Source organism: Rhipicephalus sanguineus, chromosome 5 (assembly GCF_013339695.2).
Source record: "Rhipicephalus sanguineus isolate Rsan-2018 chromosome 5, BIME_Rsan_1.4, whole genome shotgun sequence".
Lineage (NCBI taxonomy): Eukaryota > Metazoa > Arthropoda > Arachnida > Ixodida > Ixodidae > Rhipicephalus > Rhipicephalus sanguineus.
In genome coordinates this window covers 60,291,520-60,363,608 of record NC_051180.1, presented here as the reverse complement: position 1 = coordinate 60,363,608, position 72,089 = coordinate 60,291,520, and the positions used below count along the sequence as shown (strand labels likewise).

Genomic DNA, 72,089 nt, shown 5'->3' with positions numbered 1-72,089 from the left:
TTACGTTCCGTGAAAACAAGTCTACGTTCCGAAAAGGTGTGCGCTTGCGCAGATTTCATGCTGTATTCCGGGAACGCGGTAACGTGAAAAGTATACGGACAAGCTAAAAAATTACTTCATATCCCGCTAAAGGGGACCATGAGGCAATGCGAAGCAGCGTGTAGGCATGTCGAGCCCGCGTATCATCCGTAGCAGTTTCCCGCCGACGTTGCCGTTTGCGCTGGGCTTCCTTAGCCCGGAGCTCGGGGTCCGCTTGCCGACGTTTACGTTGCGCTTCGGCGCGTCGAGCCTTCCGCTGCTCCACCCGTTGCTCCGCGATCTCGGCAGGCGTTAAGGTATTACTGCAATTCCATGGCGCTGACGTTGACGCTGGAACTGATGACACCGGCGCAGCCGGCGCAGTGACTGAGCGTGTGTGCGACCTAACGCGAGCGTATTATCTAAACGAGGAGGGAGAGTGGGGAGGAGGTGTGTGGAGAGGGTTGGCGCATGCGCAGTAATTGTGGTCACGCCGCACACCACCACCGGATTGAACTCCGCCATAAAATGCTTCGCATCTATATAAAAGCTCTGTTATCTCTCAACCCGACTGAGGAAGCGCACATGAACGCGGTTGCGCAAGCTTATAAGTCAGCCGGACTTCTCGAGTCCTGAATCTACTCCTAGTCTCCTGACCATTCCCTCGCCCGAACCATGGCACAACGTGCTTCGAGACTCTAGCCTCTACGGCCATTCACCAAGCCGAGGAGGTGGCGACCAGGCACCGTCTGAACACCATCCCTCCGCGCATAGGCGTGCGCACAGGGGGGGGGGGGGGGGCAGGGGGGCGGCCACCCCCCCAAATCACTTAAGAGGGGGGCGCAAAATCTGCCCCGTACATTGACCCTTCTAGTCACCCAAGAGGGTGGGGGGGGGGGGGCAAAATTTGCCCTATACGTTGACTTAGTAGAGTGCGGGGGGGGGGGGCGCTGCGACGAACCTTTGCTTTGCCCCCCCCCTAATGGGGAACCCTGCGCACGCCTATGCCTCCGCGAAATGTATTTTAAGCATGAAATGCTTTTAGCCTTTGTTGTCGGCGGCCTTCAAGTGACCTTGAGCCAAATGCCAGCGCCGCTTTCCGGGTACTTCAAACGAGACATCCGGGGAAATCAACGAGAACATACGAGCATTGTCAGCGAGCCATCCGGGCATTCCGACCACTGATCTCATTCCGACCAAAACTTTAAAAAAAGTGCGGTCTTTGGCAGTCACCCCTTCTTACAGGACCGCATTACATACCCTGGTGTTTTCCGAACATATTACGATATTGTTTCAGAGTTCTTCGTGTTTGTTCACGCTATCACTGAAGCTGTAACTTCTTGTACGCTGAAAGCTTACTTACCATTTACAATAGCGACGTTCCAAAGGCATATAGGGCACCATACACTTGCTAATTTCAAAGCCAGCGCCAAGCCTGTGCTCTTTTGAACGCCAGCGGTGGGTGAGTAAACGGTGCGCTGCCAGAGGCAGCGGTTTCGCGGCGCAAGTTGCCGCATTCTTCGAGAGGTGGCGCCACGCTGCGTGCGACGCAACAGCCTGCTGTCGCGTCGTGTGCTGCTGTCGTGTAGCGTCGTGGCCGCATCGGTCTCATACGTTAGGCAAAGCCCAAGATTTATCTCCCACAGTGACAGCAAACAATGGTGTCTGTATGGACGAGTGCACGGTGTAATGCGGTGTAGTTTGGTGGGTGTACCCTTGCGAACATGCACAATGTTGTGGGTAGCATAATCTTCAACCAACCTGCTTTGCCGCTAAACGTTTCATGCTTACATCTACTCCTGATTTTCGGGAGAGACAGACTTTTTTTCACTTTAATAATGTTGTTTCGCTTCCTCTTTCTCTCACTACAAAGTCCCGTGTAGTTCGTGCGAACGAGTTACGCTACAATTTATTTATTTATTTATTTATTTATTTATTTATTTATTTATTTATTTATTTATTTATTTATTTATTTATTTATTTAAGAGTCCTGACATTCCATAGGCACTGTCAACAGATTAACAAATTAGATGCCGAGTCACCAAGGCGTCACTACAAGGTCATCAGAGATCCACAGTAAAACGCATAACTATACACAAGATGAACCAGTTCACACACGTTTACTGGTTTTCCTCTCTCTCACGGCTATATACGCAAAACTGCGTTGAAACTTCACAGTTTCTCATCCTCCTGTTCTCGCCAAGGAACCAAGCTTAGAAGGACAGCGGTTGCGTTTACAAAAGGCGCGGACGGAAGCCAAACCCGGATATCCGGCGCGTACAGATCGTCCAGCGCGCGCCGCTCTTGCGAACAACGGATTTCCGGATTTCCCGCGAGAATGGACACGTTTTCTCTCGCGACTGCCCACCCGGTGTGCACACTTTTCTGCATGCATTCGCGCACACCGCGTGAACCCCGAGAAAGAAAACCCACGCGCGGAGATCAGAGGACCCGGTTTTCCGCTGTTGTGTGCGCGGCCGTTTCAAATATATACGCGTGTGAGCACGATCATTGCAGGGAGGAAGGAGAGGCACGCTCCGGCCACATCAACATGGCGGGCGCCGCTCCTTTTGGGGCTGCTCGACCGGAAATGCTATCCGGTACATAATCTTCACCGCATCCAGGACTATACAATCACGGCCTTGCACTCCTAAGTGGTATATTTAGCTACGAAAATGACACGTAAAATGCATGCAGATCTTACAGCGCAAGATCGAGTGATCGGTTTTGCATTCACGTTACGTAACAATGTGGTCACTTTCATATCCATGATTCTCGTCCCGTAATTACTGTGCTAAGCAGCGACGTGCTGCAGACTGTATGCTGTATTACGTACTTAAATTATTTTAAACATTCTGGAGAGTAAAAAAAAATTGATTTGTTTCGCAAGTAAAGGCTTCTTGTGCCACCAAACAGATCCACGAACCGAATTCAGCATTATACGAAACTCGTTGAAGCTCAAATGATTACAACATGAGTGCTATAGGAGAAGTGGCGTGCGTGAAAACATGGGTCGTTCACGGCACGAAATAAACAATAAAATATCTGCATTCACTAGCATGTTGTCACAACAATACTGTTCGCAGAAACAAATGTCGTCCAAATGTGGTGTCGGACGTTACCGAATGCCGATGGCACGTACAGGCGGCAGCATTATACAAAAAGCTTTATAAATTCAGCTCAATATCATTCTGTTTACCTCGATTCTTTTCCCGCTGGGACACGGACAAACGTGTAAACGAGGTGTTCTCTTTTTCTTTCTTTTGTGCTTGAATCTGCGACGCACTTTAATGTGTGCACAGCAGTCTTAAAGGGAACACCGGTGATTGCAACGAGCTTCGCACAGGCGCAGTGAGCACCATGCGATGTGCTCTTTCGACGCGATGGTTCGCTTCGCGACGATTCAAAGCGCGGAAGTAGACGGCTATGGATGACGAAAAAGCACCACTCACAGTGCGCACAGCGCCTGCGCGAAGCTCGTGCTACTGCCGGCCAGCGGAAGCTCCGGGCGGCCGACACGCGCTCCAGTGTTCCCTTTAACAGTGGACGGCTCTGTACATGCATAGGCAGACTGACAGGGAGAAAGATGGCTGGGTGGATGGATGCAAGACATGGAACATCCGCGCCTAAATTATGTTTTAAATGCGGCAGAAATTCAAGGGCGTAATCGTGGATCGAAACCGCGGCGTTTTCACTCTGAGCACCGGCCTGTGGATATACTGCGGTAAGATGTGCGCTCCAGCGTATTCACCACGCACCACGATATAGACGTACGGTCTCGACCGTATCCTGTGGTGGTACGGATGGAGTGTGTGGCGGTGGTTAGGCTAAATGTTTCACAGAGATTGTAGTCGTGGTGCATTTACTGAATTTAAAGCCTATGTTGAGTTCCTCAGTAACGAGAACGAACACTAGCACTCGTAGAGAATATAGCCTTCCGATGCCATTATCCATTTGGCCGAACAGCTGCGCGAATAAGCGAGCGTCTCCGCGTCACGTGCACACCACTCGCGCCGGAAAGGGGCGGAGCATCGGACTCGGTTGAGGGTGGTGTAGGCTTCGTGTATACAGAGGTCAGAACTCCCATATTATTGCATGCATCAAGTGACTCGACTTAAATGAATGCTATTTTTTAAAATCCAGCAAGTATATCTCCCAACAAAAGCTACAAAACCACAAATGAGGCCGGCACTGCATTTATATTTCATTTTCACTGATTAACTACGTCGTTTATACTAACAACTCTTGGCACATTATAAACATCGCATGATCTAGTTTAAGACAGTGCAAGTGTTGCACGGAATTTATAAGCAAGGAATAGCTTTCTGAGGCAGTCCTAAAGATCCGAGTAACCGTTTGTGCCATCGAGCAACTTCGCGCAATCTTGCGAGTAGCTTCACATATAATTGTTTAAAAAAAAAAATAAGAAAACAAACGTCCGACATCAAGCGATCTCATTAGCTTCAGAAATACTAAATGCACACCCGAAAATAATTGGTGGTGTTTTCGTGAAAGTTCAGGTGACGACCATCGCCACGTCATTGCTTCCTCTGTATGCTTATTTCACTACCTGTTTCATCAACGCAACGAGTCCCTCTGTAGCATTAAGGTCCATTCGAATCCTCTCGCACTTCATAAGCTAATTCATATTGGCTCAGCGCGAGTTACATGCGGATGTATCAGACAAGCGCCGCATCACCCGCGTGAAGCCCAGTCCTTCACGGAGTTACACATGCGAAATTATGATGGCAACGTGCAGAGTGTCATGATTATACACTATGTGTAATAAACGAAGTGTAGCACCTCCTGTAACAGTTCGCGAATTTGAATTCATGACTTTAGATCAGTCTACCTATAACACTACCTGTTATTCTGATCAATGCGTCTCTCCTCTCTGCCCTTCTTATTGTGCATCTGCGAGCAGTGAGCACAGGCGTGCACACGGTGGGGGGGGGGGGGGGGGGGCAGGAAGTTCCCCCCTCCCCAAATCACCTTAGGGGGACGCCAAGTTAGCCCCCTGTCTTTACTCAGTAGCACTGATAGTTGGGCGAGTTGGTAAGGGTTCATGATTAGGAAACGGCGCAACGAAAGGCACGAGACACTGACGATAAAGAAGATAGGAAGACAAGCGCCGGACTCTCAACTCGCTGAGTTGAGAGTCCGGCGCTTGTCTTCGTGTCTTGTTCATCGTCAGTGTTTCGTGTTTTTTCGTTGCTCCGTTTCATAATCATGTCTTTACTCAGTTGGACCTCTCCCGTCACTGTTTAACACGCAGGGTCACGCAGGTTTTTATCGATAATGGCGGCCGAATACCCCCAATGTCGCATTCCAAGAACTGTTTACTTCCCATTTTCACTCCCAGAAAGCCGAGAACCAAAAGCAGGTTGTTGTGATCAGCACACTATTTCTCCATTTTCATTTTTGCATCCATTGCGAAGCTTATTTTCTTTCGGACTCATCCAACGAGGGGGGAGGGGCGCTGGGGTGAACTTTGTCTCCCTCCTTCCTTCTCCCCTTATTAGAAAACCCCGAGCACGCCTATGCGAGCATATGCAGGGTATAAGCCCCCCCCCCCCCCCCCCCGCCATAACAGGACGTGTGCCTAGTTAGCTTTTCACTCCTTCTTTTCTCGCTGTTTCTCCGCGTTATCGTTAATAACCAGCCTGTTCCCGGCCACGCGAAACACACTGCTCTTCACTGCTTCTTTCACTCCACTGCTTCTTTCTTTCCTCTCGTCTACAGCCTGGGTTACGCGAAGTCTCGCCGGCAGAGTGCAGTCGATGCTAAAGCCCCTCCATCGCGTCTGCTGCCTAGCCGGCGGGACAGCCAGCGCCGAGACGAGCAGCCGGCAGACACCGATGGCGCAGTGCTAATGCGGCTGCCAGCAGCGTCCGATGCACCTGGCTCCGACAAGTCACCTGTCGCCGCCGCCCACCGACTGGGGCACCCTGCGAGAGCAGCGCGAGCTTCTTCCTGAGCTATCTCTCTGCGTCGTCTTCTCATAGACGTCCCAGGGCGCAAATGGAAGAGTGCCAGCATGCGACACGGCGCTCGTTTCGGATGACGTCCTGCGCCTGCCGCACTGCATCTAGTCGTTCTCTGCCCGCCGCAGTCGTAATACCAAACGTCTAACGCGGCAGATGATGAACATGGTTATGGTGATGATGATATGTGGCTGCACCGTTGGTATCTAGAAGAGAAATTGTAATTCTCTTAGCCACGAAAAAAAGAAAACACTGAATAATTAGTCATTGCCCGTGGTTTTATCTAGAGTCATCCCGCGGCGTGCGCGCCAAGTTTAGCCAGAATGAATTTTATTTATTTATTTATTTATTTATTTATTTATTTATTTATTTATTTATTTATTTATTTATTTGCATACATATATACACAAGGACACAGAGAAAAAGAGGGAGACAGCAAGCTGGCAACTGCCACCTAGAGGGCCACAACGCCTACTTGCTATTTCGGGAGGAGGGAAGAGGAAAGGAAGATAGGAGGAGAGAAAGAGGAAAGAAGATGGAAAGTAAAGAAAAAAAGTTGACGAAGACTTAGATAAAAAATAGGTAAACACAACCAGAATGAAAACCAACAGACAATGAAGCATTGTCTGCTGGTTTTCATTAAGGTTTTGTCTAACAAAGAGAAACGAGCCCTTAAATTCTCCTTCTTAAGTTCAAGTGTAACCAGAGAGAATCCACTTATCTTACGTGTCTGCGGTTAGCGTCGGTAGCAGCACAATCGTTGGCACGTGGCACTTAACTTTCTCTTTGTCATTTTCTTTCAACGTGAGCTAATAACGCAACACAAAATGGTTTCCAACGTTTAGCAGTTGGACAATGCGCGTCGTAATCTCTACAATGCAAAGTTTCCGCAAAATGAGACTGCATGCATGGTATTCGTGCATCTTAAGGACGCGAGGCGGCAAATTGGGCCAGTTGGTTAACATTCATCTTGAACTTTGTTACAGCGCAACTCTAGACACGGACAAAATGAAGAAAAACGAATAACACGGCGCTGACTCCCAACTAATACTTTATTGAAGAACTTTGAAACACACACACATATATATATATATATATATATATATATATATATATATATATATATATATATATATATATATATATATATATATATATATATATATATATATATATATATATATATATATATGTGTGTGTGTGTGTGTGTGTGTACAAGACCCATGACAGATACATCTAACATCAAGGCAGCATCGTCAACATTACGCATAATCAAGATTGGCAAAGGTAATTAACTAAATCTGATGTATGAGGAGCGACTGACGGTTCCTGATACAAGTCTGACGGTCACACTCCAGATAAGCGCGTTGCGTGAAAACTGTGAAATAGCAATGCGCTGCGCGGCAGTAGAAAATTGAAAGGCCTGTGAATAACAATAAGACCCATCTACGGCCCGCGCAGTGCTGCGGTCGACGGTAGATGGCGCACCGCTGGCCGTAAGAGTGGTGGACAAAGGTGCGCGCACATTGACATGTTGAAGCTCTCCTCGTTGAACATGTGCATGTACCGTGGTGTTTAGATGTGTGTGTAGCCACTTATGTGTACGCGCTATCGTTTTTACTTTCTTTCTTTCTTTTTTAAGTCCTTAGGCCAGGGCATCGGTTGATGCCCGCCCGTTACAAAGGGCGAGGCCATAAATCCAAATCCAAATCCAAATCCAAATCCAAGGGAGGCATTTTACGATAATTCAAGGGGAAGCCTAACGCGTAGTTATAAAGCGAGATTCAGTAAAGAAGAAGAAGAAGAATGCACATACTGTGGGGATGATAAGAAAACGGCGGATCGTGTTCTAATCGAATGTGGAGATATCAACCCAGGTGTACGTCTGGGCACGAGGCTACATGAAGCTTTGGGTTTTAGGGACAACAATGGAAAGCTGAACACGTCCGCGATTGAAATAAGTAAGAGACGTACGGTTAGAGTGCAGGTGCAGAAAATTAGAGAGAAAGGACAAAAATAGTGGGAAAAATAAGGACATTCTGCCGTATAGAGGGCAGGGAACTGGGCTGTGAATTTACGTTTTTTTTTTTTCTCTGTAGTAAAATAGACTTAATCGAAGTAGAGGCATTAGGCCAACATTAAAATAAAAGGAAAAAGTTTTTTATTTTTCAAGCCTGGTGGCACACCTGTCACCACGCCGTTATAAAGGGGACGCTCATAGCATCCATCCATCCATCCATCCTAACTGGCAGTTCGGCATACAGTTGAGTGACGCATTTGTCTTCCAAACGCCGCTAGCAACCACGCATTGCGGAGAAGCTGACGCTCGGGTCAATTCTTGTATTTCTCGATAACGCCGCTGCAGCGAACTGGATTGGCACTAGTCATCCACAGTAAAGTTAATCACGGGCCTTCGACACGCCAAACATGTCGATCGGTGACCCGGTAGGCATGTCGCCTGCAAAAACGCAGTGCGTCTTCGCCGCATAGCTGCGGTTGTTAGCCAGACCTATGCGCAACTCTGCTACCTAAAGGTAGCACGTACAGTAACTCTAGCTCGGCACGCGCTCGCGTGAGCCATAAACATTTGTGGTTGACTGTACAAGGGTACGAGCCACCTACTGATCTCCGTGGCGGCCGCTCCCTTTTGATAAAACTGCGCAGTTGATTCCCAAGCGACGCAGCCCCCCCCCTCCTCGACCCTTCATGCTCGTTCGCCTGACGGAGCCGGGCGGCGGCCGCGCCCGTTAGTAACCTTCGCAAGTTTTCGCTCGCACAGAGAACATACGACGCGGGGAGCGATGTCATCTATTTGGACTTTATACAGAACATAACGGCGACGGCAAAAATGCGCGTGGAGTGTACATATGATTTATATTATACCAACAAATACGCTGCGCATTGTATCTGTACACTGGGTATTTCTGCATGTATAGAGACTTTTAAATATAACATTTAGTGTAGGGTAAGTATAAAGGGTGGAAAGACAAAATTTCTTCAATAGTGAACTTTCGGGTGTAGCAGACGTCCACAAAAGTTAAAATCACACCAATCTGTAGTTGGTTAACTAAAATTAACCAATTGCCTTTTTAAGTAATTAGCTTACGGCACATAGTTTCAACTGACGAATCGTAACCGACGAGATCGCAAGGTGTATTAAACAAATTTTCAGAGCGATACCTGCTTCGAGGTACCGATTCCCAAGGTGTGCCACGATATACAGCGAGCATGAATGACAGGCCATGCAACGAATAGTATGACATGAGTGTCATACACGTCGTGATATAAATGACACGGTGTCATTGTGATGCAATGATGGCCTAATCATTATATATTTGCAGGGGGCGCTTGCACCCGTCCCCTAATTCGTCCGCGGGGGCGGGAGGCGGGAATAAGACTTGTCTCCTCGTTCCCCCCGGAGCAGCATACATAGCCAGCCCTAATTAGAAATTCCAATTTGTTCTAAACATGTAAAATGCTGGAATGATCGTTTTACAAGCTATGATAGATCTATTGTGTGTAGCTCACTCTCAATGCCGATGTTTAAATAACTGTCGGTTAGCGTCGCCTTATGTTCACTACAGTCGTTTAGTGCGGGCTATGCACTCTTATAATAAATTAATAAATGTTAATAATAATTAATAAATAATAAAGTAAAATCTCGTTAATTCGGAAAATCGGATAATTCGGACGTCTTCTCTGGTCCCGGCCAGCATATGCATTGTTTGATGGCGTCAAACTCTCGTTAATTCGGTCATATTAGGTCTCAACCCGGTCAATTCGGACGATCCTCGCAGCACGCCGAGCGCGAAGCACCGCAAATGTGCGACGCAAAGGAACGAAAACGACATTCACGGGCGGCCGAAACGGCCGCGGGCTTTCAGAAAGGCGTGGTCACCATCCACAATCGTGCTGTTGGTACACAATCAGGTTCAGAGCACGTTTCGAATTAAGACACGGGGGTCTTGAGCCGCGTTCACCAAGTCGCAAATAATGAAAATTGCGGTTTTTGCACTGCTCATATACAAAATAATTACTGCATTTACGTACTCCTCAAGAAAATGAAAGTGCATTGATATAATAAACATTTATTTATTGTTTTCTTGATACTTTAGATAACTCGGTATTGGATGAACTCGGACAGTTTTTCCGGTCCCGTAAAATTCGAATTCACGAGCTTTTACTCTACTATATAATTCTGGCACGGATATAGTATAGCGTTGCTCGACCCCGCATGAATTTACCAATACTGCTTGTGATAAACACGTGCGCTGTAGCGCGCATCTCCCCTCCATGAAACGAAGATCGGCTCTCGAACGCGATTGCTGATGTTTCGTAGAACTATAAGCTATCCTTCAGGCGTCACTGCAACCGTACGACTGGTAAGCCTATGTCACAGCCACTCAATTGACTAAACACGTCGATTCGCCACGTAAAGCTTGGCTCAAACGAAGTCGCACAGACAGCTACTCGCCGATTGCTTCGCTCAACGTCGATTCCCTTGGTGGTACAATGTGCCGGTATTAAATGCGTTAAGCATTTCTATGGCGATTCAACAAGAAAACGGCCCGTCAGTCGGTCCCTCTGTGACGTAAGATGATCATTGCCATAAAGGAATGATTGAATTAAATTAAATTCGCATTCCGGCGCTGGGGTTTGAACCCGGGCACTATCGCTTCGAAGTGTTCAACTACAAAGCTACACACCCATTTTTTTTCCCTCATTTGTGGTATTTATTACATATCTTATGTAAACTATCACAAACGTTATGGCGAAGTGTTTCAGTCAACTAGCGCCAATAAGCGCACAAACATCATACCAGACAAGCATTTAAAGGCGAACATAAACGCACAGTAGATTTCCAGAAAAAATAGGGAGCTTGCAAAGCGTGTATACATTTGAACCATGTGAATGTGTGGGGTGCGAAACAAATGCAGAAATATAACGTTTTCTATTAAAAGGACACTAAAGGCCAATAAAAATTTATGTCGGAGTGAAAGGTAAATGTTTGAAAACGTCTAAAATATCAATATTATAAATAGCAGTGTTCTAGTAATGGAAAAATTAAATGCAGGACACTATATGCGCCACTAGTGGGACGTTTTAAGCCGAGCCCGAGTATAAATTATCAGTAGTATTATAGTGAACTATAGTAGTATTCAAGCTACTTAAGTAGCTTGAATACTACTGATAACTTGTGATAAAAAAATGACATTCCGAGCATTGCAAGACGTAATAAATGCTGCTTCTGCGTTTATGTTTGATTCATAGAAAAAAGAACTTGACGTTACAGTGGAGAGAGAGAGAACACAACTTTATTGTCGTCAGACTTTATGGAGGTAGGTGATCCGCCAGGCTGAACCTGGTGGCCACCTCCTCTGCTCTCTGTATGGCCTGTAGCTGAACTCCCAGGCTGGTGGAGGTCAAAACCTCCTCCCACCCTTCGGGCGAGGGAGTGGCCAGGAGATCGGGAGAGGGGGGTTGTTCCCTGCAGTCCCAGAGAATGTGATGAAGTGTGGCTATTGACCCACAATACGAGCAATACGGGTCAATCGTGTCGGGGTATATACGTGCATAAATATATGGACACGGGAATGAATGCGTTTGCAGTCGGCGCCAGACAACCTCCTGGCGCTTAGTTAACTTGTGGTGCGGGGGTGGTTTTAACTGCCTCGATAGGCGGTAATATTGCGTAATGTCGTGATATGATGTCAAGGCTTCACCAGGGTCCCCCGGAGCAGAGGCGGGTCCCACCACTCGGCTGACGAATTCTCGAGCATATTGGTGGGCCGCCTCGTTTCCCGGGTTCCCCGCGTGAGCCGGGACCCATATCAGCTCAATGGAGCATAGTGTTTCTTCCTCAGGATCAGTAAGCAGAATGGGGCGGAGTAAACGCAGTGTTGTGGGGGCCACAATGCCACGTGCAAAGTTGGAAATAGCGGCCTTTGAGTCGCTTAATATAATGGTGAATCCGGCTGCTACTGCTAAGGCTATGGCCGCTTCCTCGGCTTCTGTCGTGTTAAGTGCGCGGACGGAACCAGCCGTTTTTACTCGGGGTGAATCTGCATTGACGACAGGAAGAGTGATTACACTTATTGCGTATGCATTGGTCAAGTCTCGGTATTGGGCGGCGTCAACGTACGCCACTTCAGGGTTGGACGCGTACTTTTTGTGCAAGGATTTGGCCCTCGCTTTCCTTCTGCCGTCGTGGTGGTTGGCCAACATGTTCTTTGGCAGCGGTTTTATGAGGAATTTTCTTCTGATATTGGGGGGGATTATGGCAGGATCGTTACCCGTTGGAGAAACCTCGTGCCCAATTTTATCAAGGATCCATCGGCCCGTCCTGCTTCCTTGTAATCGGTGAATTTGCGCCGTACGATGCGCTTCGAGAAGTTCTTCTAAAGTGTTATGTAGCCCAAGATTGAGAAGGCGCTCGGTCGAGGTGTTTCGGGGGAGCCCCAGTGCCACCTTATAAGCTTTACGTATAAGGCGGTTTAGTTGGGCTCGCTCAGACTGAAGGAGGTGCAAGTAAGGGAGGGCGTACGTGAAGCGCGACAAAACGAAGGCCTGAATTATCTGGAGTAATTCTTTCTCCTTCATGCCTCGATTGCGCGCGCTCACTCGAGATATGAGATGGGCTGTCTGGTTCACCGTTACGGCCAGGCGGTCCAATGTGATGTTGTTGTGGTGGTTTGTTTGTACAATGAGTCCGAGCACTCTCATGTGGCCCACCTGTGGTATTGGCGTGTCGTTCACATAAACGTTGATACTTGGGAGTGGAGTCTTAATTTTGCGTCGGTCTGGAGGTCGGAGTATTAGTAGCTCCGATTTGCTCTGCGAGCACTCTAAACCCGCATCCGTCACGTGCTGGACGACTGTGTCCGTAGCCCTTTGAAGGGTCTCTTCGATTTGACCATCGGATCCCACAGTCGTCCAGAGCGTGATATCATCTGCGTATAGGGTGTATCGCAGGCCGGGTATCTTGTCGAGCTTGGAGGGTAGTGACCTCATAGAGAGGTTGAATAGAAAAGGGGATAAAACGGCTCCTTGCGGAGTGCCGCGATCACCAAGAGTTATTAGCTTGGAACGGAGGTCGCCCACCGAGAGTTCTACTGTTCGGTCGGTTAAGAAAGCACGGATGTAGTTAAATATGCGTCCTCCGGGTTGTAGTTCGGATAGACTGCCTAGAATGGTAGTGTGCTTGACGTTGTCAAATGCTTTGTGAAGGTCCAGACCGAGCAAAGCCTTGGTACTAGTGCCACTCCCAGGACGTAGAAGATCGTGGTGCAACTGGATGAGTGCATCCTGAGTAGATAGATGGGCCCTGAAGCCCAGCATTGTTGGGGGAAGTAAGCTGTGCTCTTCCGCGAAATTTTGCAGGCGGCAGAGCACAACGTGCTCCATTAGTTTGCCCAGGCAGGAGGTAAGCGAGATGGGGCGAAGATTTTCCAGGTTGAGTTTCTTGCCCGGTTTTGGTATAAAGGCGACCCTTGCGTGTTTCCAGTCTCCTGGTAATTGGCCGGACCTCCAGCACTCATTCATATATTCGGTAATGGCCACCACCGACTTTGGATCGAGGTTGCGCAGCGTCTTGTTTGTGACCCCGTCAGGGCCGGGCGCCGATGTTGTGCGCAGTTTGTGTAATGCTACGCAAACTTCAGCTTCCGAAATGTCGGCGTCCAACTGTTCGTTCGGGGTTCCTGTGTAATGGGGCAACTGCGCTGTGCTGCTTTGTTTTTGGGAGGTGTTGAAGTAGCGTGTGATGAGCTCGTCCAGCAGCTCCTCGTCGGTGCCCGGGTATTGGTGGATAATGCGCGCAAGCTGTTTGCGTGCCGCCGACTTGGAGCTGCCGGGGTCAAGCATGTGCCGCAGCAGATGCCATGTTTTTTTTGCAGCCCATCTGGCCATTGAGGCTGTTGCAAATTTGGCCCCACTGCTGGCGTTCTAGCGCAGCAGTCTGGGCTTCAAGTTCGCGTTCGAGCCTCGCAATGCGGCGGCGGAGCCTGTTATTGTGACGCTGGCGCCGCCATCTACGCATGAGGCTTTCATGCGCCTCCCACATATGTAGAAGGCGGGAGTCAGTTGATGGCTGTTCTTGAGTTACGCCTGTTTGATACGTTGTAGTGTCCACATCTCGACGTAACGAATGTATCCATTCGTTCAGGTCTGATATGGATTCGGGCGCCGTTTCTTTGCGCAGTTGGCGGAATTTATCCCAGTCAGTAATGTGAGCTGTGGCTCGCTTTTTTGCATTGCTAGCGGTCACCTCAATGGTTATCGCTAGAATGCAATGGTCACTTCCTACTGTGTGACCCGTGTTTTGCCATCGGGCACCCTGTGTGTTTCTGCATAGGGAGAGATCCGGCGTGGTGTCCCTACACACGCTGTTTCCGACTCGCGTTGGTTGCTGTGGGTCGTTGAGGATACTGAAACCTAGGTCGTGTATGATGTTCCATAATCGGAGACCCTTGGGATCCGATTTGGGATATCCCCATTCGGGATGTTTCGCGTTGAAATCGCCTAGTACCAGCAGCTTTGCGTCCTTGGCCAGAAGCGATGCCTTCCGAAAGATGTAAGGAAGATCCGCACCTCTGTCTCTCGGTGGACTGTATATATTTAGAATGAGGAGTGGCTTGTCTCCTCTTCGTTTTGGTACGATTTCCACCAGTGTGTGATGGATGCTCGTGCCTTCAATTTCATGTTGAATAGCTGTGAGGTTTTGATGTACTAAAATGGCAGTGTGGCACTGTGCGCTTACGGAGAGGTCTGTTTTCTGATTATATGGTACGTATCCGGGCAGGTTAGCGGGACTGTTAGTTTCTTGCAACACTATGATGTCCGGGGTACGTTCTCCATCTTGTGCGTGGTTCTGAATATGCTGGGTATGTTGCTGCAGGTGGCCCCTCTTTTTGCGGTAGCCCCTGCAGTTCCATTGCCAAACGGTGAGCGTTTGGCGTGCAGCCATGACTAAGTAGTTATTGGTGCGGTGGCCGGCGGTTGCCGGCTGTTTGATGGTGTGTGGTGTATGGCCAACTGTACGCTGAAGTCGGCCAGTGCGGCTTCGGTCGAGCTCTTGAGCACGGCGAACGAATTGTTTGTTTCTAGGATGATTCGGTGGATTGCATTAAAGCGTGTTTCTAGTTGGGCTGTTAAATCGGATCGTAGGGTGGAGATGGCTGCCGTAACTGCCGTCGTTACTGTTGCGGTTATGTCCACCTCTGCGTGGAGTGAAGCGGTGGGCGTAGCTGCCTTGCGTTTATTGGCATTTGGAGGTTGAGGTGCTGGCGCTGACGCCGTGTTGTTGGTTGTGAGTGAGTTAGGGTGTGCTTCTTGCGTTTGGGATGGTGTGGGTGTAGCTGTTTGTTTGTTGAAGTTGAGTGCTCTGTCAATTTTGGCTTCTAGAGACTTTATGTAGCTAGTCAACTTAGCTATCTGGGACTGCTGGGCCGAAATTTGTGCCTTAAGTGCAGAATTCTCCTTTGCCAACTCCCTCACCTGTGCATCGGATGATAGTAGCGACGCCGGGGGGCCCCGCTGCCAGGCCAGCGACTTTGGCGCTTCTCCGGGTCGTCTACTGGATGACCGGGACGTCGAAGGGGTGCGTCTGGCTGAGTGGGACGTCGGGCGCTGTGAGCGAGATCGAGATTTGCTGTGTCGGCGTTGGGCTGAGCGGGACCTCACGCGCCGGGTCTGGGATCGGGACCTGCGCTCTGGGCCTTTGTGCTGGCTGCTGCTGGTCCCGGGTGGTGGAAAAGATGGAGAATGGTCTCGAGGGGATGGTGAGCGGCTGCTTGAGGGGCCGCTGTGGGACGGGTTGCCTTGGGTGTTCGATGTAGGTTCTTGGGCTTCTTGCTTCCATTGCGGGGTGGGTGGCGCTTTCTTGACAAAGCGATACTTGCAGTTTGAGCTGCCGGTGTTGTGTGCACCACAGCAGACGATGCAGCGCGACGTGCACTTGGGTTTCTCGCCTTCTCCCGGTGGAGGGTGTTCCTCGCCGCAGCGGCGGCACCGCTGCTTGCGTGGCAGCGGGCAAACATCCGTGCGGTGACCGACCTTGCGGCAGTTGAAACATGCTTCCACCCTGTTGTAGAACGGATAGAGCCTGATGTCGGTGCCGTGGTAGAATATCCACTTGGGAAGAGTCTTGGTCGTGAGTGCGACCACAATGTGCCTAGTTTGGCCCATGCGTCTTCCACTCACAATAGGCATGTCGGGGTTGCTGGCTTGTAGGTCCGCCAGTATTTCGTTGTCCGAGAAGTCATCGTATGCATGGAACATTATGCCTCGTACGGCGTCATCCGGAGGGGGGGCGTAGACATGGAGCTCGATGGTATCAGTGCCCACGTTAATAGACTTCACGCGGAGGTAGGCCTGGGCGCGTTGTGAGTCGATGACACTCAGTGTAAAGGTATTATTGGTGGGGTGCGTCCGAAGACGATCCCGACTTGCGGGTGGCTGATCCGGCAGCGACGCTGCCTTTAGCAGGGCGTCATGCAATTGCCACGGTGGCACTTTCGTCAAGTCGATGGGTGTTCTTGGCCGTCCTACTATATGGATGGTGTCTTGCGGCAATCGGGGAAGTGGTGCACGCCGGCGTAATGGAGGCGGACGTGGCTTAATCTGGTGTTGGCGTTCCGGCACAGCGGCGCGGGCATTGTCCGACGCACTCAGTTGAAGATCGGGCTTGCCTTGGTTTTGAAGTTCCCGTCGGCGTCGTTCCTGGGCACGATAGCCGGGCGACTGCCACGAGTCGTCCGACCACTCCTCTTCAGAGATGGTATGACCTTCTACGACGCACTGCATGCCGGTGGGCGGCAGGGGCACGACGGCGGGAGTAGCGACAGGTGCGGCGCGAGGCCTCGACAAGGAGCCGAACGCGCGCTGAGCCAGCTAGGCTCAGGGCGGCGAGCGGCGTTGCCCGGGTAAACAAACTCTCCTGGGAGAATCTTGAGAAATCCAGCGTCGAGTGTGGTATCCGCGCGTTCCTAATAACTTCATGCACCCACTCGTACATAAATTATTGGTCGGTAAGCATTCGTCGCAGCGAAAAAGCCGAAAGACTCGGGAGGCGATGTGCAGTGCGTCCGATCGCTTCGAGCGTTCGCCACGAATCCACAGTGGAGCACGGCGCGGGTTGTGCAAAAGTTCCGTTTTCTCAGGGCTGAGCTCCGCTGGCGCGGTCGCGTCTCAGCGGTAGTTTCGTTATCGCGTACTGCTGCGTGTGCCTTGCACGTTCGTGAAAGTCGATGTAACGGAAAGATCGAAAAAATAGAGAGTTTTAGCACTGGGGACCCCAAGCCATCTGCGCACGCACGCTATTGCGTTCCTTTGTACTCCCAGCCGCATCCACGGAGAATACAAAAGAGCGCAAGGGCCCGCGCGCCCCCAAGCCCGCGGGAACCCAGCACTAAAACTCTCTAATGCCGTGTCCATGTGTTGTGTAAGAGCAGCAAACACAGCGTCGGCGGCCGGGCAGTAAAGGCGGGCAACAGTGGGCAAGGCAAATGATACGTCAGGAGGCCTTTTCAGGCGCGCGATTTGAAGCGCGCTAACGCTGTACGCAGACCACTAAAACATGATTTTCATTCAAAATAAGCATTTCGTTGACAGGAAACAAGCACTTCGAGGTTTCTGGAACGCTATTTCAACAATCAACGTCAACTTAGTGCCTTTAGTGTCCCTCCGAGGCTAGAGTGAATTTCGCAGTTGTGGAATAAAAGCCCTCTGCAGAAGATGATGTAAAGCCGACATGGATGGTTGTACACATGACATCAGTAAAATTTTCATTTTGCTAAAATTTTGCGAAACGCGCGTAACTGTGGTCGCGGGATGCGCGTCCCACAGCTGCTAGGAAATCGGGCCGCTTCAGACGCTAGAAAGAACATTAAAGATTCCATGCCGACGCTACTCGACAACAACGTTGGTGGGAAGCCTGCAACGTAAAAGAAAAGTTTCAGCCATTGCACTCGTGAAGGTGGGTGGCCAGCGGAGTTGAATATGGCACACGTATCTGCTCGCGTCGGCGTCCTTTGTAAGCGCGCCGCTTTTCGGGCGTTCTCAAAATGTGCGGCCGACCCATACTTGCCGACCCATACTTGCCACCATGCTTGCCCCGCACGACCGCACTAGATAAAGTGAACCAGAAGCTTCGACTCGACTGACGTGGCGAAACACGCACGAAAGGCGTACCGCTCCACTACAGTGTACGCTCCACTTAAGCTTTCTGCACTGGCTCCGGGATCGGCGATATCAATTGATGACGTCATGATGTAACGTCACTACGATGTCGCAAATTTCGGGGACATGTGACGTCATTTAATGCCAACGCTCGCTCGGTGGAGGTCGCGTGGGTTTTTTCTGTTCGTGAACGGTCGCGGACGGACACTGCGAAATCAACCAGGTGTGCCCATTTACAGCTCCGCAGTAAAGAAAAAAAAAAAATCTGTGCTTACGCATCACAAGACACACCTCCCAAAGGAGTGAGTGAATAAAGGGGACCATGGGGCGATGCGAAGCAGCGTTTCGGCATGTAGAGCCCGCGTTTCAGAGGGGGAGTGGAAAGGGGAGGGGAGAGAGGTAAAGGGAGAGGGTAAGTAGAGAAGGGAAAGGGGAGGGGAAATGTGAGAGTGTGAAAGGGGGAGGGGGGAAGGGGAAGAGGAGAGGGTGAGGGGAAAGGGAGGGGAAATGGGAAGTGGAGAGGGGAGTGGAGAGGGATGTGTGTACAGAGTGCTTGCGCATGCGCAGTAAGGGTGGTCACGCCGCACACCACCACTACCGGATTGAACTCCGCTATAATATGCTTCACATCTAATAACTTTATTGAGTTCCTGCAGGCTGCCGGGCTGGGTTCCCGCCGAGGAGCCGGCCGTGAGACCGTCTCTCAGCGCCTTCCTTGTCCTGCTGGATAGCCCAGAGTTGGTGGTTCAGTCCTGAGCTGAGCAGCACGGCCTGCCAATGCACCAGTGGGCCTTCACTGGAAGCCGCCTTCCCAGTTTTGGCAATTAGCGTTTTCTGCGTGGATTTTTTTTCTCTTGGCAATCCAATTGATCTCTTTGTCAGGATGTGGGCTTGTGGTTCATTTTGGGGTGTTCATGAGACTTTTTGCATTGTTTAGACACATACGTACACAAGTGACAGCTTCCAAATAGTTACTGCACGTGCATGAGCAGGTATGTTTTCCACACGAACAGCCTCGACCACAGATTAGCGGACACACCATTTTTTTCTCTATTCACCACTAATCTCTTACATCGAGTTGTGACATTCCTGCAGTGTGCTTTAAAAGCCCTCATGCTGCTCCTGCACCTTCGCTGGAACGTGAATAAGCGAACACACTTAGAACGAGAAAAGTAGTCTGGGAACGAGAAGTTCTTGGGGAAAAAACATTCTTGCAGGAAAGCCAACTTACAGGTGTTTGCAAAGTGTGCCCTAGGGGCACTCACTATATTTCAAAGTGTCGACTGTAAGGAAGCCAGGTGGCTCACATTTCAAAGTTAAATGACGGAGAAACAGCAGAGACACACAGACATCAATAGATTAAAAGTTTTATTCAACTTGTGCGACTAGCAAAAATCATTAGGTTTTAAGCTCTAAGCGTGCTCAAACATCTTGTTAAAAAAAAAAAAAAAGAGACCACATTTCAGTGAAAACGGCTAACAAGTAACTTCGAAACTTGTACGCACTTGCTTAACAATCATTTATGCGTGTAGAGCAACACTGACAGTAATACGCGAAATGATTAGACAGATTGCACAAACAAAGCATCTTTGTGTTCTACACAAAACTAAACATGAGAACTGCCTGATACAGCCTTTGTTTCAGGACATTGACATCAAACTGAACAGTAAACGCAGAGTAAGGGCGGCAGTTTATAATGAAATACAGTAACAACAATAAAACGTGAAGAGTAAAAACAAGCAAGATACAACATGCACTAGATTTTTCTTTCTTTAGTGCAAGATGAACCACAGGCTGTCTGGCAAGGAACTTACAAGCAAACAAAGTGATGAATAAGTACACAAAAATGGAAGAATATGCTCAAAAACTATATGTTTACAGGCACGCAGTAGGAGAAATAGCATGAGCAGCGCAGTGAAGTTCAAGGTGGATTGCTGTAATGTGATCATAAGCTTTACTATATAACTACATCAGTTATTTATATATTATAAAGAACCTCTATTTCATAGATAGCAGGCAATGCTATGAGGGCTAGAGACTTTCATAAGTGCTAGCATTCATGACTGAAAGATAGTGTACCACCTATGAAGGAAAGACTTAGGTATTCATAGTTTTGTGACATTTATTTACCAGAAGGCACCCGAGATATGAGCCCAATTACCAGCATGCGTGTGGAGTGACATGTTTGTGCGACTGGTGGCCATAGCACACTACTCAAACTCACCACGAAAAACACAGTTCATAAGATACTGGAAGCATAGAACGTATTAAGAATGTGTCAATTGGCAAAAACTTGCATCCACGAGTTGAAGTTGCAATGAAGGAAGCATGTATTCCATAGAAAGCATCCCAGACTTAAAAGAAACTGCACAGCAAAGCACTTATGACCGCTGTACTCCCATAGCTTCCGCGGCATTGCCTGGTACATATGAAATGGACTACAGCCAAACAAGCACTACTACTAGTCTGCTGGCTTCAAATATGAAAAATCTCTCATTGCTGCGCTCGGCGGCGACATTTTGGCACATTCAAACTCAAGTCAATAAACTTTCTCAGTCAATAAAACTTTCTCGCTATATATCAATGGTCATAATCATGGCGTACCAACTATAGCATTACCTGAATACAGGCAACTGAGTGCGGTAGACAGGCCTGCACCAACATGCCTACTTTGAAATGCACTTGGTCTGCTACACGAACATTTCAATGCTAAGCTCCAAATTTCGTTCAGGCTCATTTCCTTTATCGACAATCTTTCTTCCTCGTTTACTTGAAACCTCTATATCCTACTTCAGTTTGCCATTTCTGGGAGTCGATTTGCCTGTCGTAATATCAATACAGCAGGAAACAAATGCAAAAGCAGCATGACAAACATGAAAGTAGACAAGGTACGCATCTGACATGCTACCGAGGCCAAAAGCAGCTGACATGTTGTTGGCATTTGTTTATGCATTCTTAGCATGACAGGTAATACGTGTCATGCGTTCATCGTGATGCGTTCTTCACTTCTTATCTGAAAGTGGAAGAAGATACGAAATGGCTAAATTCAGCACCTGAACAAGCAGATTCTTGGTTATGCAGTCAAATATGGAAACTGGTCACCACCACTGCTGCTAGACGAAAGAGTGAAACTTCAGCAGCATTTTCAAAGCATGGTGAACTCAGCCACGAAGCTGGGTTTGCCAAGATGCCAGCATCTGTTCACCTTTGTGCAATCTCAACATTCGCAATGACACATGCAAACAGTGACACAATGCATGCAACTGAAAAAAGCCTATAGCCACTAATCCACAGCAGAACGTGAAAGAAATCATGCACTAATATTGCGTACACATAAGAAATACAGAATACACATGGCTTATATTTCTCGCACAAGAAGGGAAATGCATCATAAATGGGTAAGGATTGATAACCAAGTTCTTAAGTTCATTTTATGAGTCAGAAAGCTAACTGCTACAAAATAATCATGACAATTATACAGTGCATATACAATTCAACAGCAGACAGAAACAATCTAGGTAAAAGCTATTCATTCTCTCGGTGCACTTAGTCTGTCCCAACCTAGCTTCGCAGTTCCTCATTTCACGTGAATGCAAATATTTCACTCGGACATTTCTTCACCACGCCCCCCAGGGCCGTAACCAAGGGAGGGTTGAGGGGGTTCTGACACCCCCCGAAATTTTTGCATGCTTTAACTTTTCGGGTGGCACTAAAACACTTTCGTGCCTTCACAGCGACCATTAGTTGCCAAAGTTAGCCGTTATACACACAAACACCCCCCAAAAAAAATTCCTGGGTACGGCCCTGACATCCCCTTTTCTCAGCACCAAGCCCGTTACTAAACATGTCCACTGCCACGGCAATGAAAAATATGAGACGAGTATGATTATTCATGGCTGCATTATAACTAGGGGTGTGCGAATATTCGAAAGTTTTGAATATTCGTCGAATATTGCATTCGAAATATTCGTATTCAGTTCGAAAATGGTGTATTCGAAAAGTTTCGAATATTCGATAACTTCGAATAATCGAAAAATTCAAATATGCGATTCGATTATCATGCATAAAATAACTCGTCTTCCACATTTCTGCTGCGTTCATATCGCTAAAAACGTTGCCAAGAGGAGCGATAAACATCGTAAGTACATGGAGGCACGATATCTGCCTGCAACGAGCGCCCCAATACGTATGATTTATTGCTGGTGCATCTCCGACGTGCAGCGCTGTTGGCGATCATGTAACCGTACATTTTCAATATTATGCGGCCGTAACGTGCCGTACTACCACTCGTTCACTATGCGGGACCACTTCTGAAGAAAGACAGTGACGCACGTGACTGGTGGCGGACTGTAGGCACCTTCAGATACCCCAGTCTGGCAAAGCTTTGCCCCATGTAACTCCCTATACCAGCCACTTCTGTTCCAAGCGAGCGTGCCTTTTCAGTGGCAGGGGGGAGGTGTTGTCTCTGGTACAAGGGAGCGCCTGCTGCCTGATCACGTGGAGCAACTCATATTTCTTCATGATAACATATAGTCACTCATTACTTTCATTGTGCTGTGATATTTGCTTGTGTTGTGATGTGCATTGTGCTGGCCTAGACATTGTGTTCTGGAGATAGCAGTGCATGTTGTGTTACCAGTCAGGCTGGTAATGTTCTTTTTTTTTTCCAAATAGCTACATGTTAAATAAAATATTGTTACTGTGGAGGCGTTTTTCCTTTGATATTCGATATTCGATTCGATATTCGAAGGTGGATATTCGTATTCGATTCGTATTCGAAAAATTTCATATTCGCACACCCCTAATTATAACCTTTGTGACCACTCTTCACACAACACCTACATGCATCATATACGAGCTAAAAGAAATTGCATGGTAACATTTTTCAGGTCCTAAAGTGAAATTGATATTCCAACAAAGCAAGCAAGGCTGTAAGGCAAATACTGCAAGCGATATTAACTGCTGATAAAGCAGAAGGCACAGCACCAAAACACTGCAATAATTTCACCCAAGGCAACAATACAGTAGCAGTATTGTTACAGGTGCAATAAAAAGCCTGCATTAAATGATACCGCTCATTATATCAATGGTGTAATACCAGTATAAATAAACATAGCTAAGGCACATCCATATTGACAGCACTTGTAAACAGTACAAAGAGCAGCAAAAGGCCTTGAAACAGCAACAATGCCCGGACACAGAACAAGGCACTCGACAATCTTGGCTGAAAAATGTGCGTTGCTTCAAACATTCTCCAAGTCTGGTAACCCTACGTTTTGTCTTTGATGTAGTACATCAGCTTGCAAACACAGAAAAAACCTTGTATACAGTGTACTTATGACATTTCAAGAGGTCTGAATGCTGTAAATAGCATGCTCCATTCGAACCACCTGGCCCACTCCTAATGCTGCATTTTTTTTTGCATTGTCAAGGGTTAAAAAATCCGAGCAAAAGTTTTAATTTGTTAAGGTGTGTGGGGGCAAAGGCTAAACTGCATTGGGACAGCTGAACAAACACGACAGCTTGCCATAAAATGAAGATGAAGCAAACAAGATCAACTGAGACATGTTGACAAGTCAGCACGTGCACTTTCCGTGACGAAGCCAATGGCAAGCATGTCGTGCACATTTAGTAATGCTCGCTTCAGCCCTGTTGGCCGACTTCACTTTCCGCTAGCAAGTGCAACAAACAGAAACCAATTCTTCTCAGTAAGCGATAAGTAGAGCATGAGAATAACACGCAGCAAAACATTATAAGGAATCTAGTGAATACTAGGAGACGCCATAAGCTGGTTTTCAAAAAAGATGTAGCCACCATCATGGCGGCCATGCAGATTATCTAGTGCAGTGGTTCTCAAATGGAGTTTGTTCCACGATGCCATTGCCCGCGAAAAAAAAAAAAGTTTTTGGAGACGAGTTTTGACCTATTCCCAGTTCCACATCCTGCTCCAGGAACTGCAGCAACATTCTGAGCAAGATCACCTCGGCTGCCCCAACGTCTCAATTAAAAACTAAGCCTGCTACATCAGCCTCCCCCCCCCCGGTTCGTCACATCAAGGGGTCCGCCATCACTTCGACCAGTCCACAAGGGTTCCCAGACGCATCGACGGCTGAGAACCACTGATCTAGTGCAATGACACATTTCTTAGTGTGACGACAACAATTGCACATAGCAGAAGGCTAAAATGGCCTCCTCGCTGAGAGATAGTCATTGTGTCAATGATAGCTCACCAATCACGTAACAGAAAATTTGTCACCAGGTCCACGTCAAGAAGCACACTACCCCCATGGTCCAGACATGTTTGGCAGGAACTGAAAGAACTGACGGGCTTTGACAAAATTAGCGGTTCATTGTACTAGGAGCACAAGATGAATACAATCAACGACTCACTCAAAACATGCACGCAGGCTGAGCGTACTTCATGCCTTGTGCAATGTTAATAGCCACAGAGCCTGCGCGGAGAATGTGGAGCAAGCATTAACGGTATGAACCGAAGGCGCTTGTTTCAGTGCTAGATGCTGTAGCATAGCTACTAATTAAACAAACAAGCCAGCCATTACGGGTAATTAAGTCTCACCAAAATGAAATGGCAGTCATTCAATGTAGTTTCCAACTCCAGGTCGCAGCAGAGCTCGTGTCGTACTGTATTCTCAAGAGGCTTCTTTCACCTCTCTCTCAACTCTCTGTTATCGAAAAAAAAAAAAGACATTCAAATCCCACAAAGGCCATGCTGACAAGGCTATGATGTAGTGTGTAAACAGTCTCATTCTTTCAGAAACCCTAGAAATTTCAAATGAGTCGATCAACTGTTACTCAAATAAACAGACATAACTGGAGGCCTCATTTTCAATGGTTTCAAACCTTGAAAAGGCTTTTGACGTCCACAAAAGCGACGAAAACAAGTGAGGCCTTATGCTCAAATGGTCACTCTTCTAACTAAATTTGTGCGAAAACCACGATATGATTACAAGGCACACCTAAGTGGGAGACTGCGGATTAATTTTCGCCACATGAAATTCATTGACTTGCATGTAAACCAAAGTACCACTACACGAGCATTTTGGCACTTTGCAAGAGTTGAAATGCGGCCACTGTAAATTGGAGTCGAACCCATGTTCTCGTGCTCCGAATCAACCACCGTGGGTAGTCTGTCACTTTTGGTGATAGGGCCAGCATAATAATGCCATTGCAAGTGAGCCAGAACAATGGGCTATTATTAGAAGTGACATTCCAAAAGCTTATCAGTTGAGAACACAGCCCCCACTGCAAACCAGTCCACCAACATTATATTAACCCTCTTGCCTCAGTGCTCTGCAATCACTGCAATGATAGTACCGTTTCTGATCACTCTCAATGTTCATTAGGCAAGTTGGGCCATATGTCCACAACACCTTCACAACATGTTAGAGACATACTTCACAGTATCTGCTTTGTCACAAAGGTAGTTAAGGACAGTGAAGCAGCAAAAAGCCCACCAACAGAGAGCGCTGTCTGAACTATTCGAGTTACTCTTCCAGCGCGCACTCAGTTGTGGTCTCTTTTTTTGCTCACTTTCTTGCTCTTGTCAGTCTTCTTGGGGGGTGGAGACAGGCTGCTGTGCGTGTTGCGGCCATAAACACTGTTGGATAAAGCAAAAAAAGAAACAGATAAGCATTAGAATATATGTCAAAAGTGAACACCCACACTGAAAAAGCACAGCAATTCATCAGTACAGGGGCACAGAAATTTAAAGCTTAGAATTGTGTTATAAGTGAAAGCTATGTCTGTCATCACGTCCTGATGTGACAATAAACAGTCACTAAAGTTAGTTCCAGCATGTTGCTTCACGATGCAGATTCTCATCACTCCAGTGGATAGAGTCTATCGGACATCAACTCTATAGCTGAGCCACCTTGTCACAGCTGGACCACTTTGTGACATCACCACCATTCTGATTTGTTTGGCCGAGTTGAGACCTCCCTGATCACTAAACATGACCTCTCACTAGTCCCTACAACTTTGCTTTTCCACAATGCCTATGCTTTTCCACAAACTCATTGTACTATGAAGCTGAAGATTTAGAAAAACTCCTAATAATTGAGCTTGCATGGCAGTTAGAGGGCTGCTATCAGGTTCATGTTGAAAAATAAAAGCATAACGAAAGTGCGAGGTTCAGTACCATTCAACTGAATGGGGTGTAATAGTGAGAACCATATGTTTTAAATGACGGGAGTTAAAGAGTGTTTTTGTACAGTTTTGTTGCCTTGGAAAGAACATCCCCTGTGTGCACCCGGAGAATGCTGAAAAAAACACTAGTGCTTTCACAAGAACACCTGGACTCTTCCATGGACTAAGAGGCAACCCCCAATTAAATAGCAAAAGAACGTTAAAATGCCATGCAGCAACTGATGCATGCTGTCCACAACACCATATAGAGCCCAGCTCAGATATATCAAACCTCAAGGGCATCACAAGACAGCTTAACATAAGAGATATAAATAGGCTCAGGGTAGAAAGAACACTCCCCTGCATGGCAGTTTTCTGCTATGCTATTAGTGTGATTCACAGCGAGACACGCTTGTGCTGCAGTGGAGCTTACTAAAGCAAATGCATCATCATCAATGCAAATAGGACTCTTGCTACACAAAACAATCATCGTTTCAGACGTGCACATTGCTCATTTTTTCCTCTATGGCATGTAAATCCCTTCAGATTCCCCTGCCCCATATGCACTGATCTAAAAAATTCTCAGGTTTCAGGCGCCAAAACCACTATATGATCATGAGGTGTGCCATATGGATGGACGAATTAAATTTAGCTGCCTGGGGTTCCTCACCATGCACCTAAATCAAAGTGCACAGGTGCTTTCACATTTAACCACCATCAATACGTGGCTGCCGTAGCAAGGTGTCGAACCTGCATCTGCAGAGTGCAACAACTTAGCTGCTAAGCTACCATGGCACGTGATGCCTTGATTGATAAAATCCATCGAAACAGTACCGTTCTGATGACACAATATGCCGATCAACACTGAAAGTGATTGGTGTGGTATCGTTAGAAGAGCATTTGTATGGGTGCAGCATGGAGTAGTGTTAAATGCAAGTCAATTCCCGAATTTTCGAATCCCTAGGGACTGTGAAATTGTCCGAAAGAGCAAAGGCATACCTATTCACTGCACTGAAGGGCTCAAATTGCCACTGGAAAGCCTGAAATAATTATAAAGGCCTGCGAATACACTTACTAGGTGTTTTGGTGCTTCTAGTGTGACAGAAGATAGAAAGTGAGTGCGTATATAGCTAAAGAACACACACCATGTCCCATGACAGCAGCTCCTTTCCATTCTTGGCAAGCTTCAACCCAATACGTTACATACACTTGACCACATAACACCTGTGTATTGCTATTGCCACGTGCGTTTCTTATTATCACTTTTGCTGTATTCGGTTTTCGCCCACAAAGGCTGTCAGCAACGCTCAGCGCAAACCGCGCCTCATTGTTCGAGAAGCTTCGCGATTATTGTAGATCATTTTGTTAAGATTGCGCGCAAGATGCGAACACTCGAGCTTATTCTAGAGATTGCGCAACAACTAGCGATATCTCTGGAAAGTTCGACAGCGCCTGTATAAAAGCCGATGCGCTTGACTGCTTGTCAGTTGATCGACGGTCGATGCTCTGTTCGCCGCCATCAGTGTATTGCTGTAGTTGAGTTTTAGTGTCCCGGCCACAAATTCGGCCAAATAAAGAGTTTACCAGGACGTGCCTTCGTCGACGTCACGACCACGTGACACTATGAAGCTGACTTTTGGGAACGGCAATGGCTGCAAGCAGACTGGCACGCAAGAGCATGGATTTGAAGCTGTGGCATAATCATCATAACTTCGATGAGTGCCGTTTCATACCAGCAAACATTCGCTGGCATCACAGGTAACCTGCAAACCGGCAGAACGGCTTGAAGCTTCCTATACAATTGAGCACTCTTTAAGCTGACTACAGAGGACCCAGACAGAGTCAACCTCCAGTATTCAGCCATCCTGAACCGCCAAAGAGGACATCGCTTGCAATATACACCACCTCATTACAAAACAGAAACAGAGGTTGTCGCTGCCTGACATAGGATCCAGACAGGCTCTACAAAAACCTACCCATATTACATTGCATGGATCCCACAGCTTGTAGGAATGAGTGGCCGTGGTGTGGGGCCACACCAGCCCTGTACCACATTACAGGGGTGTGCATGCTACATAACATAACACAGAATACCACTACATGGACACCATGAGAGAACAATGGGAGGCACTGCTGCCCCACTGAACCACTTGAGCTGGTCCAGAGGGAGGAAAGGATGGCAAAACCCAGTGGAGCCCTGGACTAGGGGCCCTGACCTAGTGATGATTAGACTTGTGCGAATATTCGAGAAGGTTGAATATTCAAACAAATATTAGAGTATTCGAATTCGCTTCAAAACAAATTTAAATTATTCTAAATTTCGAAATATTCGAAATGAACGAATAGACATATGTAAACAGCATGTAACCCACTGTAAAGGTGGTTTCACTGCAGCGCAGGAGTGCTAGACCGTGAATACACCTTTCCAGAAAAAATCTGCACTGCCGCGAAGCCCATCTTCAAGGTTAAATGAACAAACTACCCTCACATCGATTCAACACTTTTTAAGTTTAAAAGCTCGTTATACCGGCTTATATGCCCTAAGCATAGTAAATTTTAAAGCATAATGTATCTTACAGGTTATCACTTGCATTCTACCAAAAGCCAAATCCTGCTACTATTCAAAGCTGATTCCACTTCCCTTTGAACCAAAAAGAATGACATTTGCACATGCCTTGTTTCAATTTTAAAAAATATTGTGCAGGTTAGTTGGGTCATGACAGATGCGCTCATTTTTCTTTATAATATGTGATACATACGATTCAAATTCGATTCGAAATTATTCGACCAAATCCCTATTTGCTTTTGATTTGCTTTGAGCCTAAAATTTACTATTCGCACAAGCCTAGTGATGACCCCTTTGGGAACCGCCCACAACGACTCTCATTATACTTTCAATAATGTTAATCATCATCACAACCGAAAAACAGGGCATCTGAAAAATCGGTTATTGCCTGTATTAAAAGTGGCAACGAGTGTTTCTCGTGTATGTATGGTACTGTGATGCCTTCTTGTATGAGATTTCCAAGGGGATGTTACAAATGTTCAATACAATGATCTGATATATTGTGGTTCTAAATATCTTGGTCCAACTGTATTTACAAGCAGGACATGCAAAATGCTAGCAAGCACTCCTAAGGTGTTCATTACTGTTGTGTTGGGCACACACAGATCTGGGAAGTACTAAACTGTCATACGGCATGAAAGAAGCTTTAATTTCAAACAAAAAAGTCCGAGCACCCTTCCTCTGGAGGGGCTGATTCTAATGACATAAGAAAATCAAGGATGGCCACATAAAAGCATCTCTGTCAGAAGCACCACCAGCAAAGCAACCAATTATGACATGCAGATTCAGTATATCATCTAATGCAGAACCTGCAACACAACTGAAAATGCTATGTGCAGCAAGAAAGAGACAAAAAACAGGTGAGGCTCATGACACAGGTGTTACATCAACCCTGTACTCCAGTATAAGAGTAGACAGGAAACAAATGCCACTTGGAACTGCTCATCAAGGCAACAGGGGAAAGTGACATTTCAACTTTTCTTATGTCCTCTCATAATGAGCTAATTAGAAATAAACATTCTTGTAGTAAAATGCTGTTTATACAATAGCGCTCAACAACTGGCAACGTATACCCAAAATTTTCTATGAAGTCTGATGAAAGGCTCCTTAAACCACAGAGAAAGAAGTATTTGAGGAGGAGAATCTCTAGGCCGCGGCAGCGCGCGAGGGTGGCACGACAGCGTCACGGCGGAATGCGGTTTACGTCAAAGCATGACAGATGACGCTTTCGGCCTGTTGCCATCTTTTGCATGCTCTTCTATGAACGCGACGCATAAAAATCGTGATAGCGTTTTGTACAATGTAAAATTTCTAAGATTTATGTCTGTAACGTCAATTGGTAGATATGAGATATTTTAGCTCCAGTTACTAATCGATACTCCCAGAATTATAGGCCATACAGTGCTTGAAACGAACTGCTAGTAGTGGCCCCTGAGCAGACGACGTCTGCCGCCGCATGCACGTGCCCCTCGCTCCTCGCTCGCATGTTGTGCGCGTGCATGCATAGGTGGCCTTGGAAGGGAAAGTTCCCTTCGCGATTTTCTGGTTTTCTTTCTCTTTAGCACTCTCATTGGCTACCACGCATTGCACCGGTGGTGCTGACTCCTCGATATTTGCGCGTGCTTTTCACGCCGCGACAAAGAAGAGTGCTTTGCAGATATCGACCAGTGCTTCTTCAGGATGGGGCGGAAATGTTTCGTGCCAAACTGCAGCAGTGGGTACGCGTACTGCAAGGAGAAGGTAATTACCTTCAAGGTACCTAGTGACCCAGTGAGGTTGGAAGCGTGGGCTCACGCCATACCAAGAAAAGAACGACAGCTGACGCCTCGTGACTACGTTTGCGAGAAGCACTTCTCGGACATTGACATAGACAGGCGGCGCTATTATGGTGAGCTTGGCGGCAAAGTTCTCCTTGACAAACCAAAATGGCCAGTGTTGTTACGAGACGCCGTGCCTTCAATCCTTCCGTGCTGTCCCAGCTACTTGTCTGCTGTTCTCAAAAAAAGACATGAAATTTCGACCACCTGGAGTTTTGTAACGTGCACCTAAATGTAAGCACACGGGCCTTTACCATTTCGCCTCCATCTAAATGTGGCCACCGAAACAACCTAAATCTGAATTGATGGCATATAGGGTAAGTCCCATCATTCATTGAAATAAATTATACCTAACTCATTGAGTTCACTTTATCAAAAATTATAGATTTCGCGTCGTACAAAATACATCACGTTGGTAATTTTCCTGTATGTGACGCCATTTTTCATGTTAATTTACCGAAAAAACTTGGAGGGCGCTTGAGCTTCGGCGTTAAGTGTAGAACGCGATAGCGTAACTGGGCCCCATGCGCATCGCCTTCTCAATTGCTAGTCTCACCGATACCGATGCCGACACCAGTATTTCTGCGAAACGAGTTCTCAAAACGAGAAAATTTGGAGAAACGAGTTTCTCCGAAACGAGAAAATTTGGAGCTGGCGAAGACACACAAAAACACATCCATTCGGGTGTGAAGCGCGAACAGCGAATCGGCGACGAATGGTCTTGAACCGTCGAGCTTCGTCGGAGAGCGCGGTGAGAGAAACACGCCCATTTTTCCTTCTCCGCTAGCGGACTCTCACGGCAGAGGGTGCATGAGCACTGTGCCCGATTCTGCGACTTTATTAGGACGCCCGAGCGAGCGCAGTTTCACCTCTTCAAGAATTCTTGCTCCGTGCAGTAGTGCATTCACACAATGCCTGCACGCAGTACAATGGGCCCGCTAAGCAGCCGAAAGGCTAGGTCTTTCGGTACCAACGTGGGAGTGGCCCGCTTCGGGTTAGGAAACTAGCGCGACCTATTGAACCTTAATAAAGCTATTTCATCCATACATCCATCTCCACGGCAACAACTAAGGCACAATAAACTACAAAAAAGTTTGACATTGTTCAGCATGAACAATCACACATAGCAAAAAAATGTATTAAGAATACATATCGAGAAGCAGGAAAAATTTTTTTAAGAACTCACTATTTATAGGTCTCACTGCGGATGTATTCAACAACGTGGGAAACACCAATCTGCAGTTGATCGGCTATGGGGGCCACCCAGGGGTTGTCATCCATGCGGACGACGCACCGATGGCTTGCAAGGTCAAGGTTGCCTGCAGAGACAAGCATCTTCATCACTTGTTCCGTTCACTTTAGTACTGTGATGCTAACTGTTGTCCAAAGTTTCAAGCTGCCTTATTCCTCTTAACCTTTTATTATTCACATGTCGTAAAAGATGCACATAAGTATGTAGGTGCATCATAAATTGTAAATTTGAAGATTTAGGTGTGTATGTGACCTGATGAGCATGCACAGAAGTAAAATCTATTTTACATCTTAAAAATCTGGGCTGCTTAGAATGTCATGTGAAATAGGACATGCGTTTCAATGAATAGCTTGGGGCGTTGTGGTAGAGAAGGAAACAATTCGTGGAAGCAAGGAAAAGGATAACGTGAGCCGCACTGTTCTGCACGTTTCAGCTGTTGCATGCAACATGGCAGCTTGTAAACTTAGCACCCATTAGCCAAGAATGCAGCAGTCGTTTCATTACAGCACAGTGTTAAGAAACAGGTAAGGCGCACATGAATAAAAAACACTTCTAGAGTATCATTTAGAGCTTTTCATCTGGAAAACAAACACAGTGCAAGATGCTATGGCACATATCACTTGAAGATTTTTTATTTTAGTAAAAGAATGCAAATTTAAAGAAAGCATCCACAGGACACTATCAGGTGCTTGGTGTCAAACCTGCTCGAAACAAAGCAATCCATTATCACACATGCTGCCATTTCTGTGAAGACATATTTATCGAGCCTATGAGAACCAAGATCACCAAAAAATTTTAGGTGTTTTCAATGTTTGCTCTTCAAAACTTGTGATATGAATAAGTTGAGAGATTTAGTTCCCTACTTACAGTCAAAAATGGGCATATGAAACTCAAAGGGAATCCCAAGATCAAGTATATCACTGATTCAAAATATAAAATATGCCTTCCTGAAGCTTATCTTAAACTATGCACATCTCGGACAGTCCCTTGAGATCACAAAGAGTGGTGATCGACCGATTCTTTTCTCCAAGGCTATGGTAAACATATGAACGCTTATCTATTTTTCTTCCCTAGTTTCTAGTGGAACATGTGTACCAGACAGGGAAGCCTTTCACATTCTTGAAGCGCCACGGTGGTCATCTTTCCAATAACAAGCTGCCACAAGTGGCATGCTTCAGTGCATGACAGTTAATTCTATCCACTATTAGTATACTTCACCACATTACATATATGTATTGTGGTGAAGATCACTAAAGCAAATTTGTCGTGGAGTTCATTGCAGCAAGAGCTATCAATACTTCGAGTCATGCATTGTGCACATTCCATCTCCATTGCTCGCACTGCTCTGTTCAACAGCAGCTACTAAAACAGCGCTAGTTAATCAACATGACTATTTCAGATAATGCAAGAAACGATTGCACAAAGCCAGTTACAAGAAGCACCTTTCGCAGTGCTGCACCAGTGTGCAGCATTCGATTAGCAGTTGCGGATTGACTTCTCAGACTCCGAGAAATTCAAACTTGACGGATGATTACATACTTTTGAGATGCACCGTCAAGGTTCCAGAGAGCCATGCATATTCATGCCTTATTTTCAGGAAGAATTTAAGCCCAGAAGTCATGCTGGTCATACTGGTACAAAGCACAAGACAAGACACAAAGAAAACACAAAGGTGCAATGCTGTTTGCTGTTGTCCAATTGACATTTATCAAAAAGCAGCAGCATATGTAAACTAAAAAACCCAAGGAAGAAAAGGTTAGATTTCCTGGACTAAGTCACTCGTTTCGAGACGCCACCGAAGCATAGAAAACATCATGTTGGATTTTCTGCTGGCTTGCTGCATTTGGCTATGCTTAGCTGCAAGTGGGCTGCTCTTGGCTTTGGTTAAGGAATGCTAGGGGGCGCCACTTTTTAGGTTTTTGGTGCAACAATATCATTATCACCACTACTCGGTAAGACATCCGATTCTGACGGTGAGGCCTACTGTGCTGCATTGTGCTATGGCATAAAATATTAAACGTCTGGGCTATGGAAGGAGATGTAATGGAAGACCACGAATTAATTTTAACCACCAGGAGCTCTTTATTGTGCCCACCACGCACAGCACATTAGTGCTTTAGAATTACATGCCTATCAAAATGTAGCCATCGTAATGAGGAGTTGACCGCAATGCCATAGCCAGAGTTACTATGGTATGCAGGACCAAACAAAGTGTTTCATGTTGTTAATTCCTTGACATTCTGCAGGTAATGCGGAGGTACCTTGACCAATTTCAAAAGCCCATGTTAGAGTGCAGGCCAATCCTGTTCGTATTTTATAAACTAAAGCAGCTTCCAATTGATAAGCTGCTTCACTACACAGAGCTCATGCTGCAGGGCCCAAAGTGACCAAAAATCAGAGCAATTACACTACAATAATTCCTCGTAACGAAATCGCTTTACTCGAAAGATCATTTTATTTGAAATTTCTTCCGCTCCTGACCCAAACGCATGCATATTAAGCTGCATTACTCGAAACGCACGACGAGCCTGACCTGCTTAGAATGAAATGGCGAGTAGAGGCGTCGCCAAGCGGCCGCGACCCTTTAGCACATGTAGTGTCAAGTTAATGCCGCCGACGTTTCATGCAGGCGCAGAACAGGCCACAAAAGTATCAAACTCACGACCGATGACCACCTAGTAATGGGTACCAAGTGAGTGCCCAGCGCTCCCAGCTGTTTACAGTTGCCGACGGATTTTTCAGAATCCAAAAATCCAGACTTGATGGATATTTTCGACTTCATAAATGCACCTTCAAGGTTCCCATAACACTAATACAGCCTCGCGACCGATTTTTCGGAAAAATTTATGCCCTAAAGCTTGATTTTTCAGACTAAATTGCTTGTTTTGAGCCAAACCGCTTGATTTTGAAAGCTGCCATGTTGGATTTCCCACTGGCTTGGTCAAGTTTGTCTTCCAGTGGCCAGTTGCATTGCCAACAAGATTAAGAGAACACATTCTTCCAGTTTCGGAGGCCATGCCCGCTTTTCCTTGACTCTAGGGGACGCAGCTTTTCTTTTTCAGTCAACTTCATCGTCATCATTAACACACCAGTAGGATTTCTTCTTTGTGCATTTGTTTTTCCGGTTGTCATTCTGCATGTGGTTGTGTTGGTGGTGCGTCAAGCATATGTGTCAAGTGTTTTCAAACAGTCATGCATGTCACATGTTCTATGCCATTGCAGTTGCTCAGTGTTTACGGTGCCCGGCTACTGTCTGGAAGAATGCAGTTTCGATCACGGTTGTGTTTCGATTGAGGTGAAATGCTGGAGGCTAGTGTACTGTGCAATGTCAGTGCAGGTTAAAGAACCCCAGACCGCGTCGTTAAATCCCACCTACCAGACAAGACGCTGCATGCATCTTTTTGTGACCGGCGTCAAACTTTTTTTGCTTGGTGCGACTGAGCCACCAACTGTGCCGCATGCAACGATCGGCAGTAGCGATCATCAGTGTGCTAACGTGAATACACCTATACAGGGGGACTCTGCACTGCCGCGAAGCCCCACTTCAAGGCTTAATGAGCAAATTATTAGGGGTGTGCGAATATACGAAAATTTCGAATAACGAATTGAATAGTGTTCTATTCGGTTCAGTACTTGAATCGGACAGTGCATATTCGTAATACCGAATATTTTTTCGAACAGTTTTCGAATAATCAGCAACGACGAAAAATGCTCGAAGGAATGAGACGTGGGAACAGCGAGGGGTAACTTATCTTGTTTTCATCATCGACTTACCCAGATGCATGCAGGCCATGTACTTACAGCCCTATCTACGCCATGTTGATCACATGATGAAGGCGTTTTGCTTAAAACTCCAGTGTTGCCAACAAAACAGTGTCAGCAATCAACTATCCTCACTATGACATTTATGATGAAGCTAACTCATGAAAATTGCTTAAAGGGACCGACAACTGGCCAGAACGGGTGATTAGATCCTGGTGGAAATGAAAAGGCCGTGAATTATAGTGACAGATTCCAGAATACTTTTCGCGATCTGAGTAGGATTTATATTTTTAAATCGCGTTTAAAAGTAACAAAAACCGGTATGTCGCGCAGCCTAGCGCGAGCGCCATGAACCAGACGTATGCAGTCTTAAGCACTTTGTTGTACGTAGTCTAATGCTTTTACACGCACCAGAACGAGGGCTGAAAATTTGAATGTGTATGTTATTGTCAATTCCTGTTTGTTTCTAAGGTAAAAGAAGTAAAGCATGAGATGCGGCGCTGCTTTCGTGGCTTCCAGTGAAACGGAGGCTGCGGCGCATACGCGCGGCGTCCGGCGGTGTTTCCTGCGTAGCTCGACTCTCGTCTGCTCTCGTCGTATCGGACTTTTGAAGAGTAGCACGCGAGTTTGCGCTGCTGCTCGCAAAATGCCATCGACTTACTGTTCTGTGGAGGATTGCTACCACATCATGAACAGCACTGCTGGTGTATCCTACCACTTGTTTCGTTTTCGAAGGCTTAGCTTGGCTTGACTAAAATGTGATAAAGCGACCTGTGTTAGAGTGACCTAGAATAGGGGGAGTGTCCAAAGCGCCGCGCGAATACATGGGAGGAGCGAGGGCCTTTTGCGGTGAACTTCCGCGCCGCTGTGCTGCCGTGCCGGACCCGTGGGCTTTCTCCGCGGCGGAAGCCACGTCAAAGCTGCGAGCGTCTGCTACGCGCGTGATATTTTGGCCGCTATTAGCTAAAATTGTGAAAATTTGAGAAACATTTAATACTGCGTCATTGCAACATAATACTGCAGCGACTCATCACACAGAGAACGCATTCGTGTGTTGTGAAACGGGTTCTTTTTATATATATCTTTGCAGCTGGTTTGTCACCGCATTGGTCCACACTTCCGCGGCTGTTTGAGGAACGCGTCCTGCGCGCACTTCATCGTGAGAGAAGGCGCTTAGCTTACTTTCGTGTGGAATGACGAACGTAAACTTGCTGCAGGAGAGAATAAACTGGAGATAACCAGGAGAACGTAGCACATATGCACGTAGTAACTAGCTCATGCATGCTAAAGCGTTTGCACCCTTCATATCCTATCTCTTATTTCGTGCGTTCAATTTGTTTTACAAGGCTGCCTCCGGCGCTCTGCTGTTTCAAGCCATTTCATGCGAAGCCGAATGTGTCAATCGGCGTGGCCGCGGTACCAAAAGTAAAAAAATTACTCGCGTAACTCGCGTCTCGTTCACTTGGTATACACGAAAATTGGCACGGAGGGGCACGAATGTACGTATGCCCCATAGAGTTTCCTAAAATGACCTAGAGGGAACTCTGGCGCTGCGATCGTTCAGCCACCATGGGAATGATGGGTAGTACACGGATTTGCCTAGTCTTCGTGCTTGTGGGCTTCGAACGCACTTGTGGCTTTGTTTATTGCTATGTTTTGGCTTTCTTTCGGATAAAAGAATGGATCGTTGTGAACTTCGTGACCAGATTTGAATCGGTGAGCCTAAAGAAGTTAAAAGTGGTGAAGTGAAACTGCTGACTTTTGCTCAACCTCATTTTGCGACAAAGCGGATGCAGGCCACGCGGAGCCAAACGGAGCCGAAAGAACGAAGTTTAGACAAATCCGTGTACTACCCATGATTCCCATGCTGGCTGAAGCGCGATGCATTGCAGCTCCCATAGACACTAGCGCCAGAGTTCCCTCTAGTAAGTATTGTAGGAAACTCTATGGTATGCCCAACACGACCGATAGTTCATGGCATCACTAACTTGACATGCTTGCCATTAGCGTAACGACTAACAATAATAATATGGTGTATGGCGCGCAAACCCGCTTTCAGCCAGAAATAATTCTGACGATGTGTGGTCTGACGATTTCTTTTTGTTGGGTTATAAAAAACGTGGTGGTCACCAATATTGATGTCAACATGTTAGACTTACCCATACATATTGAAGAACTGACCGCATAGGTAAAATGTATGCAAAAAAATTACACGAAAAAAAAAAAAAAAAACATGGTCCCTTATGCATTCGCCGGAGATGACTCGAAAACGAAAGCCATCTTTTTCATCAGTCGATGCATTGATCCTCCCTCGCCCCTCTCTGAAAGCTTTCGGCACATAACATGGTTTCGGACTGCCCACAGGATCGAAGGCATTGCAAGTTTTCTGGACCTCACCTGCTTTTACATAGCCTACATCAGAGGCCGATCACGGAGGCAATGGAAAGCGACCATGTCACGTGATGGCGTCATCATATTATGTCACATTGAATGACGTCATAGTGACGTCACAAGTTCTGTCGACGTCGTCGCGTGTTGATTTTGTGCATCACTCGTGTTGGCTACGCGGACGCCGACGGTCAATTTTCGTGTTTGATGAGGCATCTAAGGCTTTAGTGTTGAAAAAAGACAAACCAAAGAAAATGAAATGATAACAGTGCAACATCGTGTATGCCTCACTTCATGTTACGAGCGATCGCCCGAAAACAAACGTGATTCTCAGTTCAGAGCAGCTGATTGCACGTGTCTGCGGGACAAAAGAGGCTTGCTTTACCCGTCTGGTCATCTCTTTATATTTATTCAAGAGATGAGCAGACTCGCCATTTAAGTACTCCGGAGCTTCCGCACGAAATTGTGGTGGACGCTATATTGAGGTCATCAGGAAAAAGCGGGAAATTGCGGTCGGGTGCCCTGTTGGCGCGCGCTCAACTGCCGCAGAAACAATTGTATTTTATGTAATTACTCGACCACATCTTTTCGTAAAGTCCCTGAACAGGGCCAACACTAACCTCCGAGAACCGTGAAAACATCTGAAATTGAGAGTGAGTTGTTTGAAACTGTTTTCATTTCATATGGTGAAGGCTTGAAGCAATGCACATAGCTCGCGCGAACGTTTCATACTGACGTTCAGCGATCGAATGCAACATGCGATTATATATATATATATATATATATATATATATATATATATATATATATACGCAGTAAAAGAGACGCGCGTACGAAGCGATTTATTGACGTTTCGGCCGCGGGTCCGGCCTTCATCAGAATACAATGCATGGCATGAGTCCAGTTTATATACGTGTGCATATCAGAAAGAAGAAGATATGAAACTTACATGAAAGGCGATATATTGGCTTACAAAAACGCATGTCACTCGCTTTGAAGTGCACCTGATACATGTGTAAAACGATTACATTTTGCGGGCACGCCGTTTATAAGTACGAAACATGAAACGCATAGCATGGCATGGAGCACGACCGGTATTAGCAAGGTGCAAAAAGAAACAAATATTTAAAGATAACCAGAGAAAGAGCTATACACAAGATGCTGTTGAATAGGTGCTGCGTAACAAACTGATACAAACGATATACTGAGCAACTCGCAGTAACTAGACAAAGTGATACAGATTACACAGATAGGCAACTCAGTCTTCCTACGTTTTCATTCAGACCAGAGGCGACGGTATCAAACTTATAAATGAGGAATGATTCACGGGCTTCTCTATCATAATTTGTGCGGAAATTAGATTCGAGTAATGTGACTTGTAGATTTTCAAAAGAGTGGTTGGGGAGGTGCACGTGTCTTGAAATAGGCAGGTGGGGCAAGGTGTTAGCATGAGATTTATGATTGTTAAAACGCAGTCTAAAAGGCCCTTCTGTTTGCCCAATGTACTGTTTTTTGCATAGCACGCATTCGATCATGTATATTACGTTTTTAGTGTCACAATCGAAATTGCCTTCGATATTTAAAGAAAAGTTCGAACCTGTACTAGTGACTTGTCGCGATGTGCACATGTATGGGCATACTTTACATCGCGGTTTTCGGCAAGGATGGCATCCGATCGTGTCAGGACAGTCTTTTTTCGATGATGATGCTGCTAGTATGTCTCGGATGTTTTTAGCCTTGCGATACACTGCTTTAGGCGGTTCTGCAAAAATGGTTCTGAGGCGTTCGCTTTGCATTAAAATACTATGGTGCTTTCGTAACACATCAGAAAAACGCGGAACTGACGCCGAATGAGTGAGGACAAGGTTTGTCTGGGATGAGGGAGTCGATTTCTTTGTCGTGCACAACAACATTTTACGATCATGCATATTGGCGCATTTTATTGCGTCGTCAATTAATAGTGATGGGTAATTTTGTTTGACCAGAGCGTCTTTTAGTGTTCTGCAATTTTTGTCAAACTCATCAAATTTCCGCGAGTTTAAACCTGTCGTCTAGTCAATCCGCCGCGCTAGAGGCATTCGCATCTAAAAAGCGTACTGAAATTAACGCCTTAAAAGCCAAGAAACTGTCCCGTGATGATGTGTGGTGCCCTTCTGCAAGCCAGAACGACACATGCGATCCCGTCCTTTTACAAACGAAACCTGTAGATGCTTACCTCGACACCTTGTCACCTTCTATCGAGAAATGTTCCGTTCGAGAGCAGAACAATATAGTAAATATTTCGGACATTGTACTAACAGCTGATGAGTGTAGCGTTCTGCGCCGTGGTCTCAATTTCTGTCCAGCCACAGGCGGACACAGTGCATTTCAACTACTTAAAGATTTAGATAATTTTGCCCGCAACTTACGCTTGCGCGAGTTCTTTCATGACCGGCCCAATACAAACGATTCGAAAAGCGCATTACCTTCCGGCAAACGTTGGGTCCCTCCTTCACAACGCGACAGATGCTTAGATATGTACATCAAAGCAGTACAACGAGATGTACTGCAAGTGTATCAAAACAAAAAACCCTTCCGCCGCAACCTGTCCGCCAGGGAAATGAAAGCACTAGATGATCTGTCCTCCCGCAACGACATCGTCATAAAGCCTGCAGACAAAGGTGGTGCCGTTGTCGTAATGAACAAGTCTGATTATACAGCAGAGGCCCAAAGACAGCTGGCCGATGCGACGTTTTACAAACACCTGGATCATGATCCCACAGAACAATACAAATCTCTTGTCCAAAGCACTTTGCTAGATCTTGTCAAAAACAAAAAGGTGCCTGACAACGTAATTCAGTCTCTCGTTCCACTAAGTCCGATCCCAGGCCGTTTTTACCTTTTGCCTAAGATACATAAAATAAACAACCCCGGCCGTCCCATTATTTCTGGTATAGGTACTGTCACTGAAAACTTGTCCAGCTATGTTGATTCCCTGATTAGTAGTATCCCACCATCACTTCCGTCTTACGTAAGGGACACTACCGACTTTGTGTCAGGTATAACCGATCTCACAATTCCTCAAGGTTCTCTTTTGGTCACACGGCGAAGTTTCGGTTCCATTATCAGTCGAGATTTCGAGATAACCGAAACTGGGCACGGAAATTCTTCGAGATAAAGGGCAATAAATACATTGCACCTATGGGAAATTGTTCGGTACCGTGGAAAACTTCGACTGAGCTGATTTTTCGAGATATGCGAGTTCGAGTTAACGAGGCATTACTGTAGTAGCAGATTCCAGAACAATGAAAGAAACGCATAGGCGAAGCAATTGCCGGCCCAGATAACCAACCAAACTTGCCCGTAGTAAGACCCTTAACTAACCAGTCAATCACGACGGGTCGCCAATTACTTGATCCCCCATGATTAAAGAAATCAGACGATGCAGAGCAGTTAACTCATGCGCAAGTGAGACACATCAAGATATGTGTACCTCGGAGCTTTACGAAAGCCGTTTATCAAGCACACTGATTACGACAGCTAGCACTAAAGTCAAGTGGTCGATCCCCAACAAAGTCCTGGGATTTCCTTCCTTCTCTCTCTCTCTCTTTACAACAAACACCTTGATACCTACCTAGTTCTGGCGGAAGCAGCGTAAGCCTGTTGCCTTGAATGTGCAGCTCCCTCAACCTGGTCAGCTGGCCCAGTTCCTTGGGGAGCTCCACAAGCTCGTTTTCCCGCACAGAGAGCTGGAAGGAGAAGAAGCATCAGCAGTGCTACATGGCTCTCCAGAAAAATTCACAAAACATGTGGCTCCCCATGGATGAATTTGGACTCCCATCAACAAGTAATGTTTCCACATCTTGCCCAGGTAATAACAGCAGTGTTTGGGGCTTGGATTGGTCCTGTAAATATTTTTGATGCTGGCATACGAACTCTGAAAATAGCATCACTAAACCTATAATTCAGCCCTGCTCTTACTAAAGATGGGCTCTGTAAAGCTGGCAACTTCCAGGCTAGGGAACAGTATCGACGGTACTACAGTCGAACCTCGTTAATACGTACCCGCTTTAAGCGTACTAACGGTTAAAACGTAGTTGCGACGAATCCCCGACCGAGTCTCATAGAGCCTAACGCATTCGCTGACCGCTTAAGCCGTAGTGCTTCACCCTACGCCTATCGGTTAGTGCGTACCCTGCGTACCGCGATAACGTTTTGTGTCATAGAATTTTACTGCGCCGCTGAACTTCCCAACGCCACAATGTGCCGCCAAAGGTTCTCAGTCTTTTCGAGAAGTGCGTAGATCGGTCGATCACCGATTCCGACTTCCCGCGATTGCGGCGATGCCTTTGCGGGTAAGCATCCGGAAAGAACGAAGGTGAGGCGGCGGCCACCAACGAACGCGCCAACATGACTTATCGCCGACAACCTTATCACAATAAGTATCTTCAGATATCTGCTCGGGCACGCGTGCGGCGCAACACTGCTTTAAGCCTACTGCAGGCTTTTAATGGGCGACAACCTGAACGCGCTGGGCCGCCGATCACTGCCGCCTCGTTGTGCAGGGCCGTGTTCAAGCGCGCGCCGCTTTGTAGAAACGAAAGCAGCTCGCTGTTGTGGAGTTGAGCGTTGCTGGTCGTGGGCGACGAGAAACCTCTTTGCATAGACGCTATCACGCTAAACGCACGCGTACGGTACAGCAAGCGTAGCGCTGTTGTAACCATACTGCACGCTTTTGTTGGGCGACCACCCAAACGCGCTTCCGTCCGCTGCCAGGACCGCTAGAGCGTCGCGGAGTGCGCATCGCTTGCAGGAAGTTCGTCATCGCCGCGTTACCCGAACAAGCTCATCTGTGCTCATCGCCGCATCTGTGCACGGTCTGGAGCAAAGTGGGTACGAAGAACACTCCCACGACAAATGCTCGCGTGCGGTACGGCAAGCGGCCCGGCGGCCCGGCAGTGACGGCGCGAGCCGAGAAGGCGACGCGCTGCACGCAACTAGCCAGGAGACGATCGGCTCCACGCAGCCGTACCGCGTTTCACTGGAACTGTGTCAGTTTTCATATAGTAGCAGATCGCGGTACAGACGCACACACATATATCGTGGAAAGCCGACACTGTCCGTTCTGTCGCTACGTCGGTCACTGCGCTTACCGGACCCTGTAATAGTTCCGAAATGCTCCTTGGCGTCGCCACCGCGCGCTATCGGCACTATCGGACGGTCGTGCGAGAGTACCAGAATCTTTTCTCCAATTTGGCAAAAAGAAAAAAAAAAAGGCCTTGCAGTGGGCACTTTAGGCAATATTTGCTGTGGCACTGTATTTATTGCTTTGCTGGCGGCGATGGCGTATGGAGATGAAAATTTTTACTTGGTGGTTAATGCGTACTACCGTTTAGTGCGTAGTTATTCGGCGTTCCCGGCAGGTACGCATTAACGAGGTTCCACTGTATAGTGTGCCTGTCCCAGAGTTGAACTTGGTGTTTGTAAAACTCATGTTGCAATCTCTATTGATCAATTTCATTCATAAACTGTTTGTGTTGTAGCAGTGAAATTACTCAATAACTCCATGGACTGCCACTCTCCTCTATACCCTGAGCAAAGAGGAACACAGCAGCGAGAGTCTGTGGCAGTGATGTCGGACGTGAAGTCATGTGAACTTTTGTCTTGTACCTTTCTATTCATGCAGCAACACTAGTAGCAAGTTGCAATCATTTTTATATTTAGATTCCAGCATGAAAAGAAACTGTGTGATGATTTCATAAATGTGTAGATTCATAATGAGCATAGTACCCTGAATAAGGCCATGCTACCTATCATGCAGTTCATTCTTCTGTCCGCTAGTGGCAACTGATGATGCATGATCTCTAAGAAGACACTTGTTCAAGTAGACTGCTACAATAAAGCACCAACTTAAATTGTCTAGCATCATCCCCTTTTGGCTTTGCCGCCCTTTTTTTCCCCTTCGATGAAAAAAGAAAGAGTTTGCAGCAGCAACCAACAGTACACAAATTTTGTGTTGCATCAAGATGCAGTGAAAATGCCTAAATTTTGTATTCAACTATGTCCGAGACAACTCTGCGCCAAGTTAGACCAAACATGACAAGCACGTGTGAGGTGTGACGAGTATGCAGAAGCATGCAAGAGTCCTCAGCCCCCTCAACTATTCCTTTTTTTTTCTCTCCTCTCTCTCTTCACCACTTCCATGTTACAGTCAAACCCTGATACATAGAACTCGCAAAAAAATACAGAGAAACTACAGAAAGATGGCTACAGAGAGTGCCTATAGCAATTCACTGTTCCACTCAGTGTATGAGTTGATGTACCAAACTCCAATAGGTGCTTAAAGTTACCTTTGAGTACATATGAGCTGTCACTTGTGAGAGAAGTGTGCGCCATTACTTCAAGTTCACTAACACTAGCCAAGATCCAATGGTCAAAATTCCAAATGACTGTGCACATGACCTCGGCTAGATGATGACACCATCGTGGCTTTCTTTTTTTCCCGAAGCGTTCTGGTGGCACAATTATAAATATTTTCTTAAATCAAAGAATCCTGACAATAACTTTACATGGTGTTTTTGGCATAACCACAGGGCGATTAGGGAGTGACTTTCTGTGACAGTAAAATAAAATAAGTACCACAAGAACTGGCTTGCAGTTCCTTTAAGCATGATGAACATTTAGAATGAAATTTTATTTTGCATAACAAACTCAATGACAGAATGTTGATGAAGTAAGACGCCACAAAAAGTAATTTTGCTTCCTGTACCAGTGGACATATACGCAAGAAACTGTTCTGTTCAAAAGATACTTACAATTTGCAAATTCTTGAGTTGTCCAATGGCTGGAGGAAGCTTCTCAAACTCGTTGTCACCTAAGTACAAGGCTCGCAGGGTATCTGCAACCAAACGTCGACAATATTAGGACATCAGCACAAGAACTTAGCCCACAGTGGAAAGAAAAAAATCAGATTCGCAACAACTGTGCTGTAGCTACAACGAAATGGACACTACAGACCCACTTTTATGGCAATATCTGTTAAGCTGAAGTGTGTTGTGAACCTTTGTCTAGTTTTCCACTGATAAGCTCTTGATAATCTCCAGGTTCTTTCAGGCAGATTGCCATGAGTGAGAGCAAACTAGACTCTTTTTGTGTCTCACACCTTTGGGGCGAAGAAAAGAATGGTCAAGATTGTTACAGGCCTCTTACTAGAAAGAATTAAAAAACTGGTCAGTCTCCTGACGATCTCTGCAGTGTTCAGATTTGTGTTACATACCGCAGTGACAATTGTATGCTTTGATATGGCATTATTGTGTATGCCATTTCAGGGTATAGGTATCAAGACAACTGATTTTTGTCTTCCTTTTTGCTTTAATGTCACTATGAGTCACTCATTTACACAGTTCTTATAGACATGTACACGAGTGATTTGTTTAAAGGCAAGCACTTGCAAGCAGACAACACTTCTGCTTGTTTTCATTAAAGATTACATGAAACTACAACAGATGACATCCAGTGCATGACATCCATTTAGCAACTACAAAGTTTGTTCACAGAGTACTCCCAAGACCATTAGTGGTCTCAAATGACAAACCTAACCACTTGATGTTCCCAAGTAGCAAACAATGTCAACTGGCAGCAAACTTGAGATGTACATTCATTGATAAGACTCTTCTCTTAACATTACTCGCACCAGTAAAGCTTGGTGTGACTGTACTAATTGTGCTGGCAAACGCACTCAAAAAAAGTCAACTCAAGTTATGGAGTTGCAACATTTCGGAACAGCATATCAGTTAAAGTCAAACATCCAATATAACAGCGTCATACTCAAAGCAGAATTTTTTTGGTACCTGCTGCAACTATGACTTACAGTGGGTACAAGCACTCAGCATGATACATGCACAGAGTTTTAAACCTGCCATCAGCTTCAGAGACAAGATGTTTATTTATATGCATTTCTTTCATGAATGTAGCTTTATTGCAACGTTTGCCCTGCAGTTTTGTCTGGACTCTCATTTAGCCTCAAGGGTTCAAGAGACATACATGACAATCCTAACAATACGGTTGCCATTCTACCATTTGATAAGTATTTAAAACTATTATCTCCAGAAGCAATTCATGACTATTTTGTTAGGTTTGGTTCTTGCCCAGAATAAAGAAGTTTTGGTTGGTGACGAGAGCCCACCACAAAAGCCACAATGGGATAAAAACAGATTTTTTGTTTCCTATATTCTCTCTGATATGCCCACCTGTGGGAATCATCCCATAAAGCCATGACAGTCTCTACATATAGTATTCAGTGAGTACATTCGCTTTACATGACAAAGAATTGATGCTGATGCACAAATATGCAGCACACCGGCTTTCCGACCATAATGACCGTTTTGTTGAGTCATGCAAAATCAGCCTCATGCAGAAAGTTAGACTTATTTCACATCACGTTTAAAAAGCACAAGAATGGCACTGGCGTGCTGACACAGGTTCACAAATCGAGCTTAGGTGTTTCATGTTAGCGTTCAGTTGACCATACATGAGAGCAGTTATTTCAGATTCCACTCCAATGAATCAAATGGTGAAGAGTTCTTCCTGTTCACACTATAATTAGTAAAGAATAAATGAATTCACAGATACCATTACTCTTTGTCAAGTGGGAAAATGTGCAGTAGGAAGAGTTCACAACCACAAGCACACCGTAGTTTGTGGTGCATGCCACACATTTGCACAGCCAAGGGTTTCCACTATCTATAGTTATTGTTACAGCCAAAGACTATGCTGTGTTTCTCCCAGAGCCGTGATAGCTGACATCCCGCAACTATGTAATGGAACAAGATAGCATGTCACTAAATCAGTTGATACAATGTCCACATAGGGTCTTTTTTTCCAAAACAGCTCCTCATTCTTCATTCAAGTGGCACTGAATACAAACGCACAAGCCAGAAAGAAGAATGGCTTGCTGGGCCATTCTGTAATCTATTTTCTTGTGGCGAGCCGTGCAAAACAAACTAAACATGAGAAAGCCTCTTCCATTTCGTGTTCTTCATGCTTAGTTTGTTTCACAATGCTCACCACAAGAAAACAAGAAAGGAGGAAAGACTCACTACGTGCCAGTTTCCAGATACAGTGAACTCCCGTTAAGACGAACTCGGTTAAGACGAATTCTCTCTTATACCGAACAACACGGGACCACTTGTTTGGTTTCCCATAGACTCAATAGAAAAAAAACTTCCCTTAAGACCAACCGCCCAACTGTACTCTTCTGTTAAGACGAACTTTCGCGGTGATCGAAACGAACACTGCAGTCTTGGTGGGGCATTCAGGCAACCAAGAAAAAGCAAAAAAGATTTTAAAAAAGCGCTTCCCGAGCGGAGGGCAAATCGCGACGCGGAGGGCACGAGATAAACGAAGAAGACCGGTCGGCGCATAAAGCCGGTATCCCCCCTCACCCCCAGCCTGTGCGTGGGGCAGGTGTGGGCTTTATCAGCAAAGAAAGCAACAAAAAGAGTAGGGGGATTTACAACTTGGACCCCCAAGCCATTGCGAGCTTTTGTATTCCCCCCCGGTTCTTCGGTTTCCCAGCTGGAGTACAAAGGAGAACAGAAGAACACAAGAGCTTGGGGGGGGGGAGGTGATTCTTAAAAGGAAGAAGGAAATGAAAATGGAAATTGGGTGTGGAGTGCACGATAACTGTCTCTCAAGTGAGGACACCTCAACTGATACACTCACAGGGGATTGGGGATTGAAGGGACAGTGAGAGTCAAAAGAGGATGGTAAAAGAAGAAAAAGAAAGGCATGAGTGGAAAAAAAAACAGTGAGGGGGGTGGGGGGGCAGCTTGGGGCCCCTCCGCCGTGGTCAGAGGGGCAAGCGTAAGGGGAGTGGGAAAAAAAAAAGGAAGCGACAAGAGGAACAAAAATAGTCTGTGCATCACAATCGGGTACGAAATCGAAACCACGATTGCGATTGCGGCGCACTCCCGTACATCAGAGGGGTCAGGTGCATTGTCATCGCCATCACACAATGGCGGCCGAGCACATGTATTTTTTGATCAGTTCGCGTTGGTTCGCGTAGGACCTGTGCGCGTCGTATCTGTTCCCAGTGAAGTGGAAAATGTGACGAGCAATTTTGATTGTGGAAGCGCACGACAAAGGAAGGCTATTTTGCACAGTGAATATAGCTGCGTCGTGTCTTTTTCGTGTGCGCGAGGCTCGTGACCGTGAGTAGCGCGATGGGATAAAATCTTCAGCTGCACATCGATCAGGAATAGTTACTACGGGCCGAAAACGGGAAAATATCCGGACCTCGAAGAAAAACTTGCAGACATTCTTAAGCACCTCACTGTATAATGACTTTGTCAAGGAAACAGCACGCGACCGAGGCGTATCCAGAAGTGATCTTAGAGCCAGCAAAACAGGCTCACAGAAGAAAAGGAACTGCCAGGACAATAAATTTTACATTCTTTGAAGGAAAATTGTGCTTGTATCTTAATTTTTTTTCTAATTGTCAACATAGGAGCGTGTTACAGTTTTATCATTATAATGTGGTAGCAAATATCTTCATGAGCATTTTTATTTTTGAACACGCGAAATCTGGTGCTCGTAAGATTCGTGTAAATACTCTGCTTGAAGACATAGTTTTTATCTAGATGAGCCAAATAAATGCTTTTTCTTGTCTTTTTGCCCCCATTGTAAGTCTACTCCATTCAGTCTTTTCAAGTAACATATTTGGATGCACTTGGCATGTTAGCATGTCTCTTTTTGAGGGCACTTCTGATAAGCCGAACTCCTGATAAGACGAACAGATGACCGCGGTCCCTTCGAGTTCGTCTTAACGGGAGCCTACTGTATATCCTACTTGATCAATCAAAAAGTCTATACTACTGTACAAGCATGGTCATCATCTTTGCCTCTGCTGACAATAACGGCAGCACTGTCTCTTTTTGACAACTTCGAGTTCCCTAGATAGTCTGTTGTTGTCACTGCTAATGCACCTATCAGCAGGTGCTTGTTTACTTTAATAATAATAAACTTGATTGTCGGGGTTTAACGTCTCAAAATCACGATACTATAATGAGAGACGCCGTAGTGGGGGGCTCCGGAAATTTCGACCACCTGGGGTTCTTTAACGTGCACCTAAATCTAAGTATATGGGCCTTAAGCATATTCGCCTCCATTCAATATGCAGCCACCCTGGCCGGGATTCGATCCCACGACCTTCAGGTCAGCAGTCAAGCACCATAACCACTAGACCACCGTGGCGGGTTGTTTGTTTACCTTAGTTTTTCATTAGCGTCAATCTTGTCCTACATAATAGTGCTGGTACAAAAGTGACAACAAACAGGTATAAAGAGACACCTGTGATGATTGCTTACCCATTATGAAAAAGTTGTTGGACAGGGACTGCTCGTTCAGGTTGTTGTACGTGAGGTCGAGTACCTCGAGCACGGGGAAGGCACCAAACCCTCGAGGCAGGCTGCTGAGCCGGTTTATGCTGGGAACAGACCAGGACGCCAATGCATACAAGTTACGCAAAGCTGTATCCCACTCACAGTGGATGTTTGCCACTGCTGTGGTAGTGCTTTAAAAAAACTACAAACAAGCACGACCATTTGAGAAAAGTAGCCTCGAGAAAGGAATGTCCACGCCCACACGGTAGGAATCCAACGTTTTGCGCACAAGAAAGTTCTCTGTCACATGTCGAACAAAGGAACAGTGGTGTACTGGAGCAACAAAATGGGTGTGAAGGCAAAGAAAATTCCATTAAGAACAGCAGAGAACTATAGGTGGTGTTCTAAAATTAGGTAATGTGCAGGCATAGGATAAGTCATGTGACACAAGGCATGGGTAAGTGGGTCAAGATGATGACAAATGATGAAATAACACTTCAGAAAACACCAGTGTATGCACCATGCCTCAATTCTTGACGTTCAATGGCTGCCTAGCAGCCCACGCTCCACAAACTATCTCGGGTTAGTTTCCTTAAGCATGTTTTATGCAAATAAACCACAATTTTTTATTACTTTTGTTTCAAGCTAAGTGCAACAAACATAAGCCCTGGCGTTGTACACAGTACGTACAAAGCTCCCATAGGCTCACAATTGGCACCACCAATGGAGTCGTATTGTTCCTGTGATCCAAACTAATTTCTACAGCTCCAAGGACACTGACGCCAACAAATGATATAGCTATCGAGCCGACACAAAGCTCTCCCAGTTACTATCTACACCCCAAAATATAGTTAAAGCTCCACCTAAAGAAACTTGACTTTAAGAATTTCCCAACCTAACAAAGAAATTTCCCTTCTCCGGCAGGTACCCATTGTCCTCAACTCGAATTAACGAAGCTATCATGGCACTAAATTTGGTTTAAGGTCGATTCCACGAAAGATCGAAAAAGGGTGTATATTTGATGTTTCCGATTTTTCTGATAATTTTGTATGTTGTGCACATATGATTGCACAACATGAAATCGCAGTTCGTTTTCAAATAAAAATTTTTTTCAACACAGAAAAATTAGACAAGTGTCGCCGGTTGACGACGACCATTTTACGAAGAATGCGTTTTCGTAACTTCGGAACCATGCTGGCAGCTACTCAAGCTATATATTACAAATATCTTTCTTTTTTCCGGAAGTAGAAGTAAAGAGGAAATAGCTCTTATCATTTCATGGAATTCTGAGTAAATCATGTATTTTTAAAAATTCACGAAAAACGCCGAGTTTTTGAAAATCAGTCAAATTTGGGACGCTATGGCTACTTTTGTGAACATCTTAGCTTGTTCATATTTGCAGTATGAATAGGCCTTTATGTGAATAATGAACCTCTGCACCTCTGCATTTGTATTTCTCTAATAATTTTCAAAGTAGTAAATTTTCATGCTCGAAACACCAAAAAGAGAAAAGTGCTCCTCCATTCAAAAATCTATAATAAAAAAAACCCAATCTCAATTTTGTTCAAAGTCCCCCAAAATGTTCTCAAAGGACTGCAGAATGATATTATGAAAAAACATGTTGCATCATTTTTATTAGAACAAAAGCAGAAAATGTCAAACATTGTGTTTCCAGAGTGTGGTGGCCACTGCGTAAAGGACATCTCTAGTAACAAGAAAATACAGTAACACGTCTTTTTTCTTCTCTGAGCTTCGCTAAACAGCAGTAATGATCTATTGTTGGAAAGTGGGAACTGTTTTGTAAAGAAAAAAAAGATCGTTCCAATTAAATGCATTTGCGACATCACTTACATTCCTCGTCGACGGGCAGCACGGACATTTTCATTCCTCTGGATAATTTTTTTTTAGTAAATGCGCTTATATAAAAGTAACGAAGCTAAACGCGAAATATGTGTAGCTGAGTTGATCATGCATTGTAAGAATGTGAGAAATCGCAAATGGCGGCAGTGGTGAACGGCGAGTACCGCAGTGCAACCTAATCACAGCAGCCACACATTGTTTGCCAGGCTTTGTCGCTATGCACGAGAAAAAGCTGGGGTGTCAATTGCGTTGGTTACACGATACATTTTTCACCGCTCGTCGCTCTCCCGCCCGGTCTCTGGATCCGCACCGTGCGGATCGTGTGGCCCGCGCTACAAGCACTCGTGTAAACGGAGTAGCATGCGTTAGGCGGACAGGTGCAAAGGGCGGCGCGATGGACGCCTGCCTGAGCAGACGACAGCAACGAGTACGGCTGTGCCAGTCAGCCAAACACCACCTGAGATAGAAGTTAAGCATCCAAATTGTGCTTCACTTTGATGCGATCACTATCCTACGCTCTGAAGGTGGCTATGGGTAGGCGTTATAGCCATGGCCGAGATTTTGTACGGACTGCCTCATGGTGCACAAAAAGAAAATTCCGCTGCAGCAGAATTTTCGTTACGTAGAAGATATCGGATCGAGAATCTTTTGCGGAGGGTCATGAAGCAGGATGCGCGCACAATTCGAGAGGGAAACCAGATCTGCCAGCACTCTTTCAAGAGAAAGAAGGATATGCAAAACAAAGCAGATGCAATGCAAACAAAACGTGTTTTGTCCGTGGCCAGAACTGCTGCCACCAATCTTCACGTAATCGATTCTTTTTAAACTCTGCATTGATCACATAAGGTTTGACAACGTACACATTTGGGCCAACAAAAACCACACCTCTTGGCGACCGCTCTCCAGAAATTCATTTCCATTTATGAAGAGACCTTGGCTTTTATACGAATCTCTCAATTCTGACACAGCACATCATCATAAGAGACGCATGGAGGGAATGCGTTCTTTAGCACTCAAGATATGAATTATACTCAACTGAAATAGATGAAAGAAAGGGAGGCTACAACTGAAAGTGCCTACTGTGGACTGAGGGATGTCTAACACTGGCGTGAAGTCGCAAACCACGCAAATGCATTTAATTGGAACGATCTTTTTTTCTTTACAAAACAGCTCCCACTTTCCGACAATAGATCATTACTGTTGTTTAGCGAAGCTCAGAGAAGAAAAAAGACGTGTTACTGTATTTTCTTGTTACTAGAGATGTCCTTCACGCAGTAGCCACAACGCTCTGGAAACACAATGTTTGACATTTTCTGCTTTTGTTGTAATAAAAATGATGCAACATGTTTTTTCATAATATCATTCTGCAGTCCTTTGAGAACATTTTGGGGGACTTTGAACAAAATTGAGACTGGGTTTTTTTTATTATAGATTTTTGAATGGAGGAGCACTTTTCTCTTTTTGGTGTTTCGAGCATGAAAATTTACTACTTTGAAAATTATTAGAGAAATACAAATGCAGAGGTTCATTATTCACATAAAGGCCTATTCATACTGCAAATATGAACAAGCTAAGATGTTCACAGAAGTAGCCATAGCGTCCCAAATTTGACTGATTTTCAAAAACGCAGCGTTTTTCGTGAATTTTTAAAAATACATAATTTACTCAGAATTCCATGAAATGATAAGAGCTATTTCCTCTTTACTTCTACTTCCGCCAAAAAGAAAGATATTTGTAATATATAGCTTGAGTAGCTGCCAGCATGGTTCCGAAGTTACGAAAACGCATTCTTTGTAAAATGGTCGTCGTCAACCGGCGACACTTGTCGAATTTTTCTGTGTTGAAAAAAATTTTTATTTGAAAACGAACTGCGATTTCATGTTGTGCAATCATATGTGCACAACATACAAAATTATCAGAAAAATCGGAAACATCAAATATACACCCTTTTTCGATCTTTCGTGGAATCGACCTTAATGAAGTTTTCGGGAAATAAATGAGTGAAAATTTCAGTGATTTCTTTCTAATTTTGAAACAGACGTGTTTTTCTTCGGGCATGCGCTGCAACACTATAGCATTGAAACATCTAGACGCCCTAGTCATGACGCTAGTTTTATTTTGACGAAGCTGTATGCCACACCTATGCACGAAACAACAGAATTAAGAGTCAGTAATGCTCTTATGCAGCGAATGACACTAGGGGTGATGCTGCATGGTTTATTGTCCCTGTAAATGCTCCTGCAGGAACACAGTGATTGCTTTCGTTATTTAATGGTTTATGCGATAGACGGCACTGATTGTCTCCTTGAAACTTTTGTGCTCGGCCTGCTCGCAAAATCACTGCTTCGTTTTCCCCGTCTTGGCACGTCAGCAGCTTGTCATAACGGCATGGCTCAGTCATGGGAGGCTCCATGTTCGTAACGGTCATCTAAGTTCCTAAGCATTCAATTCACATCGAAATGTCACTGCAATAACCACTGTTACAAGAAAACAGGTTAGTTAGGTGTCTTAGAATCTGTAAAATCAGCACGAACTTGCAAATCATTTGCAGATATTATACTGATCATTAATTTGATAGCTGCCAATAAGGCGCAGCATAGAAATACTTGATATTAGAAGCACATGAAAGTTTATCACAGCTACTCACGCTAAGTTCAGGATCTTCAGTTTTGGCATGGTAGAGATCGAAGAGGGCAACTCCTACAAGCAATGATAGGAAACATCAGACCACATCAGACACTTTGGCAAGCCAGCAGACATAGCGAGAACGTTATCACAATTCCACCAGTCACCAACCATTTGCTAAGACGTACTATGCAAGTTTAGCAGCTAAAGTGTTGATCTGCTAAGCTCAAGAATGCTGCTTTGATTCCTTGCCCGGCGGCTGCATTTCTATCAAGGTTAAACGCAGAAAACACCCATCTAATTATACTTATGTGCAAGTTAATGAAACCTGGGTGGTCAAAATTATTCTGTAGTCTCCTGCTACAGCATGCCTTTTAATCATATTATGGTTTTGGTACGTAAAACCCCAGAATACAATTCATTTCCTAACATGTAACGCTTCATACATCTTAAATGATTCACCCGGTTAAACATGAACACTAGTGCTGTGGAAAAATGAACCAAAACCCATCTCCCTTCTACAAGAAAATATTGAACATCACTTTCTCTAGATCTTTTGTATCATGGCAAATATTTATCATCATTTCGAACCTGTGCAATATCATATTTGGGACACTTTTCACAAAACTTCAAATACAACCAAATTTCAATATAGGGAACACGAATGTGATAAATTCTTGGATATAAATAACTAAATCAGAAAACTTTCCTTCTGGTGATAGTGTATAAAGAATATGTGCTTGCAATAATGTCATATAAAAGGAAGGCATTTTTTAGGCTTGTGCGAACATTCGAGCACTTCGAATATTCGAATGGATATCAGCGTATTCAAATTCGCTTCGATTCAAATTTAAATTATCAGGAATTTCGAAGTATTTGAAATGAATGAATGAACTGCAGTGGAGGGGCGCATACCGTGAATAAACCTTTCCAAGAAAAATCTGCACTGCCACGAAGCCCCATTTCAAGATTAAATGAACATATTACCCGCACATCAATTCATAACTTTTAGACGCGAAGCAGCTTTTGCGCTGGGCTGTGTCCGTAGTTCCATTGGCGACCGTCCGCTTTCTACCACCTAGCATAGCCATCTGAGCGTGCACTCGCGCCAAGGAGAAGTCTTCTTCCTCTTGTTCTTTGACCGCCTTGATGATGACAGGGACCCGAGCTGCCGTATGCTGTCCTAGCTTGGCGTAACGCAGGCAAAACCATGTGTGCTGGCATGCGCTAGCGCGTTCGGGCCTGTGCAAGGGGCTGGGTAAGACTCTGTGGCCTCTCCTCCTGACACTCTCTCAGCAAACATGTGATGGCATCGGGGAACGAGATTCTGCAGACGCCATGAACCGACGCATTGTATTTTAGTCCGAACGTGCTGGCACGCGCTAGCACGTTCGGGCCTGTGTAAGGGGCTGGGTAAGACGCTGTGGCCTCTCCCCCTCACACTCTCTCAGCAATCACGTGATGGCGTCGGGGAACGAGATTCTGCAGATGCACGATGAACCCGCCTGGCGTGCTCCAACAAGAGTTCAGGACGAGTAACAGCAACAACAACTACAGTGAATTCATGGTGTGCTCCACTTGCAAGGATGCGTTAACATCGGGCAAGCTGCCCGTGATGAACGGAACTTTAGGTCGAACCATGCGCTGCTTCGCATGCACACATGGTTCCCTTTAGTGGGAGATGGTGTAATTTTTTTTAAGTTTAAATGCTTGTTAGACCGGCTAAGTAAAGTAAATTTTAAAACGTAACATGTTTTACAGATTATCACTTGCATTCTACCGAAAGTCAAATCCTGCTACTATTCAAAGTTGCTTCCACTTCCTTTTGAACCAAAAAGAGTGACATTTGCACATGCCTTGTTTCAATTTTTAAAAAATGTTGTGCAGGTAAGTTGGGTCATGACAAATATGCTAATTTTTCTTCATAATATGTGATATATGCTATTAATATTCAATTCGAAATTATTGGACCAAATCACTATTCACTTTGAATTCTCTTCGAACCTAAAATTTACTATTCACACAAGCCTAGCATTTTTATTTTTTCGAATGTGACTACATTATAAGGAGGTTCAACAAAACAATTAATTGTCTCTTTTAATTAAGAATTTACAATTTCTTACAATGTGTCAAACTCAACAATGGCTTTTCTCTTATCTTTACTACTAAAGTTACTATTCCAAAATTTGTTTAGAATGCTCCATCATAGAGTATCATCATCATCATAATGCTGCATTGGAAAGCAGAGATGTGGTAACCACGCATCAACCTGTGGAAACATAGCAACACCAATCAATCTGTTCTACACAAAACTGCAAGGTGAAAGAAGCTTAGTGTAATCCTGTGGAAAACATTTTGCACATTAATAAAGAGTGGACAAAGCTTCAAGTGCAAGGGGCTTAATTATGTCACGTGTGCCACCACAAACAAATAGTATGTAAATGTGAGGTATAGAATTTCTGTTTATTCAAGGAGCAAAGAAATGAGGAGTCAAAGAAATGCTCACAATATGAATACCTACCCAAAGAGTTCCATGATCAGAATTTTTAGTTCAACAACTGTCATCAGAATTGTTAGTTAGACAATAGCCACTTGCTGTACACAATATCCTAAAAGTTCAGTAACTTATATTATTCTGGCAAAAAAAAAGGGAGAATCACACACAATGTAACTGTTATAATAGCGTAAACTGAGGCAATTCAGAAAGGTGATATGCGAGTCTGAACACTTTCTGGCGACGCATTGGGCAGATATTTTTATTTTGTAACATTACATTTTCTTACGCACTGGCTACGATTTTCGCTAAGCTCACTACATTAATTGGAACTAACAGACAAGAAAGCCCAGGAATGTCTGTAGTAATTATGATGTAAATGTGAAGAAAGTAAAGTGGATGAAAATATAACTTTTTGTCCACTTTATGGGGTATATATGTGCATTTAAACCTAGGAGTGTTGGTCAGCGCCACTAGTAGCCATGGCGACGTGTGGAACACTCTTTTTCTGCCTGCTGGCGTCACGAAGCACGTGATCTTTTTACGAGCTGGCAGCTGACCAAAAATCCCTCGCGTACTACCTCAAGGCATCCGGTCTGCCAAAACGAGACCATCACTATGAATGAACGAATGAAGGGGAATTTTAAGGGATTCTCCTCCTTTCGTTCCCCTTCCTTCGTTCATGCTAAGCTCAACAGTAAGTTCCACCAGTACGACACATGCCACATACATAAGGAACTATAATGTGTGGCACTCCTGCTTAAGTTCATCAGCTTACCTGCACAATAAAATTGTAACTGACAGTAGCACAGTAGACCAGACGTGAAAAATTTTTCTCACAGGATTATTTGGTGTATTGAAACTAAGACTAGCCCGACTGATATGTCATGGGAAGAGATAAACATGAGTAACTAGTGGTAATTTACACCATTGCAGCAGTACAAAAAGTACAGAACACAATATAGTGTAGCCATCAATGTTTGTTCACCAAAGTAAGATATGCCATAACCCTCTATATTAAAGGCGAAAGATGCAAGCTAGCAAAGCAACTTACCACAATTTGGTTGTTGCATAGCGTCAGGATTTCCAAGTTGTACAAGTTTGCTATGCTAGCAGGAACAACTGCAAACAAAGTTTTAAAGCTTTCGTGAAAACAGTGTAACAGGGATTCAAAATGGTTGCCATATGGCAGCAAACTGTGAGTGTACGTTTGTACACAGGTGCGCAATGTATACATGTCAAGACTGCTGCTCATAAAATCATCATTAGCAATTTCAAAATGAGATGCAATGTGCATGGCATAACGACTCCTTACAATGACATTTTCATTCTGTTAGTAGTGCACCATCAAGCATCATTCCAGTATTTTCGTAGAGGCCATCTCAGTGACTGCCACAATAAGACATGAACTACAATGTGTTTGTCTTTGCTTGTCTTCAGTGCATATGTAGTGCAGCTTGGCATGTGCAGCAACCCATTTTGTTCTTACGTATGTTTGGTGTCTGCTGTAGAATACAAGGTATTGCATTCAATAACCAATGAATTTTCCTTTGTTTATTTGTGTTCCTGCTCTTTTAAGCCACATCGGATGCACTACACAACACACAACATGAAGTATGACATGAAACTGATATACAGGTGGAAGGGTATCAAGGAAAGGAAAATAAATAAATAGAAGACTGCAAACCTGCTATGCGTAGGGGTCCCAAAAGCAAATGTTTTTCAAGAGCCTTGGACAAGAAAAAAATTTCACTGTGGCTACAGTGGCAACAAAGGACCACTGAAGCAATCCTGGAAAATTTTTAGCATTGATAATTGTGCAATTTTCATATCAGCAGCCTTTTAATAGTCCCTAACCCTACAACGTGTACACCTTGTGGTTAGGCGCCACAACACATGTCCCAGCACATTGTCTCAGAGGTCCTTCAGAATGTTGCTTCTTGTTTTTCACTTTGGGTATCAAATTCATAATTCTGGAAGCCCTTCGTGAAGCATTCTCCTGTTTTTCAAAGACCAAATATTGCACACAGGCTTTTGTGTATTTACATTGTCCTGAAATTAGGAACTGCGGGGAGTGCGAAATCGTCACCTTCATTAAACAAGGAGCATGGGCCAGCCGTCATAATGGTATTCAGGATGCCTGCCTGTTTCGTAGAGTCGCTGAGCAAAGAAGTAAGGTGGCCACCGGTCCACCCCAGCTTATAAGCATCATGAAATACCACCCCAACACAAGTACACGAATGTTTTTACTGCTTAATACGAGTGTCAAAAGGTACAATTTCAACTGCGATCAAGTTATCTGATCCCAATAAACTTTCTTGCACAAGTTGTGCAATAAAGCTGATCAACGCAAAAGGTTAAATCCCGATTGGGACTCATCTGCGATCGAAAGTGCCTCTGTGACAACTGTACAATGTGACATGGCCACAGCGCACAATCATTTTTGGACTGTTGCATGAAGCGCTGTGACTTTTACCTTCTCGCAGGTGCTTTAACAAAAAAAAATCATCCAATACACAAAACATCCACCAAATAAATAGATGGATGGCTGTGACATGAAAAAACAATTTCCGCAAATGCTACGACAGTTAATCACTGCCTATATCTTGGGAAGCCAAGCATATTACTAACATTCACCTTATTGAGATGGACTGGCTTTATTGTTATTATATTTTTTACAGGCACACTTACCTCTGATTTTGTTGTGGCTCAATGTCAACCTCGTCAAATTCGGCAGAGAGACTGAAAAAGAGTTAACGCAGATGTGCGTCCTTGGTAAAATAAACCGAAAGCCATACAGATGCAGATAATGCATGTGAATAAACAAACTAACTATCTGTAGGGTTAAAAATAACGCACTGGCAAGCAATACACAACACTTCCAGAGATATCTGCAACCTCAAATCAAACCTGAGACTGCAACACACAACAATGCACACAATGCACGCTTTTTATGACGATTTACACGACACATGAATTAGCATAATATACAGGGCGGCATGCAAATATCGCGCAGGTGACGGGGTTCGATTACGAAACAGGACGTATTGAAAGAAAACACCCTCACCTTCGTTTTCAAAATACAATCTTTTCTATTGGCGACGGCGAGCGCTAATATTACCGTGTTTGCAAAGTAACCACATTACCGACGCCCAATACGTCATAACGGCAATGATCGAAACCAACTGTCAAACCATTGGTCAAACAAACGCATCTGTGGGGTGACGTACCAACTGTCGCGTGTAGGCGTTGGCACAAAGGCATGCGTTTCCCAAATAAAACGTGAGCGTTGCATTACTAATCTTGAATTCCTCAACAAAGAGCTGAAAGCGTTTGACGAAATGCAAACAGGGAAACAGAGGGAAATCGTTGATGCTCACGCCCAATTGATCAAGTGAGGCGTTTGCCGCAGAAAGAAATAGACAGATAGGCAACCTAAACATGTGACATGGTTCATTGCACAAATTATGAAGCTTCCAACAGTGTTATTAGAATGATTCAACACTCTGACGGCTGCGATATCACGCAGCGAGAGTGAACTCATGTTGGCTACGCCCAGGTCGTACCCATGCGTTGCTTTGTTTACTTTCTGTTTGCATGTGCAGTCGTGTTTCGCACCACCAACGCTCAACCACAGGCGGATATGATATAGTAAACACTCGAGAGCATTGCTGCGACCCATGTTGCGCTACAGATCAACGCAACGATGCGACGTAGACCGCAACATGTAAACCCCATATACGTGAATCAACCCCCGCAGATGTGACATCACAACCGGTTTAAAAATACGGCGGCCGCGCCAAATTTGGAAAGGGGTCAAAAACAGGGAGTACGCCTTCGCAGAGCCCGCAACTCACACAATCCGGTATCTCTTCAGATGGAGGTGATTCCTCGGTCGACGAGGTCGAGCTCGGGGTTATTTTGCTCCCGTGCTTCGTCCACCACTTTCTTCACATTGGCCATTTTGTTAAATCAGGCCAATACAGGAAGTGTGCTTGGTGTCGCGATCCATCCTGCCTGATCGACTTCCGGACGTGGAATCACCGCAGTTTCGCCCGCGAGACGCTGGGTGCCGCGACGGTCGCTTTGCGCGCGCGCGTCCCACGCACGACGACCCGGCCTGGCCCCGTGCCCACGCGAACAGCGCGAAGGTCGAACAAAAATGAACAAAAGAACGGCATATACAAAGGCAAAAATGCTCACAGAACGCCTGCGAGGTACTTTCCCACCTTTCAGATGTCGCTACTGCCCCGTCGGAGCGCCAGTTTAGTCTACGAAAGACTAGTTTCGTTGTAAGCGATATTCTTTGTAAAAATACACACTTAGCCACACCTTTCTTTATTTCGCTTATTTATAGTTAAATAAGAAACAATACATTGCATGCAAAGTATCTTTTACAGTTCTGCTGTTGCAAATGTAAGCAAGGTTCACGAATGAAAGGTTCAGCATGTACGTTTGCTTCAAATTTAGGGCAGCTGAAGTGCTAACAGAAATGAGAGGCACCATTAGCCCTCGAAAAACTTGGGTTTGATTATACACAACAAGCACTACGCCTTAAGGCAATTGAGTTTGCTTCACAATAAAAAAATTAATAGAATAAAGGTGCAACGTATATCACGTCAGTTGAGCATTTCAGGACCAACATATATAAACTGAATGTAGTACGAAGTACGGGGCAGCGCCCGCCCTCGTGTGTTCTTGTCCGTGTTTTAAAGCAGCGCTGTTTTTCTTCATAATGAACAAAAAACGAAACGTACGTAATAACGTGCGGAAGCCCAGGCATAGTAGGGAACACAAAAGTATAGTGTGCAAGGTAAAGGGTAGTGATCGGTCGGATGCTACAGCGATCGCTCTCACCTGAGATCAAGAATAAAATTAATCACTAAAAAGCACACCAACCTAGATATAGTGGGGGCAAAAACAAAGGAATTTATTATTGCCCTTGAGAATTAACACATGCGATGCTTCAGAACAAGGAGAAACAAACGCAGGGGCGGCGCCAGGATTTTTTTACTGGGGGGCACCCATGACAAGTGGGTTCCTTCAGGGGGGGCAGGGGGCAGAGAGGATGGGAACATATGCATTGTATTTTGACTATGCTTGCTCTTGGGGGGGGGGGGCAAAGGGGGGCAGGCGGAAATTTTGGGAGGGCTGGAGCCCCCCCAAACCCCCCACTGGCGCCGCCCCTGAACAAACGACCTAGGTAATGAACGAAACTGCAAATAAAGAGATTTCTGAGGCAGCAACTGAAGTTGGAGGTAAAGCAACAAGAAAAGAAGTAAGCAAGCTTTTTCAAACCACGAAAGAATAAGAAAACGAGTCCAAGTTAGTACCAGAAGAGATAAAATAGAATTTGCACACGCGGAATTATAGCGTCAATCAGATAGAAACAGCAGAAAAAAAAAGTCAGAAGCATCAAATGAGCTAAAAAGAAATTCCGCATAGCAAGGAACAAAATGTATGCACTAAAAGATAAACACGAGAATGTCCTCAGCAATTTCGAATAATAATATCTGGGTTTTTACATGCCAAAACAATATGATTATGAGGCACGCTTTATAGGGCTCTAGAAATTTTGACCATTTGGTGTGCTTTAACGTGCATTGACATCGCACAGTAGACGGGTCTCTGGTATTTCGCCTCCATCTAAATGCGACCGCCACGGCCGGGATCGAACCCACGCCCTTTGGTCAGCAGCCGAACACCGTTAGCACTGTTCCAACGCGGCGGACTCAGCAGTTTTAATGACATAGTGAAGGTGCTTCAAGACTTCTATTCTGAACTCCAGAACCCGCAGATAAGTCATCCGTCCTTATTAATTAGTGCATTCAAAGCTGAACATCTGAAACTAAAGTTCCATGTGGAACTATCAATGACATTAGAAAGGCCAAGATATCAGGGGCGTAGCCAAAGGGGGGCGGGGGTTCAAAACCCATCGAAAATTTTCAATTTTGCATGTGTAGATGTGCACGCATACATACAAACGCACACACGAACATACATAAAGTATGGTTGAACCCCCCACCCCGAAAAAAATTTCTGGCTACGCCCCTGCACGATATGTCCCGCGGAAATGCCCCAGAAAGCTTTAGTTTGTATGTATATACGTGTATAAACGCATAACGTGTACAGTATACTATATAACATATATAGTATAAAATTCATAGCGTATGTATACATACTTAAACAACGAAAATATGTGTGTGTGCGTGCGTGCGTGCGTGCGTGCGCGCGTGTGTGTGTGTGTGTGTGTGTGTGTGTGTGTGTGTGTGGTGTGTGTGTGTGTGTGTGTGTGTGTGTGTGTGTGTGTGTGTGTGTGTGTGTGTGTGTGTACTCATACATATCGCTTCTAATATATGGCGCAGAGACCTGGAGAATAACATTGAAACTCGAGAACTTAAGGGCCACACCGCATGCGATCGAACGAGAAATGATAGGCGTGACTACGCGATAGGAAGACAGCAGAGTGGATCTGAGAACAAACAGGAATAGTCAGTATCCTGGTCAATGTTGCCACCACGCATAAAAAAATAGTAGTAAATATTTTTGCCAAAAATCAGTAGAAATGAGTAGATCTGTAATTTCGGTATTTGTGCTCGTTTTTGTTTTTTAATGAAAATTCAGCGCTTATATTGATCATTGTTGCAGAGTTGCACTTTTTATCAAATACAGTATAAAAACGTTCGCGAAATTAGTGGCGATGCATCACAGAAGCCTGGGATTGCGAAATCCATATAGCTAGCATGATTGTTTCATGCATTACTTATGCCACAGATGTAAGAAAACATGAACCCCACTGAGCTTCCGCAAATGACCTTCCCTCACACAGGTGTCATCAACATTAGCACGTGTGTCGTTGAATACCAGAACTGTCTTCGTGCACCAGCAACACGCATGCTGATTATTGGGCTAATTGTTCCTTCACCTAGCGTCGGCAGGGGGGTGCAAAAGGGGCACTTGCCCCCCTCAAGCCACACCTGCAGCCCTTTCCCCCTACCCCGGCTACAGGGGCGTAGCCAGAAATTTTTTTTCGGGGAGGGGGGCGGGGGGGTAACCATACTTTATACATGTTCGTGCGTGCGTTTGTATGTGCGCGTGTATATTACGCAAGCAAAAGTGAAAAATTTCGGGGGGGGGGGAGTTGAACCCCCAACCCCTCCCCCCACCCTGGCTACGCCCCTGCCCAGCTACAACAGTGGTCCCCCCGTCCCCCTGCCGCGATGCAACACGGGTTTGCGCCCCCCAAGACAAAATTCTGCCGACGCCCATGTCGCCTTATATCAATGGCCTGTATATGCTGAATCTGTGACACGCTGGAAGAAGTCTTCAAGGTGTCTCATGGGCAGAAGGCCAAAATAGCATCCGTGTTATGATATAACCATGTTAAGTTATAAGCATGAAGGTGTTCCCGTGAGGTCCCTGTTGTGGGCTCATGACCACGGCATCAGAGCCAATGGCCAGCTGAGGCTCTTAGAGAGGACATCGAGGCAAGGGAAACATTTTGACGTTTATTACTTGAGGCCCACGGCCAGACTGCTGAAAGCACCGGGGCTCCACAAACGCGCCTTATGCCTCTCACACATTGGGGCTCTTCGATTTTCGGACTTCTGGCACCTTTCTGGCAGCCAGAGATAGCCAGAGGGTCAGCCAGCTAGTTCCGGTCGGGACAGGAAACAGCGTCTTGGTCACGTGCGTGGGAAACCCGAGACAACCCGAAGCTGCCCCAAGATTACAAAATCGAACGCTGGGACAGCCAGCAAATTTAACGTAAACAAACGCTACCGCCGTGGCAGCAAACGAATCTTTGCACCGCGTGCGCGTTGGTTTTCCTGCATTGCCCGCTTGAAAATATGTGTCTAGGTTTGCTGAAGAGCTGAAGTGATATTCTCGAGCATACGTATTTGGGATACGATCACGTACGTTCGCAAAATCGTGCGCAACTCGCCCCGTCCGCGAACAAAACAGCCAGCTGACGCACGGCGCCACGAAAGCGATGCAAGGTGAGCTACCGCGCCGCTAACGGCTTAACCAGCTCACGTCTGCTTAGTACATGTAACAGTCGCTGCACAACACGACGCGAAAATCTCGCGAAACTGATCGTGTCCCCAAAAGAGCTCGAGGATCTATCGCGTACTACGTCGCACACACGCGTTGACCAGCTTGCGTTTTGTCATAACTTGAGACGTGCGGTGGTATGGGTACCACGAGTGCGCTTTATATCTAAAATAAACTTCCGTGTGACGCGTCTTCGACTCGTTTTGGCAGATGTTGCCTGAGCCTCTTTTCCAGTCCTAAGTGGCACTCCAAAAATCTCATGTACTAGCTCAGCTTTTATTTGAGCTAGGTGATAACCGCGTACATACTGCATGGAATTATTACTAAGAGGTGGAAAAAGACAAAGCCGACGATGAAATAAGCAACAAAGGATGTATGCATTTCTGAATTCATCTTCGTTTTTCACATCGACGCGTCGTAGCATAACATAATACCATACCTCATATACTGGCCCGCAGATCGAAGTACGCTCGCACGCCGTTCGCGACCAACGAGCATCACACAAAAAACAACGTCGCGATCGCTGTTATTCGATCAGTGCATTTTATCAACATCGAAGACCAAGTTGAAATAGTTAAGTTCTGACGGGGTTCACGCACGCAAACATACGACGGAGCGAAATAGCTAGTTCGAACACAATCGTCTCAACTAAATGCACATAAAGCACACACGACACCACAATCGAATACTACTGCGAAAAAATAAACTCGAAAGGGGTCTCCATGCGTTCGTACGAACGTGTACATAACTTTTGGGACATGTGCACGACGCAGTTAGCATGGTTAGAACGCAACAGTTCGCCGCGTTGTTCACGGAAGGAAACTTCACGGGACACATAAGAAAAGCAATAAACATTAGCTCCAAATGCTCGCCGCCATTCGTAATCGCGCCATCTCGCACGGCGGAACGGCGCCGAGCGGCCCGAGCGTAAGGACAAGCAAAGGTGTAGTCCGCAAGCGCCCGCATTGCAATCCGTCGAGTCCTCACAAAGATGGCGGCGAGCGCGTATCGTCTCTTTTCGGCGTCTGCTAGCCCGAAACCTTCCAGAGAGCTTCCACGACTAAATTGTCCTGGAAGCTTCTGGTGACCCGCGGGCCAGAACCGTCCAACCCGAGGAAACCGAACGCCAACCGGAAGTGCGCCGCGGGGGGGGGGGGGGGGGGGGGGTCGGAGCAACCCGAGAAAAACGAGCGCGCTCTGCTGGCTCTGGCAGCCCGCGGGTAGCCAGAAGTGAAAAATCGAAGAGCCCCATTCTCTCTCGCACGTTGCCCTTGGCCTGCGAGGTGGTGTCGCCGTCTGTGAGCGGCGAAGTGAAGTACTGCGTCATGGCACTAACAAGCGCCGATAGGGAGCGACTTGGTGATGACGCAGTTCGGGCGCTTCGATGCCAGCGAAAGAACGCTGGCCGCGCGCTGGCATCGAGGAAGCGCCCCGGACATTAAGCTACGTGCTTTTCCTTTCGCGTCGTGTTATCGTGTGATCGCTCGTTGTCAGAGGAGTGCAGCTTCCACATGCACCAACGGAGTTTCTCCGCCGCCTAAATACTGCTTTGAGTGCGATAGCACGGACTAATATAACTGCTGCAATAAGCGCCTCGGAAAGGCAACGACATCCACGGGAGAATTTCGCGCCTTTGTGCATGGAGCGAGACAAACGCCAGCAGAATGCCTTAGAGCGTGCACGGTTAAAGCTACGAACGTATGCCTCCCGAGGTTTCTGAGCACATGTGTAGGTTATCCTATATTACTAAGGAGCGCACACTTTGCCGTTTCTCTCAACTGACGAAGCTTTGAAGGAGTGCATGTCGAGTTACTTTGTTATGTGCTTGTTGATGCCATCTTTGCGCGGAATTTACCATATTCTGTGTCTAGGTATATGTTAACAACTCCAGCTACCGTTAAATCATGATCATGGGCGTTAGTCGTCGGGATGGAGACTTGCCACTAGGCGTCAACGTGGGTGTATCCACGTCAAACGGTGTTGCCAAACACCAATAGGTATTGTACAGCTCACAAATGCACAATAAACATTCAGGTACTGCTGCCAAGATACGTTTCACTTACGTGCTATACCGATTCATATGACTGAGAGATCAGCCATGTTTTGTTTTTTTGTTTTTTTTCTGCGTGTTTTCCCGCTAACCAAACGTCTTCTCGCGGCAAGAGTGGGACTTTTGATACTGTGAAAGTGTAATTTTCTAAGATAATTTACTAGTACAAGATCTTTACTGTCCCCTTGAAGGAGTACTGAAACGAATTTTAAATATTTTAGGGTTGTTGCTCTAAATAAAACCACTGGTGTCGAGAACCCTAAAAAGCGTATTGTGGTGCCTGGGTATGCATCGAATATATTTTTAATACCACTAGCCTAAAAAAACACTCTCGGTATCAACATCGAGGGGGTGGCTTCTCAGTGACGTGTCGTCGCAGTGTGACGTCACAGGGAGACAGCAACTCGCGACGTGCTATATTATAGCGGCAGATCTGTCATCTGCTCGTGGTGCACGTAAACAATGTTGAGTGAACTCAGTTTAACTGTGCTGGACTCGCCGGGATAATGTCTATTGCGGTGGAGCCGGCTTGCAGATGCTCAGCCACGAAAACTTTAAAATCAGAGTAGAATATTTTATACGTGTTGTCTGACTTGATGTGTGGAGAGCGTGCATACCAAGGAAACGAGAAATGTGTTCATTTTGCGATGTCTCAAAATCGTGTCAGTACTCCTTCAAGAACTGTATATCAACAAAAAGAAACAAAACGCGATATAGTGGTTGTACAACGAGCGGCGTTCAATTATTATCTTAATTAGATTCTCAACACATGAGAACCGTTACATATACTCCTCGATGCATGCAGCCAACGCCCGAATAACATATTGCCGTGAACGCCTTCCGCGTTCTGTGCATCCTATCTATACTGTCCTTATCTCTCGTTCTCTGACTTGTCAGGTACGTACATACAACTCGTTGCAAACGACTTTAATCGGCGCCGTGCGCTTTTCACGCATGGCTAAGCCGCGTCTCGTCTATGTATATACAAATGGCGGGGTTGATCAGCGTGGATGCGACGAACGGGACGGTGGCCGGGCAGAGGTGCGGAAAGCCCGCAGCTTCCCGCTGCATGCTTCCGCCCAATAGTCGCGCAAGCATAACACGCAGTGCCGTCACAAGTGGACCGTCTGCGGCAGTCAGCCGCACCGTGAATGTTTATTGATGCCACCACATCGGTTTTTCGGGCCATCGACACGGGATGCAAAGCCAAGAAAAGTGGAGCGAAAAGACCCGCCAGGTACGCGTGCACATCCCATGAATATCGCTCACTCTGAGCAAGGGGGGCGTGCAAATGCCCCGAGAGTCACTCGATCTGTTGCCTGATCTGAAGATAGATTCACACAGTGATCGTCGGGACCCGCGACTGCCACACCACTGCAGCAGGACATGGCAGGCAAGTGGCTGGAGAGCAATCTCTTTTTACCTCTACTGGCTACTTTATATTGTCACGGTAATAAAAACGAAAGTCAATAACAGCCCGGCTTTCAGCACGTCAGTTACAATCGAGCTGAACGTCGTTGTTCTCTTCTACTAGCCGCCAAAAACTCCGCCACGCACAAATAGCAAAACTGCCTCGCACAACAGACAAAGACCCACTGTATGCACGTGTCATTACTCCCCCTCTCAAAAAGCATCGCCTCGATGCTTTCGATGTTGTAAAGGCAAGGGGAAGTCCTCAGCGTGAGTGATATGGCTTCATCCTAGATACGTGGACTACGTCAGGTTGTGGTGCACGACGAGAAGATCGTGTGCTGCTCTCAGGAATAACTCGGTAGTTGATGTCGCTGAGGCGTTCGAGAACTCTGTAGGGCCCGAAGTAATGACGTAGGAGTTTCTCGGACTTGCCGCGTTGGCGGACGGGAGTCCATATCCATACTTTTTCTCCGGGTTCGTACGTCACCTCTCTATGACGAAGGTTGTATCGGTGAGCGTCGTATTGTTGCTGAGAGCGGATGCGAAACCGGGCTAGCTGACGAGCTTCTTCGGCGCGCTGAGCATACTCGGCAGCATTTTCTGTGGTGGTCACAAATGGGTCAGGCAGTAGCATGACGTCTAACATCGTGGTAACCTCGCGGCCGTGAAGCAAGCGGAAAGGTGTGAATCCTGTGGTCTCCTGGACGGCGGTGTTATATGCGAAGGTTACGAATGGTAGAACGCGGTCCCAATTCTTGTGATCCACGTCCACATACATGGAGAGCATGTCAGCAATGGTTTTGTTGAGCCGTTCGGTGAGGCCGTTGGCTTGCGGATGGTATGCTGTCGTCCGGCGGTGAACTGTGCCGCTAAGTGTCAGCACTTCTTCCAGAAGTTGGGCGGTGAAGGCGGTGCCTCTGTCGGTAATGACCACTGCTGGTGCGCCATGACGAAGGACGACAGCATGAATGAAGAAGTCGGCGACATCACTAGCGGTGGCTCTTGGAAGAGGTCGCGTTTCGCAGTAACGTGTTAAATAATCCGTTGCAACTACTATCCAGCGGTTACCAGTTGAAGATTTGGGAAATGGACCAAGTAAGTCCATGCCAACTTGCTGAAAAGGCGCTCGTGGGGGTTCAACGGGTTGTAAAAGACCAGCAGGTTTCATGGACGGAGTCTTGCGCCGCTGGCAGTCTCGGCAGGTTTTAACGTAGTGCTTGACAGTGCGGGAGAGTTTAGGCCAGTAGTATTTGTGGCGGATACGCGCGAGAGTACGCGTGAACCCGAGATGTCCAGAAGTTGGTTCGTCATGACACGCACTGAGGATCTCTTCTCGCATCGCGGATGGTACCACCAGGAGATCGGTTTGAGCGCTAGGGTCAAAGCAGTGCTTGTATAAGACGTTGTTGCGGAGAAAGAATGTCGAAATCGTGCGTCTGAACGTCCGCGGTGGATGGGTAAGCTGTCCCTCAAGAAAGTCGATGAGTGGACGAAGCTCCATGTCGTCACGCTGTCGCTGAGCCAAGTCTGACGCTGTGACGGCACAGAGGAAATTGTCGTCGTCCGTTAGGTCAGGTGTAGTCTTTTCGACTGGGGCGCGTGACAGACAGTCAGCATCGGTGTGCTTGCGCCCTGACTTGTAGACTACCGTAACGTCAAACTCTTGAAGGCGCAGACTCCATCGGGCGAGGCGGCCTGAGGGATCTTTGAGGCCTGCAAGCCAACACAAAGAGTGGTGGTCGGTGACTACTTTGAAAGGTCGTCCGTACAGGTAGGGTCGGAACTTGGTTATAGCCCACACAACAGCTAGGCACTCTTTCTCTGTAGTGGAGTAGTTGGATTCAGCCGATGACAAGGTACGACTAGCGTAGGCGATCACCCGTTCGCTGCCTTCTTGCCACTGCACAAGGACGGCCCCGAGGCCAACATTGCTGGCATCCGTGTGGATTTCAGTGTCGGCATCTTCGTCAAAGTGACCCAGGATCGGTGGAGCTTGAAGGCGTCGCTGCAGCTCGCAAAAAGCATGTTGTTGCTCTCGGCCCCAAACAAAAGGGACGGTGTCCCTTGTAAGATAGTGCAAGGGTTCGGCTATTTTAGAAAAGTTTGGTACAAAGCGACGGTAGTAGGCGCAAAGTCCCAAAAAGCGACGGACCTCGCCTTTGTTCGTAGGAGCTGGGAAGGCAGAAACGGCTTTCGTTTTTTCGGGATCCGGCAGAATTCCATCGCGGCTTACGACATGCCCGAGAAATTTGAGCTCTTCGTATCCGAAGTGGCATTTTTCGGGCTTCAGTGATAGACCAGCCGTTCGAAGCGCATTAAGTACTGTACGAAGACGCTGAAGGTGCTGCTCGAAGGTCTCCGAAAAAACGACGACGTCGTCTAAATAAACAAGACATGATTGCCACTTAAGACCGGATAAGACTGTGTCCATCATTCTTTGAAAAGTTGCAGGAGCAGAGCATAGTCCGAAAGGAAGCACCTTAAATTCAAAAAGCCCATCAGGGGTAATAAACGCAGTTTTTTCCCGGTCACGGTCATCGACTTCGATTTGCCAATAACCACTGCGCAGGTCCATGGATGAAAAGTATCTGGCGTTTCGAAGGCGGTCGAGCGAGTCGTCGATGCGAGGAAGCGGATAGACATCTTTCTTTGTAACGTTGTTCAATTTGCGGTAATCTACGCAGAAACGCAGTGTGCCGTCTTTCTTTTAACTAGCACAACTGGTGACGCCCATGGGCTTGTAGACGGCTGGATGATGTCATCTGCAAGCATTTGTTGAACTTGTTCGCGAATGGCGTCCTGTTCTCGTCGGGAGACACGGTAGGCGTGCTGTCGGATGGGTCTTTCAGTGGGTTCGGTTAAGATTCTGTGCTTGGTAACGGATGTCTGCTTGATTTTCGACGTAGTGGCGAAGCAGTCGCTGAATGAAAGCAAAAGAGAGCGAAGACTATCTTGCTGCGGAGCCGACAGCTTGGAGCTCACATCTAACTGGACTGTACACTGCTTGTCGTCGTGAGGACCGGAGGATAGTTCTGCAAATAATGGACTGGTTCTGAAGTCGCTGATTTCCTCAAAGTAGGCGACAACGCTCTGCTTCATGAAGTGCTGGTACTCCTGACTGAAATTCGTCAGTAGAACCTTAGCGGGCTCTTGCGTCAGTTCCATGAGGCCGCGGGCGACGTATACTTGACGAGACAGGAGGACAGATACATCGCCTTCCACAATTCCGAGGGCCATTCGGTCGCTGTCGCTCACCACAGTAACCAGCACACTGGAACGGGGCGGCACCGTCACGGAATCGTCGCATACACGCAGCGCGACAGTGCGGGATTCGCTTTCGTGTGAGTCCGTGTCGCGTGAAAATGTCACCAGCAGCTCTCGAAGGTTTATGACAGCCCCATATTCTCTCAGAAAGTCCATTCCTAATATGACCTGCCTCGAGCATTCCTGTAGTACGACAAAAGTGCCGGTGAAGGTTGAGTCACCTATATGCACTCTGGCAGTGCATCTACCAACCGGTGTCACCAGGTGACTACCCGCCGTACGCAGCTGGGGACCATTCCATGGTGTCGTCACCTTTCGAAGAGCAGCCACGAGTTCACCACTCATAACCGAGTAGTCGGCGCCGGTATCCACGAGAGCGGTTACTTGGAGATTGTCGATAATTACAGCAATATCAGCGGAAAGTCGTGCGTCGTTATCAGAAGATGGCGTAGCGGATAAATCGGCGTCGTCGTCGTTACGGGGTCGCATCGGAGGATGTTTGTCAGGTCGGTCAACAGCGGCCCTACCCCCAGAGGTCGCTGTCCTCAGTTTTCCGGACGTGGGCGAGGACTTGGGGACCTTTGGCGAACATTAGAGAACGTGGAGTAACGACTGGGTGAGGTGAAGCGCCGAGGGGACGGTGAACGGGACTGGTGCCTTGGCGCAGGAGGGTATGACTGCTGAGCTGCCAGGTACTGCTCAATCTCGCGTGGGCGCTCACCATTGCTTGGTCGACGTGCGTTGGGGTGGAATCCCTGAAGGCCCATTCTGCGATAATGGCACTGGCGGTAGAGGTGGTCCGCTTCACCGCAGTGGTAACAAAGCGGCCTATTATCGGAGGTGCGCCACACGTTTGACT

At 46.1% G+C, this 72,089-nt stretch overlaps 1 protein-coding gene across 1 annotated transcript; it reads right to left on the bottom strand.

Moving 5' to 3' along the window:
- Window positions 1-19,530: 19,530 nt before the first annotated feature.
- LOC119393699 (ras suppressor protein 1-like) lies at window positions 19,531-60,414 on the bottom strand. Its single transcript, XM_037660825.2, is given in 10 exon segments — window positions 19,531-24,862; window positions 25,731-25,797; window positions 31,894-32,026; window positions 41,723-41,837; window positions 44,904-44,986; window positions 49,455-49,573; window positions 53,977-54,029; window positions 57,503-57,570; window positions 59,140-59,190; window positions 60,306-60,414. Coding segments are annotated over 10 exon segments (828 nt in total). The 5' UTR covers window positions 60,412-60,414; the 3' UTR covers window positions 19,531-24,829.
- Window positions 60,415-72,089: the final 11,675 nt, after the last annotated feature.